The following is a 60,948-nucleotide window of genomic DNA, read 5'->3' on the forward strand; positions in this document are numbered from 1 at the left end:
GAGTGTAGAGTGCAGAGTGCAGAGAGCGGAGTGCAGAGAGCGGAGTGTAGAGTGCGGAGTGCAGAGAGCGGAGTGCAGAGTGCGGAGTGTAGAGTGCGGAGTGTAGAGTGCGGAGTGCAGAGAGCGGAGTGCAGAGAGCGGAGTGTAGAGTGCGGAGTGTAGAGTACGGAGTGCAGAGAGCGGAGTGTAGAGTGCGGAGTGCAGAGTGCGGAGTGCAGAGAGAGGAGTGTAGAGTGCGGAGTGTAGAGTGCGGAGTGTAGAGTGCGGAGTGCAGAGAGCGGAGTGTAGAGTGCGGAGTGCAGAGAGCGGAGTGCAGAGAGCGGAGTGTAGAGTGCGGAGTGTAGAGAGCGGAGTGCAGAGAGCGGAGTGCAGAGTGCGGAGTGCAGAGAGCGGAGTGTAGAGTGTGGAGTGTAGAGTGCGGAGTGTAGAGTGCGGAGTGCAGAGAGCGGAGTGCAGAGAGCGGAGTGTAGAGTGCGGAGTGCAGAGTGCGGAGTGCAGAGCGCACAGTGTAGAATGCGGAGTGCAGAGAGCGGAGTGTAGAGTGCGGAGTGTAGAGTGCAGTGCAGAGTGCAGAGAGCAGAGTGTAGAGTGCAGAGTGCACAGTGTAGAGTGTAGAGTGTGGAGTGCAGAGAGCAGAGTGTAGAGTGCAGAGTGCACAGTGTAGAGTGTGGAGTGCAGAGAGCAGAGTGTAGAGTGCAGAGCGCAGAGCGCAGAGCGCAAAGCGCACAGTGTAGAGCGCAGAGTGTAGAGTGCAGAGCGCAGAGCACACAGTGTAGAGTGCAGACTGCAGAGCTCAGAGTGCACAGTGTAGAGTGTGGAGTTCAGAGAGTGGAGTGTAGAGTACGGAGTGTAGAGTGCAGTGCGGAGTGTAGAGTGCAGAGCGCACAGTGTAGAGCGCACAGTGTAGAGCGCACAGTGTAGAGTGCAGAGTGTAAGAGTGAAGAGTGCAGAGTGCAAAGTGTAGAGTGCACAGTGCAGAGTGTAGAGTGCAGAGCGCAGAGCAGAGCGCACAGTGTAGAGTGCAGAGGGCAGAGTGCAGTGTAAGAGTGCACAGTACAGAGTGTAGAGTGCAGAGGGCAGAGTGCAGAGTGTAAGAGTGCACCGTGCAGAGGGCAGAGTGCAGAGTGTAAGAGTGCACAGTGCAGAGTATAGAGTGCAGAGAGCAGAGCAGAATGTAAATGTAGCGTGTACAGTGTATAGTCCAGAGTGTACAGTGTACTGAGTGTAGTGTAGCATGTACAGTGTACAGTGTAGAGTGTCATGTGTAGCGTGTAGAGTGTACAGTGTATAGTGTATAGAGAGTAGAGTGTAGCATGTACAGTGTAGAGTGTATGAGTTGCCTGCTGCTTTCAACCGAGGGCACAGCCCCACCCCAGTCTCCCACCTCGAGGCTCACTCTGAGCTGTCTCTGCCCTGGTGCGCTCCCCGACGCCCCTTTGCCTGAGCGCAGAGGTGTGGGGAGTGGAAGTGGCGGTGGGAACAGGTGGAGGCACCTGCGCCTCCTGTACTCCAGAAAGGCCGCCCTGGAGACCTTCTGGCCACTTCCCAGGATGAGCCCTCGGCAGCCCCCACAGCCTGCTGTTTCTCTGCTGGTTCTCCCCCTTCCCCACCTCCAAGTCCTGCTTCCTGGGATGATCATCACCCAATTAAACGACATCCCAGTCCTTGCACCAGGCTCTGCTTCAGGGGAACGCAAACCGAGACAGTGTTATTATATCCAATGTTGCCTTTTCCAAGGTAGCTGAAGTCATCATTATTTCCCTCACTCTTACCTGTGCCGGAGTAGGCTGCTGCCCTCTGAAGCTACAAGGCACCCTCCATGAAACGGCCCAGCTGTTCTTTGGGAGTTCGTGTCGGATTTTGCCGTTTTTCTATCACTTTCTTTGTTGTTAGCAAGTCTTCTGCCAGCAGGACGGCTACCTTCCTTCCAGTTGATGGCGTTTGTCTTCCATCTGCTACAGCCTGGAAATCTCGGTGCCAGACTTGACAGCCTGTGTCTATCATGAAGGTGAACAGATTCTGAAAGGAGGAATGTTCTTTGGAGCAAATACATGAGCTTTCATTTCAGGCTCTGGAAATTCATTTTGGCTGCTTCAAAGGCATATTTATTTCCCTGGTTTAGGGTGCTATTTTGGAAAGAGTAGGGGTAGGATAGTGAAATGTATTGAGTTCATTCTTATATTTTAATTTAGATGTGGGAGGTGCTAGTGGGTGAATGCAGTGGGTTTAATAATACCAGAAAAGCCCAAGGGCTGTGACTTCCCTTTTATTAGCATATGCCGATTTCCAACTTTTAGATGCAGTTTTTAAGACTCCCGGAGACTTCACAAGTGTGCCAGCTGCACAGATGTGAAAACAATATCACACACCAAAAAATGGCAGCTTACATATCTCAGAGCAAAAATAAAATCAGTCCAAGCATTGAATACAAATCCTCCCCCACTCAGTCCCCATGTCTCACCCAGATGTCCCCTCTCCTCTCTGGAGAAGTTATATGTCCCCTCCTGTGGGCAGGAGGAGGTACGTGTCCATTTCGTCTACGGGAGGACTCGGTGAGGTTACTTGTGTAGGAAGAACTCTGTTCTGGGGCTGCCTTTCCCCTGCCACTTCCTTGATCTCTGGGGCTCACGGACCGGCCTCTGGTGCCTGGCTGATGGGCACAGCTGGTGAAGACCACAGAGCAGCTGAGTGTGGGAGCAGGTGCAAGAGCAAACCCAGCAGGTGGGTTGACCGTAATGACAGGGTCAGTGACGCCGTCTCCCAGGTGTTTTCTGGCTGCTGATAACTGGGGTAGGTGAAAGAACACGGGAATTTGTTGTTGGAAAGGTTACACAGGAAGGAGGGAGAAAGGCTATGGCTGTGGGCACCTCCCCAGGACATGCAGTGAATGGGCGTTTCTTTCTTGGGTGGGCTCAGTGTGCCCAGTGGCTGTGGGCTCCCTGTTGGAGAGGAACTCGAAGTCCAGGTAAAGGGAGGTTTACAGGCTCTCCTCAACCTATGATGGGGTTCCGTCCTGAACAACTCATTGTTAGTCCAAAACGTAAGTCAAAAATGCATTTAATACACCAATAAATCTATCATAAAGTCTGAAAATTGTAAGTTGAACCCTCAAGCGGGTGACCGTCTGTATTTCACTGGAACTGTGGCAAGAAGACCCCAGAGACTGGCATTCTGGACATGGCTGCAGGTGAGAGGAGGGCTGCAGCCTGAGGGTCATGGTGGCATGAAAGGACCTGGGGATGTGAAATGCTGTCATTGAGGGCTGGAGCGCATACAGGAGGTTGATGAGGTGTGGCTGCAGGCTGAGTACTGTTGGCTGTGGAGAGGTGGGGGTTGAGAGCGTGGTCACAGGGCTCAGTGGTTACAAGGACACTTGATGCTACTGAGGGTGGCAAAGCCTCAGCAGGGCTGGCTATAAGCAAAGCAGGGCCCTGCAGTCACTTTCAGCTGTTGCACGGAGTGGCAGTGAGATGATGACAACTTCACCTATGTGGGAATCCTCGGAGGCCACCTGAGAAAGAATCACATGGATAAGAACTTGGATGGGGATGCAGAAGGCCCTGGAAAAGCTTACCACCTCGGTGACTCTAGGGAGAGCCTCCAAAAAAGTCTGCAAAAGAAGAAAATTCATCTCCTTTAAAGAGGCGATGTAATTGACCTTTGCACTGAAGTATGTGAGTTTCCCAAATCCGTGATTGTCCGAGGAAGAACTGAAATCCAGGTATGAAAACTACTCAGCTTCTTGGTTGAGGGGTGTCTGGCAGAAGGTTGGAGCTGTTCCAACTGGGCCCTGCTCCGGGAAGAGCAGCCTTGCAGAACTGGCCTCAACATGGCCCAGCTCATGTGAACTGGGTTTCCCCTGAGTGCCATTGACTGGCCCAAAGAAGACATCAGAGGGAAGCTTCCCAGGGAGACTGCTTTCCAATGCATCATTTCCAATCCAAGGCACTTCTGGGAAAAAACTCCCATTGTCCTGAACACTCAGTTCATCCAGGTATGCTAGGTCGTCCAGAATCCTGAGGGGTGGGTCCAGTTCTGCTCTCTTTCTGCCAAGTACACCAGGATCAGCCAGCACCCTTGGGAAAGAAATGTCAGTATTTGTAGTAAGTAGAAAATTTCTTCTTCAAAGTTTCCTAAGTGTTAGAAATAATAGTTTGCCTTAAAGACTTTCTTCAAAGCCTGCTTGCTTTTTGCTAATAACTCTTTGTTAAGCCCTATCCTATGTAGCTGTTAAACACGCTTATAGGCACGTAGTACATTCTGTGTCCTTGTACTTTAAACAAGATGTCTGTGCTGGACGTGCTCACAGGCCTGTCCCAGCTCGCAGTCTATGCCTCTTCCTTATTTGGACTTCCTTTTTGTTCTCCATTGCTTTTACCTGTTTAGAAACGTTTTAAGTTATTTGCCAATCAGGTTTCAGTTAAATTGTGAGGGTCTGGCGCCGACCAACGGAGATCAGACACAGCAGTAAGGACAACGCCAAATGCATAAAGGATAAATATGTCTGCTTTTCCTTCGTTTGTTGTACTCTCATGACAAGACAGCTGGCAAAGGTGCCCTTCCCACGGGAAGTAAAAATTGCCTTGCTAAGAAATCCTTTGTCTCAGTGCTGATTTCTCTTTGCACTGAGCGTGTTTCCAAAAGTATTGCTTAGGAAGTTTCCCCAACTCTCAAAGTTATCAAGCAGTCTCTTCTTTTGATTCGCCTGTCATTCTAAAGACTGGATTTTCATTTCTGCAGGAGGAAAGGTGGTGTGTGAGCACTTTGGTGGCCCGTCTCATAAAGTGAGATCTCCAGAGACCCCTGAGCACATCAGGCCTTCCAGATTAGTGGTACATCTGCTTCAGAGGGCTCAGGCACTTTTCCAGTCTTGCAGGAGTATTAACGCTCCCCATCCAATAACAGGAATGTCCATCACCAGCAAATATCTCTCTGAAGGCTGACTCCATAGTCTCTGGAATTTCCATGACAGCAACATGGTGAAGAAGGCTGTTGCTGAAATAATCCATTCGACAGGATTGAAATCAAAGGACATGAGCAGGCCAGGCACAGAGTTCTATGAAAAATATCAAAAGATCCCTGGATTCAGTGACGGATGAAAACCACCAGGAAAAAGGTCTCCCAGCTATGATGGGACTCAGCCCTGGAGCCCCAGCCCTGCAAAAAGGTATCTCCTTCAAGATGACCCGCAATCCCTGCTTCTATGGCACAGAGATTGTGGAAGAAGACTCTGCCTTGTGTGAGAAACTACTTTTGAGAAGTCACTCCTGGCGATGTTCAGACCAGGGACGGGAGGACTCCCTGAGGAGGATGAAGACTGCTTCCTTTTCTGAAGGGCTGTTTGGGGACAGGGGTGTCCACTTGCCCAGGGCCAGTGGGAATGTTCCAGGGAAGCTGCCCAGGGAAGTTTGGGCTGCAGAGAGAGGGAATGAGTTCACCATCACTGGGAATAGCCAGTGGGCAAGGAGATTACAGAGAAGGTTCTTGAGGAGCCAGGCTAGACAGCTGCCATCTGCACTGAGTGGTGGCCAAGGGGTTCTGCTGCCCACAGAGGACTGAGAGTTTGGGCTCTGGCCGCTCCCCACCCTGGGAAGGTGCCCACCATCCTCCAGGCCAAGTGAAGGGGTGGATGCCTGCCGGAGAGGCAGCACACCTCAGAAGGCTGAGCGGGAGGTGGGCATCCACATGTCCAGCAAGGCTTTCAGGCCCTGGTTACCCAGTGAAGACTCTGAGGCCTGATGAGAGGCACAGATCAAAAGTGAGGCAGAGCAGATGCCACAAATCATCTCCTAACTGTGATGGCCAGTTTTAGCTGTCAACCAGAGTGAGCCACAGGGTCCCCTGATGGCATACTGTTCCCAGGTGTGTCTCTGAGGGCGTTTCTTGATGACACTTGCATTTGGAATGGTGGACTCAACACAGCAGACCCCTCCCCAGTGAGGGCGGGCACCATCCAATCCATTGAGAGCCTGCGTGGACAAAAAGGCAGAAAAAGGAGGAAGTCCCCTGCATCTTCTTGCCTTACTGCTGGAGCAGAGACTTCTCCTCTCATCTCCTGCCTTTGCACTGGGATTTACATAATCAGTTCCCCTGGTTCTCAGGCCTTGGGACTTGGACTGAGTTACATCAGCAGCTTCCCTGGGTCTCCAGTTTGCAGGACCTGAGAACTCTCAGCCTCTGCAATTGCATGAGCCAATTCCCATCTATCTATCTATCTATCTATCTACCTACCTACCTACCTACCTACCTATCTACCTATCATCTCTTGTTGGTTCTTTTTCTTTGGAGAACAGACTAATACACTAATCTGTCTTTTCCCTCCAAGTGCAATTCCCTTTACAAAGCGTCTCTGCTAAACTGAAGTGAGAGGATCTCTCACACTACGGTGAGAAGTGGGCCTCTGACCCATAGCCTCCACCCAGGAAGAAACCGGGGCCGGGAAACACACCAGGCCGCCCTTAAGGAAGACAATGTGGTTTTGCTCCTTCTGTTACTGTCTGGATTGTTTTTGTTTTTGTTTTTTGTTTTGGGGTTTTGTTTGTTTGTTTGTTTGTTTGTTTGTTTGTTTTTGAGACGGAGTCTCCTTCTTTCGCCCAGGCTGGAGTGCAGTGTCACAATCGCGGCTCACTGCAGCCTCCCCTCCCGGGTTCAAGTGATTCTCCTGCCACAGCCGCCTGAGTAGCTGGGATTACAGGCGGGTGCCACCTTGCCTGGCTAATTTTTATATTTTTAGTAGAGATAGGGTTTCACCATGTTAGTCAGGCTGGTCTCGAATTCCTGACCTCATGATCTGCCTGCCTCGGCCTCCCAAAGTGCTGGAATTACAGGCGTGAGCCGCCGCGACCCGCCTGCTCCTTCAGTTACTCTCAGCACCGAATCCCACCCCCACAGACCTAATGATTTCCTGGCAAATCGTTTGAAACACCTGCTTTAATCTGCTGAAGTCAAACTTCACGGATAATATCATCAAACCTCTCAGAGAATTTAAAAATAAAACGTTCTATCTGTCATATAAATTAGAAGTAAAAGGTAACTTATAATAAAAGAATTCATCTCCATGTGGAATGTCTAGCCAAGACCTCACTAACCGACTGGAAGTCACTTTCACCACTTACAATGAGTGAAGGATGAATGTTTGCCCCTGTTTGACATCCTGAAATCAAGGCTAAGCATCGCCAAGGGGAAAAGACTCCCAAAGTGCTGAACAACTCTTGATAAACTCCCAAAGAAAACAAAACACAGTCTTCCCAGGGTGCCGGTTGCCAGTGCGGTCCTGAACCGTGCGTCCACGTGGCTGCAGATCGCAGCAGGAGGCCCGCCGCCGAGATCCTTGCGGAGGCGTCTGGAGGTCGCAGGGAACACTTGGAAGTCGTGGAGGGCGCGGAACGAGTCACTGTGCAGGACCACGGTCGCGGGAAGACAATCTGGGGCGCCCCAACGCTTCGCAGCCCCATCGGGTGGCTGGGGGACTCGGACTCCGCCCCGTCGCTCGTCGGCGCGTGCGCGCCGAACGGACCCGGCGCTTTCACAGGCGTACAAGACACCGAAGCCGCGGCGGCTCTGCACACACGCACGCCGGCAAGTATCCCCCAGGTCACCGAGTCAGTATGCCCGTGTCCCTTTTGGGGAACCCGGTTCTGACTTCCCCGGAATAAAGGGCGGCGCGCGCGCGCGCGCGGACGGAGCTGGGCAAACCCCTCGCCTGGCAAGTCGGCCCGGGGCGCGTTTTCCGTGCGGCCACAAGAGGGCGCTCCGAGACCAGGCTGGGGACACCTGCGGGCGCCGACTTCGCATGCTTGCAGATGCGCGCGTGTTGGAAGCAGGCTGGGAGTGCCAGAAAGCATTCATGTTCGGACTTGCACGGTGCTGGACTGTCTGATCTTTGACGGCACCGTCCAGTTCTCAAATATCCACTGTCAGTACTGAACGATTGTGTCAATCGCATTTCCAATCCTCCCAGACAATACAATGTTGACATATAAACAGCAGTGTTAACGTTCTTCCGGAAACTGATCAACGGGAACGGGTAAAACAATTGGCCAGTACTTGCCCACCCCATCCTCACCCACACCCACAGTTCTCTCTAGAATAATACTAACAAAAATAACAATGCAAGATAACGATTTTGGAGAACGTACCATGTGTCGTTGTTTTGAGTACTTTATACGGATGCTCTAGTTTTAGCTTCACCAGTAACAAACTCTATGAGGTGGGTACCGTGTGATAAACAGTATGGTGAGGACGCTGAGCCACAGAGAGCTTAGTAACTTGCCCAGCGTTGCATGGCTGGCAAGTAGCAGAACATAGAGAAGGTACAGCATTCAAAGCTTCCAGGAAGGAAGCCCCTCCTGCTGGAAGGAGCTTAACCATCCTTTACTGTAAGAAAGCAAGGCAGAGTGCACCCCTTCAAAAATGCTGCTGTTTCTTCAAAACTGCAAGATTCATGAGAGCACTAATGCTGATAATATTAAAAACATCGACAAGAAAGAAAAAATTATGAATTTTTTCTTTTTAGAGACGGAGTCTTGCACTGTCTCCCAGGCTAGAGTGCAACGGCACAATCTTGGCTCACTGCAACCTCCACCTCCCCGGTTCAAGCGATTCTCCTGCCTTACCCTCCTGAGTAGCTGGAATCACAGGCACACGCCACCATACCCGGCTAATTTTTTGTATTTTTAGTTGAGACAGGCTTTCACTATATTGGCCAGATTGGTCTCTAACTCCTGACCTCGTGATCTGCCTGCCTCAGTCTCCCAAAGTGCTGGGATTACAGGTGTGAGCCACCTCACCGGGTCACGAAATATTTTTATACATGATGTTTGTCGCTTGTTTCATTCATGAAATCATCCAGAGCAGACACCAGGTGGGTCTGAGGAGGCTAGCATTGCCCACTGCAGATTACACTGTGCGACCTAGCCCCGGACGGCGCCTGAGACAAAATCCCGCCCAAAATACTCAACCCTGCCATGCGCTGGAATCGCTGGGGGAGTTTTGAACAAGATGATATCTGGGTCACCCCAGTGTTAGGGAGGCAGGAGCCTAGAAGAGACAGAGTAAGATAATGTTAAAATCAGCTCCACCTTAAAACTAGCGGAGCACATTCCTTGCCAATATCCCACGGTCCTACGATGTTCTCAGCTAAGGAAGCAGCTCAGTATTGGCCTGCAAGGAAAACTTCTGCCGCCGCAAAAGCCCAGGTGTCCCAGGACCCATGAGGACTAACTCTGACCTTTCATCTTGCCCAGATTCCTACCTAAGGGGTTGAGAGAGTCATGCCCTACAAACCATACATTCTCTTTGGATGGGTTTTATCTGACCTATATATCATGGGTTGAGAGAGTCATGCCCTACAAACCATAAATTCTCTTTGGATGGGTTTTATCGTGACTTGTTTTTTAGTCTGATGCTGGCATAACATTAAGAGACAGGGAAAAACTATTTAACCCCAAATTATATTTCGTTGCCATGCCTGTTGTGAGGAAAACCCACATCCTATCGAGGGTCTCCTCACCCCTTTGTTTTCCTTCCTTTCTTTCCAGATCCAGGAGATAATCAAATAAGAGCCGGGCACCCTTTTAGGTCTGATAAGAAACATTTTACAAGCTGCTCTCTCTCTCTCTCTGAAGTCTGCTATGTGAGAGCTTCCTCTGCACAGTAAAACCTGGTCTCCACAATCCTTTATCTTAACCCGAACATTCCTTTTCCTTGATCCCAGGTCTTCAGACAAACTCAACCAATTGTCAACTGGAAAATGTTTAAATTTACCTATAGCCTGGAAGTCCCCCTTTGAATGGTCCCACCTTTCTGAACCAAGCCAATGTATTTCTCAAATGTATTTGATTGATGCCTCGCGGCTCCCTAAATAAAACCAAGCTGCATCCCGGCCACCTTGGGCACATGTTCTCAGGACCTCCTGAGGGCTGGGTCACCGGCCGTGGTCACTCATATGTGGCTCAGAATAAATCTCTTCAAATATTTTACAGAGTTTGATTCTTTTTGTCGACACCCATAGCCATATATGCTTTCAGGAAAATTATTGTTATGTTTGATGTACTTACATACTAAATGAACGGCAAGGATACTTTTCTTTATTTATTTTTTTTGAGGCAGAGTCTCACTCTGTCACCCAGGCAATGGTGTGATCTTGGCTCACGGCAACCTCCGCCTCCCAGGTTCAAGGGATTCTCCTGCCTCAGCCTCCCAAGTAGCTGGGATTACAGGCACATGCCACCACGTCCAGCTAATTTTTTTGTATTTTTTTATTAGAGATGGGGTTTTGCTGTGTTAGCCAGGATGGTTTCGATCTCCTGACCTCGTGATCCACCCGCCTCGGCCTTGCAAGGGGTAGTTTTCTTTTTTTCTTTTTTCTCAGTTTCATAGGATTCCAGGAATAGTTTTCTTTAACCAACAAAATAATGAATTTTGTCAAGCTGTCAGCCCATCCACATGTAGTCACAACTGAGTTTTAGACTTTCATAGAGAAGGCCCCTATATAAGAAAAGCTAAAAACAAAGATGGTGCATTCCTCCACTTGCCTTGTGAGGATGCCCTGCCCTTTAAGGGAGTAGCTTTCAATAAAATATCTCTTCTCACTGCACTCAGCGACCGACCTTGAATTCCTTCCTGCGTGAAATCCAAGAACCCTCTTTCGGGGGCTGGATCAAGACTGTTTCTGATCACACCACCACCACCTGCTAATTGAATCAGAATCTCAAAAAATGGGTCCCAGGCACCAGCGTTTTTGTAACGGTTTTGAAAACCCTCCCCAGGTGACTGAAAGGTTCAACCAACGTTGAGAGCCAACCTCCCTGCTATATAGAGGAGGAAACCGAGGCTCAGAAAGGAGCTGTAATTTACCAAAGGCTGAAGAATGCCAAGAAAACAGGTGGGGGGGCAGCACATGTGGATTTCCAATTCGGAACCCATGGGAAACTTTCCTGCGGGGCCAGACGAGACACATCAGCAGGAGACAGGGCATGAGGCACCTGGGAAGCAGGCCACACTGCCCGCTGCCCCTTCACCGGCCTCGCCGCAGCCTGTGCTGGCTGTTGGCCATGCTCTTTCCCCAACACCATTTGGCACATAGGTTATGATGTCGTAATTTAATGCAGTGTTATGTTTTGAGGGAGAAATTTAATTGAGAGAAATGTCTGCTTGATTATCTTACCCCTTTATCGCTGCCAGGGGACAGAATGTGTCTGTGGCTCGTGGCCAGGCATTCAGGCGATGGGGATTTCCGAGGCTCCTGCTATGTGCTAAGATGTGGGTCACTTTCCCAGAAAAGGTTGTCACATCCAGGTGGAAGCCAGCAGCCCAAGGCCAAGATCCCCAGCCTTGGAAGGGTCCAGGCAAAGTTATTCTTAGGCCAAATGAATTTGGGAGTCTGTTGCTTTGGTGAATGTGCTGATCCACCTTCCATCACCTTAGAATGTCCTTGATTTGGGCCAGGCGCAGTGGCTAACACCTGTAATCCCAGCACTTTGGGAGGCTAAGGCAGGTGGATCACGAGGTCAAGAGATCGAGACCATCCTGGTCAACTTGGTGAAACCCCGTCTCTACTAAAAATACAAAAACTTAGCTGGGCATGGTGGCGCGTGCCTGTAATCCCAGCTACTCGGGAGGCTGAGGCAGGAGAATTGCCTGAACCCAGGAGGCGGAGGTTGCGGTGAGCCAAGATCGCGCCATTGCACTCCAGCCTGGGTAACAAGAGCGAAACTCCGTCTCAAAAAAAAAAAGAATGTTATTGATTTGAGCCTCAGGAAGCCTTTAAAAAAAAAAAAAAAAGTCCCACAAGCCAAGCTCAGTGGTGTATGCCTATAGTCCCAGCGACTCAGGAGGCTGGGGTGGGAGGATCACTAGAAGCCAGGAGTTCAAGGCCAGCCTGGCCGACATCATGAGACCCCTGTCTCTAAGAAATAAAGGCCAGGTGAGGGTGCCTCATGCCTGTAATCCCAACACTTTGGGAGGCCAAGGTGGGTGAATCACAAGGTCAGGAGTTCAAGACCAGCTGTCCAACATGATGAAACTATTCTTGTACTAAAACCACAAGAATTAGCCAGGTATGGTGGCAGGCGCCTGTAATCCCAGCTACTCAGGAGGCTGAGGCAGGAGAATCGCTTGAACCTGGGAGCTGGAGGTTGCAGTGAGCCGAGATTGTACCATTGCACTCCAGCCTGGGCAACAGAGCAAGACTTTGTCTCGAAAAGAAAGAAAGAAAGAAAATGCCCCATGGGAAATGAGGAAGACAGTGTGCTTCCTAGTCTAATGCAGGCACGTCTCACCTTTCTTTCCCCAAACCTGCCCCTGCCCCTGCTTCCTGGCCTCACTGTCCCCCAGCCACCCAGAAGAAAAACCTGAGACTCAACCCAGGTGCCCCACCCCACATCTCCCAACCCCACCCCCTCAACTCCCACACCAAACCCTTCCTTAGGCCTGCCAGCTCGCTCTGAGGGGGCTGTGCCAGGGGCACCTGGAGGTTCCCCGATGCCCACACTTGGCAAAATCCCTTTGTCATTTTTGCAGGCTTGTTGGTGTAGAACAATATCTATGGCATTTTCACTTGCATTTCTGTAATTCACACTTAGGTCTTTCAGTTCCTCTGCATATGTCTGTGCTGTTGCGTTGCTGAAGCTTTTTCATTCTCTTTCCTTGGCATCCCTTGCCCTCCAGGCTATCATCTCAAACCAGGCCACAGCCCTCACTGTTCCCTGCCTTGCTCTCCCAGGATTTCACTGGGCCAGCCGCCTGAAGCACAGGCGAGAGCGTGTCCCTCCTCTGCCCCTCCTTCAATAATGGCCTAGGGCCTCCTTCATAAGCATGCACATTCCACAGTCTGCCCAGGGCTCTGCAGAATCAGCTCCACCTGGGCTTCCAGCCTGACCTCTTCCTCCTCATACCCGCTCCACAGCCCTGACCCCTCCTCCTTGCTTGGCCCATCCCTTAGCTCAGGCTTTTCTTGCTCTACAAGTTCCCTTCTCTACCTGGAGCCTGCCTTAAGGCCCAAGATCCAATGTAGCCTTTCACACAGCAGGTGCATTCCGCAGCTTCGCCCCCTCTCAACTCCCCAGCACTGGCCTGCCCTGACCTCTTTCTGCCTTGTGTTTTCATCCCATGTGGCCGATCTCTCCCAGAGGCCAGGAACTCCTGGGAGCCTACTGTACATCCGGTTCCCCTCTCCCGCCCTGCCCAATCCTTTCTTCCAGGCCAGCCCACAATACAGCTGGAACCCAGGTAGAGGGCTATGCAGTGGGTCAGCCTGGGATATAGAGCATCTGGGAACAGGAGGGGAGAAGTGGCTAAAGGGAGGCAGAGGCTGAAAGCCTGAGCGTTGGCAGACTCCTCGGCCCTGAGGACTGATGGGGAGGAACGAGTAGAGAAGACGCCCAGCTCCTGGGCTGGTCAATGCGGGGGTGGGGGAGTTGGGAACAGAACCTGGTTAGATTTGTCTGTGGCCAACAGGAGAACTCGGGTCTCTGAGCAGGGGCTATCAGCCTGGGGCTGAAAAGAGCTGAGTCTAAGAGGAGAGCTGGGCTCATTGTGGTAGAAGAGGCATCCACACAGGGGCGCATGCCACGCTGCCCAGGACGTGGGAGGACAACGAACCCTGAGATGAAGCTGTAGGAGGCAGCCCAGGAGGGTTGCAGAGGTGGCCGAGCTGGGTAAGAGGGCAGTGTCTTCAAAACCAAGCAAGAGCACGGGCGCAGTGGCTCACGCCTATAATTCCAGCCCTTTGGGAGGCCAAAGCGGGTGAATCACCTGAGGTCAGGAGTTAGAGACCAGCCTGGCCAACAAGGTGAAACCCTGTCTCTACTAAAAACATAAAAATTAGCCTGGCGTGGTGGCATGTGCCTGTTATCTCAGCTACTTGGGAGGCTGAGGCAGGAGAACTGTTTGAGCCTGGGAGGCTGAGCTTGCAGTGAGCTGAGATCACGCCATTGCACTCCAGCCTGAGCGACAAGAGCGAAACACCACCTAAAAAAAAAACAAAACCAAGGGAAAACGACTGCAGTGAGTGAGCAGCTTGTACTCAGATGCTGCGAGCATGAGGCTGCCGCCCGGCCCAGCTGCTGCCACTACACCTCAAACCTTCACTTTAGGAGCAGCCAGCGTGTGCAGTGAGCAGACAAAGCCATCTCCCCTCTGGCGGCTCTGTCACGAAGCCCAGCGTCTGGGGTTTCCCTTCCCGAGGCTTCGTTTCATCTCAGTTTCTCCTGAGCGAAGCGTGGAGGTGGGTGCTGAGCACAGGGTCTCCACACACCCGCACAGCCCTGCGCCTATGCTTTCGGGTCACCTCTGCTTCTACCTTTTCTTCTCTATACCAGTTTACAACGCAATTCCAGGGAGATAAAGTGAAACAGACGCTGGGCAGTGAAAGGCAGTGACCCCCACTTCGCATCACTGGGATGCAGTGAACGGGCCTCAGGGTGTAGACCAGAGCGGATGGGTGTTAAATAATGGGGAAGCGTCAGGGCTGAGCATATTTTATTCTCCAGTCTGTGGTGCAGCTTTCCAGGGTGCTTTAAAGATGAAGATGGGCTTGTTAGCCTCACACTCTGGGCAAAGCCATGCAGGAAGAGGAGGAGGAGGAGGAGACCGTGGCTAGTGGAGCAGACCAGACTCCACTCCCTCCCCTCAGGGATGTAACCCTGTGCCCTGCACTTGAGAAGCCAAGACTTCAGAGACTCTGCTACTCTCTGCCCCACCCGCCACCTGGTCAGGCCCCAGAGGCCACCTGCCCCAGCTCCTGTATGCCCTGCTCCTAGGGCCCCACTGCCCGAGCCTCAATAGACACCGTGACCCGCAGAGAGCCGCAGCTCGACCTCAGGTCCCACTCCCGACTAGCATTGTACGGCAGTCCTGGGGATCCCTGCTGAGGAGACAGCTGGACGTTCAGCCAGCGACACCAGGCCTGGTCACAGGCGAGCACCACGGTGCCCTCGGGGTTGCTGTAGGTGCACTGGCTGCGGGCTGCCCTTTCCTGCACAGCCAGGTCCCAGCTGCCCCCTGCCTTTCTGTCGTCCAGCCAGGTGACCTGGAAACCCAAGTGGTCTCGGGTGACAGGACACACCAGCTGCTCCTCGTTCAAGGCGGGCACCACCTGGCCTCTGAGGTAGGCAGGGCCGGCGCAGTAGGCCTGGATGTTCAGAAGCTGATCGGTAAACTGCTGCAGCCAGTTGAAGAGGTAGGCCAGGTGGCAGTCACACTGCCAGGGGTTGCCGTGCAGGGCCAGGTTGAACAGGTTGTAGTTGGCATCGAAGATGCCCTCCGGAAGCGTGCTCAGCTGATTCTTGGACAGGCTGAGCAGCTCCAGCTTGGACAGGTTCTGGAAGACGGCTGGGTGCAGGGCCGTCAGGTTGTTGCTGCCCAGGTAGAGCTTGACCAGCTCCTGAAGGTCCCTGAAGATGCCAGCTGGGAGGTGGGCAATGGCGTTGTGTGAGAGCACGAGGGAACTCAGGTTGGACAGGTGGGCAAAGGCACCCTCAGCGACAGTCTCCAGCTGGTTATGGGACAGAGACAGGCCGACCAGGCGAGGGGTGTGGGCGAAGAGGCCGGCAGGCAGGACTCGAAGCATGTTCCCCTGCAGGCTCAGAAAGGCCAGATTGCCCAGGGAAGAGAAGATAGGGAGTGGCAGGTGCGTGATGGTGTTATGCTGCAGCCACAGCTTCTCCAGGCGGAAGAGCTGAGAGAACACCTCTAGGGGCAGCTCTGAGATCTTGTTGCCGTCCAGGAAAAGCTCCTGCAGGCTGCCCAGTTTGCCAAACACGCCCTGGGGGAGGCCAGAGAGTGCGTTGTTGCTCAGCTTCAGGCTCTGCAGGCTGGTGAGTGGGTGGAACAGCTCCTCGGGGAGCTGGGCCAGGCGGTTCTGGGCCAGGTTGAGCGTCTTCAGATGGGTCAGAGGCTGGAAGAGCCTCCTGGGCAGCGCCTGGAGCCAGTTCCCCTGCAGGTGGAGGGACTCCAGGGCAAGCATGTGCTGGAAGAGACCCTCGGGCAGAGCCTCCAGCATGTTGAAGTTGAGGGTGAACTTGCGCAGCGAGGTCAGGTTGGAGAAGATGTTGGCGCTGAGGTTGGAGAAGCTGCTGCCTGTGATCTCCAGGTCCTCCAGCTTGGGCAGCCCCCCAAAGGCATCTGGCCAAAAGTGGCGGAGCTGAGTGTTGAGGAAGACCACCTTGGACAGGTTGGGGTTGCTTCCAAAGGCTCTGGTTTCCACCATGGTGAACAAGGTCTCCACAAACACGATGTCTGTGGCGTGTGGCGGGATGTCCAGTGGGATGGTGGCCAGGTCGTCTGAGCAGAACACCTCCTGGACGAAACAGTCACAACCCATGGGGCAGAGCTGGGCGGGCCTGGCCAGGAGCAGAAGGGAGGCCCAGTGCAGCCAGGCTCCTGGGAGCATCTTCTGGACTCAAGGAGGGAAAGAAAACACGAAGGAAAACTTTGTCATCACACAGCGCAGTGAGCAGAGCACTGGACAGCGAGCTCGAACATGTGGAGCAACCAAGACCCAGGGCTTTGGGGCTTTCTGTGTTCTTTCCAGATCGGGGACAGACGTGGAAAGGAGACAAAATGGCACAGAAGAGAGGTAGAAAAGGAGAGCGCAGGCACTGCGGAATTTTTAAAGATAATATACAGCATATGGACAGATTATTCCTGAGTTGGAAGTTCCTAAACCATAACTCTTCCTGAGTTTCCAAATGATGCGGAGATCCTGGCACCTGCACTTTCTACAGTTGGTGGAGGGGGAGTGCAGCCACCGGGATGAGGTGGGGTACCCAAAACTGCCGCTGAAATGTCCTCCTCCTGGCCACTTTTGCCTACTCTTCCACAGGAGGGCTTAAGCAGCCTTCCAGCATCATGTGAACAGAAGGACTCCAGATGTGAGGATTCTACAGACCAGTAGATTTCTTTAAAACTAGGGAGGGGAGGGCCGGGCGCGGTGGTTCACGCCTGTAATCCCAGCACTTTGGGAGGCCGAGGCAGGTGGATCACCTGAGGTTGGGAGTTCAAGACCAGCCTGACCAACATGGTGAAACCCCATCTATACTAAAAATACAAAATGAGCGGGCGTGGTGGAGCATGCCTATAATCCCAGCTACTTGAAAGGCTGCGGCAGGTGAATCACGAGCCCAGGAGGTGGGGGTTGCGGTGAGCCAAGATCACGCCATTTCACTCCAGCCCAGGCAACAAGAGCGAAACTCCATTTCAAAAAAAAAAAAAAAAAACTAGGGAGGGAAAACAAGCTTTTAATTTGCTCAATATTAATCTTTTTAAAACTGCTAGCATCTACCCACAGGTCACAAATTGGCGATGCACCTTACAAATATGTTTTGTTTATTCCTCAGTGACCTTTTTCCTATAAGAATCAGTAGCCAACATGTAAAAACTGGAAAACATCACAGTAAAAGTCCTGGTTTCAGAATGATCTGGGGACAGTGGGCCCTCATTTCCACATGGCAAGACCAGCTGGGAATTTGTGGCCCCTGCCCTGTCAGAGCGCTCCAGGCTGCCACTGTTCCCACTCACAGCACTTATTCACACAGCTTGGAGTGGTCCTGATTCCATGAGTTCAAATCTTAGGTCCATCACTATCTAGCCATGTGACCTTGGGCTCGATACTTCATCCATTCGTGTTTGTCTCCTTATCTGTACAATGGGGATTATAATAGTCCCTACCTCGTGAGGGTAATTCTTAAGGATTAAGTGAGTATACACAGGTAACAGTTTTACATCAGGATCCGGCATAGAGTGAGAAATCAACCAACCACATTAACCACTGTTAAAGGTTGCAAGCCACCATCATTACAGAAACCGTTATTTCAACACCAAAAAAAAAAGTTAAAAACAAAATGCTCTTTAGATGGAATACACTTGAATTTACCAAAATTTTAAAAAGGAAGAAGCACTCTCACAACATAATCCTAATTTTTCTTAATTAACCTCTTTTCAGTAAAAGGTTTCCGTCGGATACCCGAAACGCGTTCCGCAGGTGCAGAATCTGGGTGCCCAGCACTCTTCGATGGCTGTCTCTCTGCTGCCCTCTGCTGATGCCTCGTCCACCTCGCAATTCAGCTTCTGGCTGAAGGTCTCCCATTAAACTCAGGGCTCAGGGAAGCCCCCTTTACTCTCCCACTCAGTCACTCAGTGACTCTCAGTCCTTCCGGGAATGTTCTGCCTCATCATTAGAGAAGGGACAACTTCTCCCTGAGAAAATGCAGAGCTCCCTTTCGGCTGCTCTGAGGCACGCATCGCTAAGTGAGCTAGGGGAGGTGTAATACCCCGGGCCTGGGATTACAATCTGACTCCTGCAATCAATCACCTCCTCCAGGAAAAGGAAAACATCCCTGCCACTTAGGACATGTGAGGGAAAGGAACACGCCTCAGGCAAATGTATCCTTAGACCCCAGCTACAGAGTTAGCATGAGTCTGGGAACAGAGAGAAAGCAGTGCACCTGGCTGAAAAGGCATGGGGGAGCGCTTGTTCCCCAACACATGCACAGCTGCCACCTGCACCTGGGTTGCCCCTGAGGCACCTACACAAAAGCCCGGGGGTCCTGAAAGAAGCCGCCCCGACCCTAGGAAGGAGGACCTGTCTTCACCTTCGCACTCAGCTTAGGCACCAGAATGATGGGTTCTCGTGGCAGTCTTTTCTGAGTACTCATCTCCCTGTGCCCGGAGCAGTGGTGACTTCCTGTGGGCTCAGGCAGGTTGTGTGGAATGGAGCTCTCCAAGGCTGGAAGAGCAGCTTGGGAGGCACAGCCGCCCCCGCTGGGATGGGCAAACCCAGGTGCCAAAGCTGCCTCGATTCCTCCTGAGAGTAAGAGGGGAGCAATTCTGTTTAATTTTATCATGTTTTTGAGACAGAGCTTCACTCTGTTACCCAGGAGGCTGGAGTGCAGTGGCAGGATCATAGCTCACTGCCGCCTCAGTCTCCTGGTCTCCTGGGTGTAGGTGATCTTCCTGCCTCAGCCTCCAGAATAGCTGGGACTATAGGCGTATACCCCCGTGCCCGGCAAACCCTTATTTTTAACATGCTACCATGTGATCATTGTGCAGTTCCCCCTTCCTTGCCAGCCCCTTTGATCATTGTTTCTCAAAGGTCATTTCCAGAAAGTACTCCCTGGGAATGATGGGCTGGACAACGCTGGGGGCGTGTGGGTCCCGAGACCATCTGGCCAGCCTCCCCACAGGGAGAGTGAGGCAGACCCAGGGTGCTGGCAGCAGGGCTTGGCTTGTGGAGCCCACATGTGGTTTTGTTCATCACTCCTGCCAGGAAAACGGGACCAAAGCCAGAGGTGCACCATGGAAAGCTCAAGTTGGGCAGTGTGTGTCTCTCTGCTGAGCAACCCCAGCTCTTCCTGGCTTCCCTTGGGCTGTGTCTCTAACTTTTAATCCATTGTCATTTGGAAAGAGTGTGCTTTATTTCTGACAAAGGAAGGAGCTCTGGAATTCAAGCCTTGAATCAAAACCATGGTGCTGGTGGCAGAGAAAGTCAAGTGTAGGCAAGTCAGCTAAGGCTCGGAGATGCAGGCAGAGGGAGAGACATCTCTCTGAAGTGGGGGTTTAACTGAGGAGTCAGTTCCCACCTGCCAGTTCCCAAAGCTCCCACACATATGTCTTCATCCTCAGGGCAAATCTCCAAGTGCCCAGGACAGGGAGACTGGGGCTCCCAGAGCTATAGTCTGGGCTGGCCCAAGGGCACACAAAACGAAGACCAGTCCTAACAGCACAGGCTCTGCAGGGTGCTTGCCCTGACACCACCAGGCTCTGTCCCAGGGCAGTGGAGTGGGTGGGGTGGGCAGGCCTGCTCCTTGTATCTGCAGGCACCAGGGAGAACACCGTCTACCTGAAGCTCCGCCCACTGTCTATTCACTTCTCTTCCCCCGCCCCCACTCTCCTGCACCATCAGTAGAGATCCCCCACACAGCTGCCCCTGGACACCCCACAGGCCTAAGGATGTGTATTCTGGGGCATGGTCAGCCTAGGGAAGATGGACCCCGGGAGGCAGCCCATGCAGGCTGAGGTCCTGGGTACCCAAAGCGTGGTTTCAAATGGGGGCGCAGCCTCCAGATGGGCATGTGCCCTTGGTACCCCTTGGGGTTGGTGTCATGGGGGGAGGAGGATGAGAACAGGGCTCTCTAAGGTTCAGGGAAAGACCCCTCTCACCTGGGTTACTGGGGTGGGGGGTGGGGAGGCAGGGATGGTTCTCACAGCGAAGGCACAGAATGCTGACAGTTTCCAGACGGTGCACTCCCAGCCCAAGCCCCATCCCCACCTCATTCTGGAGTGGCTACAAGTCAGACAGTCTGGGTTCATGTCCTAACCCCACTCCAGCTTAGTTCTGTGTCCTCAACTGCATCGCATAACCTCTCTGTGTTTCGCTTTCCTCCCCTTCAAAACAATGAGCACAGCACCACCCTCCTGGTGTGGGTGCTGTGAGGAGTGATGAGAAAATGCATGGAATGCTCCGACCTCGGGACCCGGCACACAGCACGTGACCTGCAACGCTAGTGACCCTGATGCTCCCAGTTCAACAAGGCCCCAGCTCTGTGCTGAAGCAGTCAGAGCTTCGCTAGGGAGAAACCCATGCAATCACCCAGCCACCCCACTGTGAGCCAACGAGAGGATCTCCACGGCACTCCTTCTGGCTCTTTTCCTCCAGCTAAGGGAAAGTGTCACTGTCTGGTCCTTGGTTTAGGGGAGCACAGATTCTCAGGGCTTTGGCCGGGAGGCTCTGGACTTGGGCTCCTTCCCCAGCCTGCCCTCAAGTAAGCAGGTCACTGGGGCCCCCTGGAGAAGGAAGGCTCCCCGCCCCCAGGGACTGTGGAGGCTGGCCCTGAGGACCACAGCGGGGCAGCAGCCAGAGGCTTTCTGCTCCTCATCTGGGAAGAAGACCAGCAAATGCCCACAAAAATGTTCCACGCTTTGGGCAAGCCAAGGAAGTCTGGCTTTTTAAATGGGTCTTTTTCGGGGTAAGGAGGGGTTGACTGGGTGCAAATGAACTCCTTCCTCTCCTCAATTGCTCTTGGGAGAGTACATTTCTGTGCATGCCTCAAGCCGGTCTGTCATGTACCACAGAGCTAAGCCTCACATCTTGCACAGGGTTCTGGGGCCAAAACTTGGCCCCAGACACCCAGGGCTACCTGAGCCTGGCTATGTGGAGGTCTGCCTCACCAACAGGGCTGGATTTGGCCAGTTGCACTCCAGCTCAGCTGGAAGCACAAAGAGGGGCTTCCAAGACCCGTCCAGAGTCCCTGGCTACCTCATCTGGTCCTCTAAGAAGACCTCCTGCTCCCCAGACCTGGTCCCCTCTCTTTTCAACCCAGCAAGGTAAGTCTAGTGGCTGAGGGGGGTTAGGCTTGCTTGGGCTGGGTGCCAGCCTCTGCTCCTGCCCTGGCCAGTCCACCCCATCCACTGCCCAGTTGTGTCCCAGGGAGTAAAGCCACCTCCCAGAGTCCCAGCCTCTGCATCTGTACACCATGATAACAATCATCATCATCATAGCTGAATTACAGCCTTATTAGGGCTAGTGTGGCTCCTAATGAGCTAACAGGCGTTGGGCCACAGCAGAAAAACAGAAACAACACAAATGCCCAGCATGAGGGATAGGCGACATGAATTATGCTATGCAGATATAATGGAAATCCTCTCGGCTGTCTTTCAAATTATATTAGAGGCCAGGTTCAGTGGCTCATGTCTGTAATCCCAGCGCTTTGGGAGGCGGAGGCAGGAGGATCGCTTGAGACCAGGAGTTTGAGATCAGCCTGGGCAACATGATAACATCTCATCTCTACAGAAAATTAAAATTAGCTGAGCATGGTGGTGCATGCTTGTAGTCTCGGCTACTCGAGAGGCTGAGGCAGGAGGATTGCTTGAGCCTGGGAGGTCGAGGCTGCAGTGAGCAGTGAGTGGCTGTGCTACCACACTCCAGCCTAGGTGACAGAGGGAGATCTTGTCTCAAAAATAAAAACAAAGATTTTAAACAAAAAAAAAACTTATTATAGATGTGTATTTATTGACAAGATGTTTGCAATATCTTTTTTCTTTTTTTTTTTTTGAGGCAGTCTCTCTCTATCACCCAGGCTGGAGTGCAGTGGCGTGACCTCGGCTCACTGCAACCTCCGCCTCCCAGGTTTAAGCAATTCTCTGCCTCAGCTTCCTGGGTAGTTGGGACTACAAGCATGTGCCACCATGCCCAACTAATTTTTGTATTTTAGTAGAGATGGGGTTTCACCATGTTGACCAGGCTGGTCCCGAACTCCTGACCTCAGGTGATCTGCCCACCTTGGCGTCCCAAAGTGCTAAAATTACAGGCATGAGCCTCCACAGCCTGCCTGTTTGCAGTATTTTAAATGAAATAGATGAAATCCCAGAATGCTACTTTTCCATTTTTAAGGTATATTTGTGCACAAAAATTGTAATAGAAGCTTATGCATAAAATATTTGCCATGGGGCTGGGTGTAGTGGCTCATGCCTGTAATCCCAGCACTGTGGGAGGTCGAGGCAGGCAGATCACCTGAGGTCAGGAGTTCAAAACCAGCCTGGCCAACATGGTGAAACCCCGTCTCTACCAAAAATACACATTAGCTGGGTGTGGTGGTGGGCACCTGTAATCCCAGATACTCAGGAGGCTGAGGTAGGAGAGTTGCTTGAACCCAGGAGGTGGAGGTTGCAGGGAGCCAAGGTCAGGCCACTGCACTCCAGACTGGGCAACAAAAATGAAACTCCATCTCAAAAAAAAAAAAAAAAAAAAAATATATATATATATATATTTGTGGTGGTTACCTCTGAAAAATCAAATTGTGGATTATTTTAATTTTTTCCTTCTGCTTAAAAATATATGTTCTAGGCCGGGCACGGTGGCTCACGCCTGTAATCCCAGTGCTTTGGGAGGCCAAAGTGGGCAGATCATGAGGTCAAGAGATCAAGACCATCCTAGCCAACATGGTGAAACCCCATCTCTATTAAAAATACAAAAATTAGCTGGGTGTGGTGGCGGGTGCCTGTAGTCCCAGCTAATCGGAAGGTTAGGGCAGGAGAATCGCTTGAACCTGGGAGGCGGAGGTTGTGTGCCATAGCTGACCCAGAGTTAGAACCTAAGCAATGCCATCTTAAACCCTGCACCCTGCAACCAAGAAAAACAGTTTTTCCAAAAATAAGTTGGAACTGCTGCCCTGTTTCCTTTGTGATAACTGCTGACATTGGCTTCTGTGAAAAAGGGCTAGCATGCTCTGCATAACGCTGATTGCAAAAAAAGAACCCCGTGCCCCACCAGGATGTGGGTTTTCTGCTTAAATCCCTTGCTCCCCCTGAGCTCGGGGCCACAGGTTGGAGAGACACTAGTGCTCCGTGGTCGCGGGCAATAAATGACCCTCTGAATTGGCTTACTTTTGTCTCAGTGGTGATTCTGTACTCGCTCAGTTACAACATTTGCGGTGAGCTGAGATTGTGCCACTGCACTCCAGCCTGGTGACAGAGAGCAAGACTCTCAAAAAAAAAAAAAAAGTATGTTCTACATTTTTAGGTAAGAAACATATCACTTTTGCTGTAAGGCTGAAACCTATTTTATTCTAAATATTGAGATAAACATGAAAAATGCAAAGCGCAGTTCCACACACATAGTAGGTGCTTATGTGACTCTTTCCTTCCAGGCAGTGATGTTGCAAAGGCCCAAGGGAGCTTGTCTGTCAGCTGTGTGAGTGTTCTGGAAGAGAAGGCAGCTGACAGGTTGCACTAAGAGGCGGTCATGAACTGGGCACTATGCCACTCTCCCGATTTATACCCACCCTCCCAGGCCAGCAAAAGTCACACCCCATGAAACCTTCCTTGACTATCTCTTTTTTTTTGCTTTTTCTTTTTGAGACAGTTTCCCTCTTGTCACCCAGGCTGGAGAGCAGTGGTGCAATCTCGGCTCACTGCAGCCTCCACCTCCCAGGCTCAGGTGATTCTCTTGCCTCAGCCTCCTGAGTAACTGGGATTACAGGTACTCGCCACCACAGCTGGCTAATTTTTGTATTTTTAGTAGACAGGGTTTCACTGTGTTGGCCAGGCTGGTCTCAAACTCCGGACCTCAGGTGATCTCCAAAGTGCTGGGATTACCAGCAGGAGCCACCACATCCAGCCCTTTCCTGGGTCCTCGGATCCCTCTTGTACTGTGTTGAATGCTTGGGCTCTTCCACTCTGTTTTCTAGTTGGGTGCACCCAACCCATCTGAGCCTGGGCTCTGTAGGTGGGTGTAGTTCAGGGTCATTTTGCAACCTTCAGAACTAGACTACAGGGTCTGGTTTTCAAAAAACTAGAAAACAGAGCCATCTCTGTGAGTGGCTCTGCACCCCGGCACCTGGCTCAGGGCTAGGCACTGAGAAGGCAGCCAGGCCCTGCATGGTGAATTGAAGGGAATGTGTTCCGGGCCTTCAGTGACTTTGCATCTCAGACCTCACTCTCATCCTGCTTAGTAGCAGCGGAAAGCACTTTCGCTCCGCCAGTGACACAAGCTGGGATCAGATTCAGAGGCATCACTTACTTACTAGCCATGAGGGCTTGGGCAAATCACTCCAACTCTCTAAGCCTCAGTTTTTCCTTCCTTAATTAACAGGTCTGCCCTTAGGGTTACCATTAGCACTCCATTGGATGATAAATATGCTAAATAAGGTAGTAAATATAAAACCCTGAACCCAGTGCCTGGCAAATACTGAACTTTCCCTAAAAGGCGGCTCCCTGCAGGTTTATGTGACCGTAAATTTGATCACATGAGCCAGCAGCTTCTGGGAAGGAAACGAGGAGCCACTCATCTTTGTGCCTGAGCTGGGTGCGGAGGTGTGCGCTTGTAATCCCAGCTACTCAGCAGGCTGAGTGGGAGGATCACTTGAAGCCGGGAGTTCAAGACCAACCTGAGCAACATAACAAGACCCCATCTCAAAAATACAACAATAATTATATTAATAAATAATTGATAATATTTAGTATTAACATAGTATTAATAGTTAATATGATTTACTATTAAGCCAAGATGACCCGTATAAACTAGGCAGCACCAGGCCGACCCAGACATCTGGTCGCCCTGCTTATCCTCTACTCACTACGAGCTCCCTGCAGGCAGAGACCCAGTGGTCTTCATCTCACAACCACCAGCCCCGCACCCCACCCCCTATCTTCCTCCTGCCTCTTCCCAGCGGAACCCTGGCCGAGAACCGTGGGGACTTCTCCTCCCAGGGCAGGGCCCCCCAGGAACTGCAGCCTGTCCGGAGCTGCGGAATGCTCTGAAACCGCGGAGATCGCAATTCGGCTCCCGCCCCCACGTCCCTGCAGATGCAGGAGCCCTTTAGAGACCCCAGGAGCCTACCGTGAGAGCTGAGCAGGTGGCGCCGGGCTGCCAGGTCTTCCTGCGGAGCAAAGGGGAGTCTGGTGTGGCCTGTGGTCAGCTCAATCCAGCCCCCCACGCTGATCAAAGTTCCAGGCAGTGGCTCCTCCCCTCACGTGGCCCGAACGTCCTGGGATGTCACTGGGGTCACAGGTCGGGAGAGAGGGCCTCGGCAAGGCCTCTGAAGATTGCAAAATGACCCTGAACTACACCCACCTACAGAGCCCAGGCGTGGCCAAAATCCCCCCCGAGGTTGCCCCTTCACACACACACCACACCCACACACACATGCACTCACCACACACACAGCATACACCCTCACTCACACATATACTTACCCACTCACACACACCACACCCACACACACATGCACTCACCACACACACAGCATACACCCTCACTCACACATATACATACCCACTCACACACACCACACCCACACACACATGCACTCACCACACACACAGCATACACCCTCACTCACACATATACATACCCACTCACACACACCACACCCACACACGCGCACTCACCACACACACAGCATACACCCTCACTCACACATATACATACCCACTCACACACACCACACCCACACACACATGCACTCACCACACATACAGCATACACCCTCACTCACACATATACATACCCACTCACACACACCACACACACACACACATGCACTCACCACACACACAGCATACACCCTCACTCACACATATACATACCCACTCACACACACCACACCCACACACACATGCACTCACCACACACACAGCATACACCCTCACTCACACATATACATACTCACACACACCACACCCACACACACATGCACTCACCACACATACAGCATACACCCTCACTCACACATATACATACCCACTCACACACACCACACCCACACACACATGCACTCACCACACACACAGCATACACCCTCACTCACACATATACATACCCACTCACACACACCACACCCACACACACATGCACTCACCACACACACAGCATACACCCTCACTCACACATATACATACCCACTCACACACACCACACCCACACACGCGCACTCACCACACACACAGCATACACTCTCCTTCAGGACTCCAAGGCTAGAAATTCCACAGTCTGCTGAGGTGCTGAGGACTGAGATGGGGTCCTCGCTCACACCCCCGCCCCGGGAGCGGAGGCAGAGGGACTGGGGGCCTGCCTTCAGCCTCGGGCCCCTGCTCGGCTCTCAGCGACAGGAGACATTCCAAGAGGGCTGCGATTTGTAGTTTTGTCTTTTTTGTTTGTTGAATGAATGAACTTTCTAAACCCTTTCTGAGTTAGAAGGGGAAAAGTTGGGAGATGAATTCGGGCTCAGGATGGAGAGGAGCGCCCACACACTCAGGGCTGCCCAAGGACAGAAGACGCTGCTTTGGGAGGGAGGGACTTTCCCTTCTCTGGAGGTGTGGAGCCAGGGCTGCAGGACACGTGAAGTGTGTGTGTGGTGCGTGCGGGTGTGGTGTGTGTGTGAGTGGGTGTACGGGTGTGTGTGTGGTGTGAGTGGGTATGTAAATGTGTGAGTGAGCGTGTATGCTGTGTGTGGTGAGTGCATGTGTGTGTGTGTGGTGTGTGTGAGTGGGTGTAGGTGTGTGTGGTGTATGTTGTGTGTGTGGTATGAGTGTGTGAGAGCATGTGTGGTGAGTGGGTGTGGTAAATGGGTGTGGATGTGTGGTGATGTGTGGGTGTGTGATTAGTATGCGTGTGTGTGTGGGTGTGATGCATGTGTGTGGGTGTGACAACTGTGGGGAGGGTGTGGTGAGTGTGTGTGGGGTGTGTATGTGTGGTGTAGAGGGGTTGTATATGTTACTGTGTGTGTTTGAATGTGTGTGTTTGGGTGTATGTGCGAGTCCGTGTGTGTATGTGTGGTGTGTGGTGAGTATGGATAGCTGTGCGGGGATGAGTGTGTTGGGGTGTGAGTGGCTGTGTGAGTGTGCAGTGAGTGTGTCAGGTGTGTGAACGAGTGTGGTGTGTGGTGAGTGGGTAAGTGAATGTGTCAGGGTGTGTGGGGGTGTGGTGAGTGGGTGTGAGTGTGCAGTGAGTGTGAGTGTGTGGGTCTGTGGTGAGAGTGTAGGAGGTGTATATTTAAAGGAGTGCAGGGTGAAGGGGTGACCCAGATTAGCAATCCAAGATCGTCTCAATGCCGAGTCTACTATTTAAAGTAGGCTGATGGCCTTTTCTCTCACGGCGTGGCATTAATTTTTATTGCATGCTTTTATGAATGCAAATTAATGTTTTATTTGCTTGTGAGTCAGTTGCATCAGCCAAATTGCAAAGGCCTGATAGAGTGTGGTAAGGAAGTGTGTTTCAGTGGCGCTATGCCGCAAATGCACTCTGGCAGAGGCGAGCAGAAGCCTCTTAGATGGAGAACGGTGGTGAACAAAGTGTGCCCAGCCCGAGGCTGGCAAGGGCAGGACAGTGGCTTGGAGAAGTGGCTTGTGTGAGGGCACTCACAAGCAGGTCCGGGAAGAGCCTGACGCTGCCCTGCACTTGCCAGGTTCTCGAGACGTCCACATTCACCTCCGTTTGCACATTGCTCAACATGGCCTGGTGAACAAGAGAAATTTGGCATTGGACAGATCTGAGTTTGAATTCTGACTCTTCAACTAGCTAGTCAGTCCTTAGATAAGTTAATCTCTACAAGTCTCTGCATTCTCACCTGGGGAATGGGTGTGGCAGAAGGTCTGGGGAGGTAGGAGAGAGAGAGAGACTTGTGTGCATGCCTGTGTGTGTGTGTGTGTGTGTGTGTGTGTGTGTGTGTGTGTTGCAAGACATCTGTGGAAGGGGACTTGCCTTAAAAATTCCAAAGATCAGCTGGGTGCGGTGACTCATACCTGTAATCCCAGCACTTTGGGAGGCTGAGACGGGCAGATCATGAGGTCAGGAGTTCGAGACCAGCCTGGCCAATATGGTGAAACCTTGTCTCTACTAAAAATACAAAAATTAGCCAGATGTGATGGCGCACACCTGTAGTCCCAGCTACCCAGGAGGCTGAGGCAGAAGAATCACTTGAACACAGGAGGTGGAGGTTGTAATGAGCCGAGATCGTACCACTGTGGTCCAGCCTGTGTGACAGAGCAAGACTCCATTAAAAAAAAAAAATTCCAAAGATCTTCTGAGAGAGAAGAGACAAAGATTCTAACTCCTTTCCCCGTTATCCAAAATTCCAGAAAGCTGTTTGAGTGTACTAAGGTTCAGTGTTTAGGGAAGGGCAACAAGGTCTGCCCCCCCATCAAAGGGGTCTAGCCCTGTAATATGGTGAACTTGACTGACCCCTGTCCAGCTTAATCTCCCGGGACAGGATTACACCTGGCAGAGGGGATCTAAAGTGCTAAAAGAGTCCAGGTAAATATGATTGGAAGCCCTTTTCCTGGGTATAATCGTGAGATAAAGAAATAGCAGATCATCCCTCTCTTAACTGCTGGACCTGCACCAGCAGCTGTGGCATCCCTGGGACCCAGAGACCTGGTTTCTGGGGACGCCTGGACACTTGGAGGGAGTCACCTTCATTGAGACAGTGTCTTCTGAGAGCCTGGGACTGCCTGAGCTGGTGTTAAATACTTATAGGAGTCCAGAAGTGTGCAAGATAGTCCTACCACCTGCCTGTGTGCACGTGTGTGTGTGTGTGCATACACACATGCGCTTCGAACAAATGCTGAGTGAATATCAGTGCCTTCCTGGTGGCATAAAAGAACCAGCCTGGGAGCCTGAAGGCCTGGGATGCTGGGCTAGTTGAGCCACTGGCTTACTGGGTGACTGCAGGAAATTCATTTCCTGTCTCCAGCTCGTTTTCCTCATCCACAATATGGGTTGAACTTAACCTTAAGGTCTGTTCCAGCTGCAGTGGTTTATAGATATTATTTGTTATTTCCTTTTTGGTCCTCATTCACTTTCTTTTCTTTTCTTTTCTTTTCTTTTCTTTTTTTTTTTTTTCGAGACAGAGCCTTGCTCTGTTGCTCTGTCGCCCTGTCACCCAAGTTGGAGGGCAGTGGCACAATCTCGGCTCACTGCAACCTCTGCCTCCTGGGTTCAAGTGATTCTCCTGCCTCGGCCTCCTGACTGGCTGAGATTACAGGCACATGCTAATTTTTTTATTTTTAGTAGACATGGGGTTTCACCATGTTGGCCAGGCTGGTCGTGAACTCCTGACCTCAGGTGATCCACCCACCTCGGTCTCCCAACGTGCTGGGATTACAGGCGTGAGCCACCTTGCCTAGCCTCCCACTCGCTTTCCAAAGTCCTGTTCTCAGCCCAGAATCTGCTTTCTGTACCTTGACAAGCAGGGCAAGAGCAGAATCCACAGGTGTGAGACCCCCTCACCAAGACATCCATAGAGAGCACACACGGCCTGCGTATACCATTTATTGTTGATTCTGTACACCAAATTATGAAAAGCAGCATCCAGCAGAAGACAGACCCCTAACCCTGCCCACCAGGGCTCACAATCTACAAAACCCTGAGGCTCTAGACATCTCTAAATGCATTGCCAAGCACTGGGGATGATTTGCATAATTCTCTAAGCAAGGCAGACACAATCTGCTTTTGAAGGCAGCGTGAAGGCAGTGAGTTGGTGAGAACGATCTCTCCTTAGAAGAAACCTCAGGCGGAAGAAGTTTTACCTGGAAGTGGCTTGCCAGCCTACCCTCTCTGAACCACAGCAATGGCTTCCTTCCCAAGGCCACCACTCCCTCCCCAGCAATCCAGATTCAGCTCTGACTGTAGCATCTGGGGGCTGAATCTTTGAGTGCTTTATAGCTAAAGGCTAGGATACATCTAACATCTGTCAACTAACTCTGGTTCCCGAATTATCTCTAGCTACCTGCTCTCTGTAAGCTTCCTGAGTATGGAAGTTCCTTCCCAACAGTGCTACATCAGCATCCGAAAGGTTGTGGAAAGGGTGTCGATGAAAAGTTCTAAGAACTCTTGGATCTCTACATTCTAAGGAGGAAGAACAATATACATACAGCCTAATTCCCATGAGAGGGACCAGCTATTCTATTCTTTAAGGGATGGATGAGTGTAATCTTTTCCTGCAGATACAAAGCTTTTGATCGAAATGGTACCAAGTGAGATTCCAATGACCAAGACGAAGGAGACCAACAGGGGAGTGGCTTCCATTTGCTTTGGTTTAATGGTGAAAGCTCAAGACAAGCCATGAGTTCTTATACAAAGTTTGAAGAGATAAATAAAACTCCCAGCATATGGAATACCATGCAGAAGAACGAGTGGCTCTGTACCCCACCACCCGCGGGTAGAGCTGGCACTCATGCCACGGCACAGGGGTGCCGTGAGGGTCAGAGGAGAATCCACATCCAGTGCTTTGAGGAGTATCTGCGCACAGTGAGCACTTTTTAAAAATAGTGGTTCTAACTGGCTTTTTTCCCACACTGACTCATGGCTCCCACTCCAGATGGGCGTGAGACTGTCAAGGAGGGGAAGAGTGCACTCTGTTCCCTACTCCAGCTTTTTGGGGGATCAGCTGAGAATTGAGCAAATGCATCATCCTGTTGGAAAAGAGACTCCACCCAGCTTTTCTAGGAGCTCCCCAGGCAGACAACATGGTGCGGAGAGGTTGAAGGGCCCGCAGAGGAAAAGGAGGCCCGATGGCTCTATCCAGCCACCCTAATGGGAGAAAGGAAGAGGCAAGAGGTTCACAATAAAGGGGCCCCCAGCCCTCACCTAGGGTGCTCCTGGGTGGCGTCATCTGAGGTCAGCAGCCCTCAGGTCAGCCTCTGGGCTGGAGAGGAAGATACTCCAATGTCATGGCTACTGACAGGAATACCCAGGGGTTCTGGGCTAAGATTGGCAGGGCCCACAGGTAAGGAGCCTCCCCAACTCTCTCCAGCCCTGGCCCACTTGTGCCTATGCACAAAGGCAGCTGGAGCCCATTCACAGGAGCACCCAGCAGGTCTGGAGACAAGGAACATGGGAAAACCCATGCTTCCTGTCGAGGGGAACAGGCCAAGCTGCCCCTGTCAGCCCCAGGCCCACGTAGGCCACCATCAGCAAGTGATGCTCACGCGCCAGGCCCTGGACTCACTTCCTGTTGGCCCTGGCAACCCTTGGTGCAGGTCCTCCAGGTGCTACCCATAGTTGGGAAATGCCTTGGAGACCCAGATTTGCCTTGGGGAGATGATATCTCTTGACTCTAACAGGCTGATCTCTCCTAGATTCCCTGGGGCAGGGAGTGAAAGGTACAGAGTGCACTAGTGTTTGCAAACGTCCCTGTGGACACTTTCTGTGCAGGAACTGGAAGGGAAACCCGGACAGCACTGTGCTGCTGTGACCCTGGGGGATGTCACAGGTGTCTTGTGGAGCAGGGGAACTAATAAGAACCGATCAGGATTGGTGGTGGATTTCCAAATCCCGGCAGAGTCAGCGGAAGTTCTTTCCTGGGCAGACCTGGAGACCCTAAAGTCTCCATTTCACCATTTTTACTTCTAAACTGGTGGGTCAGCTGTCCAGAGAAAGACACACGTTGATGTGAGCACAACTTCTTGAGTGGCACGTGAATATGTGTGTAGCGGGAAGATGGGAGAAGGCAGGCATTCGTGTGGCTGTGACTCGATGAGAATAACCCTGGAGCAAACAACTCAGCTCCTAACAGATCACATGCAGGAGGAGCTCCAGGGAGCCCTGAGACCCAGTGTGACCTGTTGGTGTACCCCGGTGTTGCCTGCTGTGAGATTCTGAAGTTTAGCTGCTAGCTGACTGTGATGTTGATGAATTATTTTACCACATTAGAAAGATGCTGGGTTCCATTACACTTGGTTTTCAATTAAAGGATCTCATCTCTGAGCTATTTCACTTCCCCTAAGTGAAGAATGAAAATTAAAAACAGATACAGGCATAACATGCCCATAAAAGGCTCCAGGCGGAGGGGCCTCCAATGAGCTGCATGCAGACAGCTTGCTGGCAGAGAAGGGGGCGTGGCTGCACAGGACTCTGCTGTCAGGATGCTTTTGACCTGGCCAGCCAGGGTGCTGCGGTCTCAGGATCTCCAGATTTAATAAAATCTCAGATTCAGGCCCGAGTCTCTCATCCTGTCCACACCCACATATTCCCTTCCACCCCTGGGCACTGGGCTTTTATGCAGGCTGGCTGTAGGAGGGGGCATCCTGGCTCATGGGAAGCAGGTCCTAGGTTAGTCCATCTCCAGAAGCCCCCATCTCCTCTGGGAAAAGCCCGGGATGGGGGATATTTGTGGTGCTCTGTGTCTTGGTCTGGATGCTGATTACACAGGTGTGTTCAGTTTGTGACAGTTCACCAAGCCGCACACGATCATGTTCCCACTTTTCTGTACATATACTTCAATTACAAATGTAAAAAAGAAAACTCCAGGGGTGAACACCAGAACCCCCAGGCACCAGATTTCTTTCTCTAATCAGTACCAATAAGCTGATTTTAATGTTTTTAGAAGTCCGAAATCCAACATGATTTTATTCCTTAAAGGGCTAAACTTTTCAAAGCAAAGTTTGTAGTTCGGAAAGATCCTTCTCTAAAAGACTGAAGTTGCTGTGCTGGGGTCTTTCCTCCTTTTCCACATAAAAATCACAGGAGAGATGCTGATGACAGCCCTGTCTCCAGGAACTGAGTGGCATGACTCTCCTCTCTTCCAGAGCGTCCTCAAAGCCAGGCTGCTTGGCGGCTCTTAAGAAACCAGTTAAGTGGTTTGGAGTCTTCTTTGAGGAGAGAACTCACCCTGCCTTCAGGAGCAGAAAATCAAGCGGATAAATTTTATTTGAGGGGCGTGCTGGGTCAAGCCATAGCACAAACAAGAGGAAGAAAAGAAGGGAAATCAACTCACATAATACTTAGAGGAGAGGGGCTATTTTGGCGGAGAACTATTCCCACGAAGTGAGCAGGCTGTGGACTGAGTCTACAGAAGCCAGGAAGGGGCCTGGGCACAGGGAAGGTGGTTCTTGGAGGACAGGTGGGGAGGATTTGGAGGAGGAGTCCTCTTGAAGGAAGCCAAGGGGTGTGAATCAGAAATCCCCAGGGCTTTGGCCATGGCCCGTTGGATATTCCTGATTGTAGGAGGGTCCGGCACGACATGATTCTCTACGGGAGAATCAGGAAGAGGTAGGCACACCTTTCTCTAGGGTCAGAAAGAGTAATCACGGGAAAGCTCCATAGACCCAGCAGCGGAGGCAGAAAGATGAAATTCCCAGGTCCTCCAGTTCCATCATTCCCAGCCCTGCTCCAGCCTGCCTCTTTAACACTCATTGGGTGCCTTCATCTGCATCAGGACCGCTTGGCTTCTCTTCTTGCAGCAGCAGCAGCCGATGCAGGCAGCCAGGGAGCAGGCCAGGGCGACAATGCCAATGACAATAGCGGCAATGGCCAGCCCGCTCTGGGCCTGGGTCATGCCCCAAACGCTGCGGTCATCAGTGGCCTGAATGGTAGTCAGATCAGTGTAGTCTTCTACAGAGCTGGTTAACTCAGTGGCAGAAGAGATGGATGTGGTGTCAGGGTAACTGGATGTGTCTGGGTACCATGGCGTTTCTGGGTAACTAGGCACCTCGGGGACATGGACACTGGGAATAGCAACATTGACATTGATGATAATGAGGGATTGGCCTCGGACATTGGCTGGACTGAAACACACAGGTAGAGTGTCCGTCCCTAACCTAGGCTGGTTGAGCAGGAGCCAGTTGCGGAGTGGAAGGATGTCTGAGTCACACCTCCAGGGATTGTCGTACAGCCGCAGCTCACACAGTTTCCCCAAGTGATCGAAGATGCCGAGGGGCAAGTTCTCCAGCTCGTTGTTCTGCAGCTGGATGGTCATGAGGCCATTGACGTTGGCGAAGATATTCCCTGGGAGCTGTCTCAGGCGGTTGTTCTGCAGGGAGATGTTCTGCAGGTTGGCCAACATGCGGAAGACATTCCCGTCCAGGTCCTGCAGCGCGTTGGTGTGGAGGGACAGCTCTCGAAGCTCCGTGAGCCCATTGAAGGCACCCGGGGAGATGAAACTGATCTGGTTGCGGCTAAGGATCAGGACCTGCAACTGGTGGAGGTTGCTGAAGACATTGTCAGGTAGAGAAGTGATGTGGTTATCATAGAGCCAAAGCTCCCGCAGGTTGGGCATGGGCCCGAAGATCCCCGGAGAGAGCTCCTTCAGGGAATTGCCAAAGAGAGTAAGGCGGTTGAGCTGGGGCAGCTGCATGAAGATGCTCGGCGGCAGCTGGGAGATGTGGTTGTTGGACAGATAGAGCCTCTGGAGGTTGTGGTTGTTGTGGAAGAGACCAGGAGAGAGCAGCCCAATCTGGTTCTGCTGCAGAGCCAGCTCCTGGAGGTTGACAAGCCCGTCGAAAGTGCCCATGGGGATATCCGTGAGCCTGTTCTCATAGAGCCGGAGGACCTCCAGGTTGCCCAGGTGCTGGAAGACCCGGGGTGAGATGTGGGTGAGGCTATTCTTGCCCAGATTGAGCTTCGTGAGTCCCACCAGTGGGTCGAAGACTCCGTCGGGGATGTATTCCAGGTGGTTGCCATGCAGCTGCAGCTCCTTGAGGTTGCTGCACTGGGAGAAATGTGCTGGCTGGATCTGCACCAGCTGGTTACTGGACAGAAGCAGTGACTCAAGGCTGTCCAGGCCCTGGAAGAGACCGATGGGCAGAACCCTAAGCTTGTTGTTGGCGAGGCTGAGATAGCGCAGGGAGCCCAGGTTTCGGAAGGCACTGGGCATGATGCGTGACAGCTCATTCTTCTCAATCCTCAGAGCAATGAGGGCTGAGATGTTGAGGAACGGGGACTCATTGAGTTCGGTGATGTGCGTATTGAGAATCTGCAGGCTCATGGCATTCCAGGGCAGAGGGGTGGGCACAGCTACAATGCGTGCCCCAGTGCACTCCACCTGGGAGGCTCTAGAGCAGGTACACTCACTAGGGCAGCCATAGTAGGCCAGCCCTATACCCCAGGCATGGCAGCCCACCAGCAAAAGGAGATAATGCTTCAGTGACATGGCCTCTGCAAAGGGAGAGAGCACACGTTAGTCAGGGTCCCCTAGCTGACACTGGCAAGTTTTAAGCCAACATCAACTTGCAGTGCCAACACTGGCTTGGCTTTGAATCTCATCATCACATGCTGAACTCATGCTCCCTGTGCTCTGGCCAGCAAGCCTCTGTGCCCTAGCCCCTGCCTTTCTACTTCCATGCCTTTGCTCAGGCAATTCTCCCTACCTGGAATGCTCCTTGTCCTTATACAATTTTTTCCCATGCTTCCAAGTCCAGCTCCAGTGCAGTTACCTTTGGGACACTTCCCAGATTTCATGAGTTAGGATCAGTTACCCTTCCATGAAGTGGTCTTCCCAGTCTCCATCATTGGACATGCCATGGTGGTCTTGTATGGCATTCAGTGTGTCCCTGTCTGTCTCCTTCCCCAGCCAATAAGCTTTCCAAAGACAGGGAGTTCATCTTTCAACCATACAGATTCCTTAGGGCAGGAACTGTATCTTATCCATCTCTGTATCCCTCATATCATCTGAATGTGCTGGTACTGAGTATCAGCTTGGCCAAGAGACCCCCACCTAGGCAGCTTTGAAGGTAATGTAGAGTGGGTCTATCCAGGGGGCCAACAGCCTTCCGAGCTGAGAGCCTCAGGGGCTGATAGCATTCCAGGCTGAAGGCCCCCCGGCAGATTCTAATCCACGTAGTTATCCTCTCTGCACAGGTGATTATTATTAACTAACAGGTGTTCTGTACTTTCCCATAACTAAAAAAATATACCAAGTAGGCAGCTGTTACCTGCTCACCACTGATTACAGAAAAACTAAAAGGTATTCTCCATGAGGGAGCCCTAGATGCAGGATAAACTTAATATTTCTCAACATGCTAGTTAAACACAGCCTTGTCAGGAGAAACACGGAGATAATGAGAACAAATAAATAGGGCTGAACCTGGGGGAAGATGATGAGGCCACAAACATGGTGGCCTGCTGGGAGGCGCAGTAGCAGTGGCAGAGTTAGGACCACAGAGTTAGGATGTGCCCAAAAGACGAAACATGGCAGTGGAAGCAGCTCTTCCTCGTCCTCTCCTGGTCCTGCCCAGCCCATCACCACCAACCATCACTTAGCCCTTTGTTAACCCTTTCACGTGTGCTTCCTCTAGGTTTTATTCAAACCACCCTTCCAGTAAGAGGAAGTGACATGTCTCCACCATGTCCTGCCTTGCTGGGAGAGGCTGCTATGGCTTAGCCAATGCTTGGAGCCAGCCTTGTGGGTATAAGTCCTGGTTTCCACAAGAAACATTGGGTGAATCCTTCAGTGAGTTGCAGAAAACCAATGAGATGTACTTTGAGCTAAAATGTGGTAGGTCAGGCGTGGTGATGAGCTGGCAATGGGGCCAGATGCAGGGAAATGTCGGTGTTTGAAATTACTGATGACAATGACATATATAAATGTGTGTGTGTGTGTGTGTGTGTGTGTGTGTGTGTAATGTAGAGATATGGGACATAGGTGCTGGTCTCTATATGAATATTTAAGGACCACTGACAGTTTCACCTTGAATGAAGTTTGAAGCCTCCAAGCTTCAGCTCCCTCGTCTGTGAAGAGGGGATGGTGACTCCCGCCCTGCTCTTGGGCTGTTGTGAGGAGTGAATGACTGGGGAAGGGATGCAAGGCCATCCCCAGCAGTGCTGTGCAAACACGGGCCATTGTTCCATGCTTATCCACAGCATGGACCCTACAGACTCCTGAAGTCAGGGGGGCCTCAAAATGCTTCTTGTCTTGGCATTGTTAGTCACAGGACTGAAGATTTCTGTGTATACGTGAGAGTAGCTCCAACTTCCACCAAAGGTTCAAAGGGCTCTGAACACCTGGAAAATTCAGCCATCACTGCTGGCCACGCATTCCCATCACTTTGTGGGGATGCAAGAAGCAAGGAAAGGCTTCCGAGCATAAAGCCCAGGTCTCCAGACCCCTAGGGAGGTACTTCGAGTGTTAATGCTGTGTCACCCTTTCGATGAGCAAAAATCCTGAGTCAGAGGAAGGAATTTCAAATGATGGCATAGAAGGCATCAACGGCTGGGCAAAGAGGGTATTTCTCTGGTCTCTCTTTGTGGCCCTGAACTCATGGGGTCCAGAGCCAGACCCACATCTCAGAATAACCCAGGCTTCCCACTTTGGCCTCAGCCCCACATACCCCTTCCCTGCACCCCAACAAGCTTACTCTGAGATAAAAACCCAAGCCCTTTCCCCAACCACACAGACCATGATGTTTCACTTGTTCACAGCCCGTGCAAGCCCCGACTTGTTATACTTTGCATTAAGAACTTGACTAAGTATATAGAACAATAAAAAACAGAAAGGAAAAAGAATACATGGGCCAGAGGCATCTAGATGCAAAGGAATGGGGCCAGATTATGCTAGGGACACATCTAAAAAAAATTAACTTATAGAGAAATGTCAGGTCCAGAACCTGAAAACAGAAAGTGAGCTGCTTAAACAGACTGCACAGAAAAAGGGGCTCAATATTCACCCTAGGAGAAGACTTAGGGCTTTTCACTAACGATGACAAAGAAAGAAAGCTGCCCACAAAAGCTGGTGTGGTCTGAGACTGAATTAATAGCAGTATCACATGTGGAAAAAAGGAGGTGATGGTCTCATCCTACACTTTCCTGACGTGGCCACACTTGCAGTGCTGGGCTCAGTTCCACTCTGACTTCAAGAAGGCTAATGACAAACTGGCCTCCTGAGGAGTTTTAGAGGATGGCGAGGGAGTCTAGGAAGCAGAACATCTGAGCAACCATGGAAGAAACTGTGCCAGCATCCTAAGACATGGTGAGAACAAAATTAAATTAAAATTATGGAGCTGTAGATGAATAAATAACCAGATGAAGAGATGCTGTGAAGAGTCTGCGATCACCTTCCTAGCATCTCTGAATGGCTGTTGTGGCATGCAGAAAGCAGCCTAGCTCAGTGTGGCTCCAGAGGTCAGACGAGTGCAGAAGTTACAGAGTGGCGGATTTCAGTTCATCACCGGAGACAGCCCATCCAGAGTCAAAATGGGCAAACTCACAGAGGGAGTAAGCTCCCTGTCACTGGAAGCAATCAAGCAGAGTCTAAAGCAACCACTTGGTAAGCAAGCTCTAGAGAAGATTCCTGCACCTGGGAGGGTATTGGACTGGAAGACAACTGGTATACTGTCCATTCCTAAGATCTTAGGATTCTAAGGCTGAGTTCCAAGGCGTGAATACACCCTCTGTTCACCAAGGCAACAGTGCCTGTGCTCTTAGGGGTCTGTGTGGACAGGTGTGGGTATTTGCCCGTCTCTTTGGTGTAAGGGTATGTGAGATATTTACTGCCTGGGCTGACATACAAAAGGTGGAGCTTGAAATTGCTCCCGGAGACAAGCTAGCTGGCGCTCATATTTAATGTACGCTCACACACCCAGCGTGCTTCAAAATGATGTCACAGCCCAAGTGTCAGAGACTAAATTAAGTACCCGTCATCTTGCCAGCCAGGGCAATCTTGAGTTTCCCCATCTATAACTGACAGTGTAGAATGAGGCACCCTCTACTCATCTTTATGTGGCTTTCTCTGAGTCTGGGCTCCCCAGCTGGGGAGGGACATCAAGCCAGCCCAGGGAAAGGTGCCTCTTGGCCTGGGAGGAGTGCAGAGATCATTCCCTGTGGGAACGGGGCCACCCCTGTCTAAAATGGATCACACTCAGCACAACAAATATTGCAAGAGTTTGCAGATTTTCCTCTTGATGATCCTCACATCTGGTTGGGCGTGGTGGTTCACACCTGTAATCCCAGCACTTTGGGAGTCTGAGGCAGGTGGATCATAAGGTCAGGAGTTCAAGACCATCCTGGCCAACATGGTGAAACCCTGTCTCTACTAAAAATACAAACAAATTAGCCAGGTGTAGTGGCACATGCCTGTAGTCCCAGCTACTCGGGAAGCTGAAGCGGTAGAATTGCTTAAACCCAAGAGGCAGAGATTGCAGTGAGCCAAGACCATGTCATTCCACTCCAGCCTAGGCAACAGAGTGGGACTCCATCTCAAAAAAAAAAAAGGCCGGGCGTGGTGGCTCATACCTGTAATCCCAGCCCTTTGGGAGGTCGAGGCAGGCGGATCATGAGGTCAAGAGACCAAGACCATCCTGGCCAACACAGTGAAACCCTGTCTCTACTAAAAAATGCAAAAAAATTAGCTGGGTGTGGTGGCATGCTCCTGTAATCCCAGCTACTTGGGAAGATGAGGCAGGAGAATCACTAGAACCTGAGAGGTGGAGATTGCAAAGAGCTGAGATCTCGCCACTTCACTGCAGCCTGGGGACAGAGTGAGATTCCGTCTCAAAAAAAAAAAAAAACAAACAACTCTCACATCTGCAAAGCTGACCCCAGCACCACATACTGTAGTTTCCTGTTTTCCAGCACTCTTGACTGCTGTGGCTGGCATCCACTGCTCCACAGGACCTCCAAAGAGCCCACCGCAAAACCAGCTGCAAAGTCCTCAGGGGAGAGAGGGGCCGCAGAACCAGGGCTGACAGCTGGGCCCGTGGATTTTCAGCACGTGACGCTGGCTCTCGAAGTGGCCACAGCCTCTAGAAGCCCAGCACATGGAAGCCTGATGGCCCACGCTACCTGGTGCCGCTTGGCAGCTGTGACGGGTGGCAGTTAAAGGGCCACAAAACTGCCCTAATTATAACTTCTCCCAGGCAGCCGAGAGCGTCCTCAATCACTTCAGTGACTCAGTCCAGCCCCTGTCCAGCTCCTGGGAAGTGGGGATCGCCTGGCGTCATCACTGGCCCATGAAGTTGGCAAGCAGAGCAGACAATCCGAAGGACAGCCTGACAGCTCACCTGGGCTCCGACGCAGTCCCTCCCTGTAAGCCGAAGCTCACCAGCCAGGGCGCTCCAGCTTCGGGCCTCAGCAGAAGCACCATGACTCACGACCAAACGCATAATTAGCCTCGAAACCCTGGGCTTTGTTGGTTGGTGAGTTGGGACGTTGTTGGTTTAATACCATCGTTCACATTCCCTGAACACGAGATTCCCCGAAAGGAAACTCCTTTTTTTGAGATGGAGTCTCACTCTGTTGCCCAGGCTGGAGTGCAATGGCGCAATCTTGGTTCACTGCAACCTCTGCCTCCCAGACTCAAGCTATTCTCCTGCCTCAGCCTCCTAAGTAGCTGGAATTACAGGCACACACCACCGCACCCAGCTGATTTTTGTATTTTTAGTAAAGACTATGTTGCCTAGGCTGGTCTTGAACTCCTTACCTCAAGTCATCCACCCACCTCGGCCTCCCAAAGTGCTGGAATTACAGGCGTAAGCCACCGCGCCCAGCTGACTCCTTATTTTAATGCCACAGAGCAAAACTTTTGGACAGATCCTGGAAGACCAAATCAATGTTCTATTCTGGTTAACTCTAAGTTGAAGTGTGAGCTTAAGTACATTCTCCAGTCCTCAAGTTCCCCTTCATTAAAGACTTCCAAGGGCCCTGGGAGCTCTGCTACCTTCTGATGTGAGGCAGGAAGGAAATTTGGCCTGAAGCCCCTCATTCTCCTTATCTTCTCTTCCCCGGTGTATGTGCCAGTTCTCCAGCAGGGGCGCCCAGCCTGGCTCCGGCTTCATGCGGAGGCCTGAGGAACTCATGCCCATCTTTTCAGGCCCACCTGCCTCCAAGTTTCCCAGCCAGGGCAATCCCACTTGATAGTCAGCACATCCACACAATAGCCACTCCATGGAACCCAGGGGCTGGGAGGGGCCTCTGGGAGCCTCTGGTCCTTCCCCCTCCCAATGTACCTGGGGAAACTGAGACCCAGAGAGGGACTGTCTCTCCCTGGCCTCTGCCATCTCCCCACAGAGCGCTGCCCAGTCATGGCCTTGAATGCAGAGAAATGTCACCCAACCAGCCTGAGGGCTTCCAAAGAAGATGCCAGGCTGGGAGCTACCAGGGGCTGTCCCCACTACCCACACCCGGTGCTGTCCTCAAGCATGCGCTCACTGGGGCTCAGGCCAGTGGGTCTGCCAGAGAGGCTTGGCCTGAAGCTCAGGCCTCGGTGCCTCCAGACCTCCCCATCTCACCAAACATCCCCTCTCCTGGAGCAGCACATAAAATCGCCTAGCTTGTTTAATAGAACTGATCTCATAGCGTTGCTGCTGTGAGGATTACATGAGTTAATGCATGGGAAACACTTAGGTGAGTTCTTGGCACAAAGTGAGGACCCAATAAATGTTAGTGACGATTGTTATTTTTGTTGTTGGGTAAAAGATCTCTGGAGACTCCACCCACAGAGATCCTGATCCCTAGATCCCGCTGGGGCCCAGGATTCTGCATGTTTTACAAACTTCCCAAGTGACTCCAATGCAGGAGTCCACAGAACGTGCTCAGAGACACCACGTGAATCCACAGAACACGCTCAGAGACACCACGTGAGTCCACAGAACACGCTCAGAGACACCACGTGAGTCCACAGAACACGCTCAGAGACACCATGTGAGTCCACAGAACACACTCAGAGACACCACGTGAATCCACAGAACACAGTCAGAGATACCACGTGAGGTCTAGACCAGCTGAGAACCCAGGCTTGGACTGACCGCTGAGAATAAGAGAACCCCAAAGGGGGCAGGTCACAGGTCCTGCCACAGGCCTGGCCCCATCTCTTTATCAGTATTTCTCTCAGTGGCCACTTCTGCATCCCCATCAGGAACTGTGGTTTGTGCTGACTTGAACCCGGCAATAGAAGCTGCTTCCAGAAACGGAACTTATAGCCTGGAGCATCAGAGGTGCCAGGGCTTTCTGAGAGCATCTAGTCAAACATCTGCTCATTTCGTAATTGGGAAAGCTGAGGGGTCCCCAGGGAGGAGGGAAGTTGCCCAAGGTCACACAGTCCATTGGAAACTCCTGATACCTGATCACGGCCCCTAACCACGGAGCTTGGTGAACCCCTGAACCTCATCACCAGGATTCGGGACCTTGCCAACCACATGCCTGGCAAGGCCTGGGATTGGGGAGGAGGTGGCTTTGCACCCTCCAGCTTAAATCAGCTGAGGCTCACACAATTCACCTTCCCCTTGCACAACATGATTCACCAAGGACAAGTGCTTCTCCCAACTACCAGGCTGCTGAGTTCAAGGCTTTCTTCTTTAAGGCTGCTATGATACAGGTGTTGGTTCAATTTCACCCAAGTCTCCTGGAGGACTGTAGGGAAGGGACAGAGGGTTCACCAGAAGGGGTTGACCCCTGTAATCTCAGCAACAAGCTGGAGATGGAATCAGGGCTGGAGAAGGATTTGTGTGGAAGGGTGTGTGGATTTGAAATTGGCACAGCTGCACCTTTACATGCGTCTCTGCTCAAATGTAGAGACAGGACCTGCGGCCAAGGTCATAGGCCCCTGATTTGGGAATACTCTATCCCAAACAGAAAGCATCCTTGAACTCCAAGACAAGACTGGCCACACCCTCATCCTCCATCTTGATCAAGTGGTGACCCCCATTTCTCATGGCCCATCTCTCATGGCCCTTCAAAGCCAAAATGTAGTTCCTTGTCTTAAAAAAAGAAAATCAGTTAAAAAGCACAATTCCTTTCCAGCCCTTCTGTTGAGGAGCCTCCCAGGTTTGACTTCCTGCAGAGGCCAGAGCAGGGCTGTCCTTAGCCTGGCAAGGGTAGCAGGAGAAACTGACAAACCGCCCAGCAGAACAGGGAGAACTGCCCCAAACGGGCTTTGATGAGTGCAGCCACAGTCTACAAACAGCCCTTTTCTCAGGCTGGCACGTGGGGGCCCAAAGTAGACAGAAATGGATCAGCCCCCAGTCAAAGCATCTGGAAGCAGTTTCTCATTTCTGAGTCCCAGTGCCAAGAGAGGCCGTGAAATCTGAAGCGGCAGTGACTGTTTCGTGGTCAGGATTTAGGGCAGCAAATTGCCATGTGTGATCACAGTCTGCTTACTGGCAGGGCTGAGTCGGGACAGCTTCTCTACCATCTCTTCTCATTTCTCCATAGCTGATCCACTTCCAGTCTTGCCTCGCCACCCCCTCCATTTACCGAGCAAGCCAAGGTAGCGTTCCCGAGCCCTGGGAAGAACCTTCCATGCCCTGACTTTCTGCAGAATCTATCCAGAACTTGCCCCTGGTCCCAACCCCCCTCACAAGCCTGCCTCATCACTGCTGACCCCGCCCAGCTGACTCAAGACCACAGGCAAATTGGCCTGTCTGGCCCTGAATTTACCCCAGATGTTCAATCTATGCAGAATGAAGGAAGTGCCAGCAGTTAGACAACTTCTAAATTAAGGAGCCAGTGGTAACAACGCATCTGAGAGCTGCCCGAGATAAAGTGATGTATCCCAGATAACCCCAGAGGAGAGGCTGGCGCATGGCAGACAGGCACTCGGCACCTGTGGCGGCAGCACACGTGTCGTCCCAGAAAGAGTGCAGCTGCACCGAGGTGACGCATTGGACCCTGGAGGTGGAATGGCCCTTGCACTTTGGCAGGGGTGGGAGACGCCAGAAAGTTCTGGTGTCCCACAGTTGGTTTCTTGGCCCCAGGTCCTGCCTCTACCTTTGAACGGAGACACAAGTCAAGGCACGGCCATCACAATTTCAAATCCACACACCCCTCATCACAAATCCGTCTCCAGCCCTGACTCCCTGCTCAAAGCTTCCAGGCTCCATGGAGGCCCACACTTCCAGTGGGAGAGAAGTGAAACTCCAGCATAGTGTCCCTTAAGCCACCTGGTTAGGGCATGAACAATGCTAAGCCTACGTCTGAATTCCACGTTGGAACTGCAACCAGGGACCAGCACATCTGCTTGCAGCGAAGATAGCTCTCTTGCCTGGGCAACCTCCATGAAGGAAGGTCTTGGACAGACCCAAATGCAGGGCAGACCACTGGTGGCCACCATGGTCAGTGCTAGGAAAGATAGCACAGGCTCAAATAATCTGAAAAAAGAAAAGTTCTTCCCCCAGTGGGTCTAGATTCCAGGAAGGTGAATCCAGGGACAAGAGGGGTAACAACAGAGTTTACTTTCAGCCCATCATGCTGGTCTCAGCCATCTCAGCAGCCCAGGTTGATATCACGAGGTGGTAAGGGCAAGGGCCATAAGAGGCTGTTGAGGCATCAGCAGAGGGGCTGGTGGTCCTGGTGTCCAGGCAGGGAGGGAGACCGGCTTGCACCCCTCCAGCGCAGGCTTCTCCTAGCCCTGTCCCGAGAGCATCCCAGGCACACATCAGCCCTGTTTTTCTGGGGTCTCCCAAGGGAGCAGTTTCAGCAGATATGGGAGGGGGATGGCTGGGGCCCTCTAAGCAGGGAGGAGGGAGTGGGGTGGCTCACCTACTTACCAGCAGCTCGGCACCCGCTGGGGACAAGAGGGAGCCTGAGAGGAGGAGGAGGGAGGGCTCAAGGCTGCAGCATGAGTGTGGCTCGCCTGGGCTGTCCCAGTATTTAAACTATCCCAGGCATGAGTCACTGCAAAAGGCAGTGTCAGCCCTGTGAGGGGGGCCTGTGGGCCACAGTGCAGCATCTGGATGTCCCAGGCTGGCATTACGGACACACACAGCTGGCATCCCTAAGTGTACGGGTTTGCTTCAGCCATGTTTAAAAACTCAGGACGCCTTTTCCCCTTTCCTTCTTTCCCCTGGTGTTTCTTTTGGATCCCTTCACTGCATCGGCCACTGTGAGAGGGGAGTTTATAAGGACCCCACGACCCCTCCCTAAGTTACTGTGGACCCCTGCTGCCCAAGGAGACAAGGACCCCCGAGACGGGGTGGGGACAGGACTCGGGGCACTTCTTTGCTCCTGAAAGTATTGGCAAGTGCTTCTCCCTGTGGCTCTAGAAAACTCATTCATTCTTCTCTTTCTTTTTCATTTTAAAGTTTTTATTTGGCAACGGCTTTAAATGTACAGACAATTAACGTGATTCACCTGTTGTAACATTGTGGAAGAAGCATATATTTTAGATTCTAAGGAAAAATATAATTACGACTACCGTGTCACCCCTAAAAACAGAGTTTCCGATTTCCTTGTGACACTGGGATCTATGCCATTACTGGTGCTCTGAGAGATGCAGTTACACATGTCTGTGGCCTGGGGATGGGCAGTTGAGGGGCATATTTGGGCATGAGGAGCTTCCCTATGCCCCTCACCTCTGCATTCTAGCCCACACCCTGCAGCCCTGCCTGCCCCCTTCCCCAGGGGTGACGAAAGTGTTTCTATTTGTGATGTTCCCAAAAGGGCCTGGGGAAAGGATACAGGAGTCGTAGTTAGAGGGGTGGGGAGACTTCCAAACCCTGGCTTCTCCTCTGAGATGGAGCCTCAACAAGGCCTTAGCTGCCACAGGCTGAAGCCATTCTGCCCTTCCCTGGCTCGGTTTACCCTCTCAGCCAAGTGGGGAGAGTGATATTTACACACAGTGCCTCATGGAGTGCCAAGAGGCTTAATTAATATTTGCGCTGTGCTTTGAGAGCTTCTATGAAAGGATGATATAAAAGTGCACAGTGTTATTACTGAAATAGTTGCTTGGGTGGCTTGCCATGGTCAAGGCCCGCAGCCTGAATCATGCCACATTATTCCTCACCGTGGCACCGTGATTCAGAGCCAGAAACAAAAAGTGTCTTGTCCATCAGATAACAGGAGCCCAGGAGGGGCAGGCACTGTTTGGAGTGGCCCCACACAGCTCCCAGCCCCATCCTGTCACCCATCAGCCTTGCTCCCACGTGGAATTTTTGGAACCCAAAGATCATGAGGTCAGGAGATTGAGACCATCCTGGCTAATATGGTGAAACCCTGTCTCTATTAAATATACAAAAAATTATCTGGGCATGGTGGCACATGCCTTTAGTCCTAGCTAATTGGAAGACTGAGGCAGGAGAATTGCTTGAACTCAGAATCTTTGACACCAAAGATTCCACATGGAGAACACCTTCCCTCTTACTGCCCTCGTCCCCCGATGTCCCCAAATCAGGGTCTTTATCTTTCTTGCCATAGAACCTGCAAGAATGAAACTATCCCCTTTACTTCTTCCATCCTCCCTAATCCTGGCACCCAGCCGCTCTGTGTCAGGAAGTGTGCTGGGAGTGCTGGACAGCACAGGGGTGAATCGGCTGCATTTAAAGATGGATATTTGTGAAGCACCTGCTGTGAACCAGAGAACCCTTGGGTACCTCACTGCAGCTCTCCATCATTTCACCTCCGCCAGCTTTCTCCACCTCACCACGTGACATTGGGAGGCAGATAATTCTTCATTGCGGGAGTGGTTCTGTGCAGATTTGAAGACATTTGGAGGCAGATAATTCTTCGTTGCAAGAGCAGTTCTGTGCACTGCAGTAGGCACAATGGCATACCTGGCCTCTGCCCTCTAGATGCCAGTAGCGTCCCCCGATCCAAAAGTTACAAACAAAATGTCTCTAGACACTGCCAAATGTCCCCAGGAAAGGAGAGTTTACACACACACACACACACACACACACACACACTCATGGTTAAGAACTACTGATCTGCCAAATAGTCCTATGAGGGCAGTAATTACCCCCCTTTCATAGACAGGAAACGTGAGGCTCAGGCCAGTTAACTAATTTCCCCACAGCCATAGGCTAAGTGACAGAGCCAGAGTCTAAAGCCCAGTGCATGGGCTCCACGCTAACTGCACACCATTGGATCCTGTGCTCAGGCACACAACTACCATGGACTGAAGTTTAGACTGGCGCAGAGCGGGGTTAGGGAGAGGATGGGAGGAGTGAGGTCACTGACAGACCCTTCCTCAGGGCAAGCTTGAGAATGTGGGAGCATTTCAAGGGATGGGGCTGGGGTGTCATGCAGCAGGTGGCCTTAAAAGATGAGCAGGCTCGGTCGGGCGCGGTGGCTCAAGCCCATAATCCCAGCACTTTGGGAGGACGAGGCAGGCAATCATGAGGTCAAGAGATCAAGACCATCCTGGCTGACAAGGTGAAACCCATCTCTACTAAAAATACAAAAAATTAACCAAGCATGGTGGCGCACACCTATAGTCCCAGCTACTTGGGAGGCTGAGGTGGGAGAATCACTTTAACCTGGGAGGTAGAGGTTACAGTGAGCAAAGATTGTGCCACTGCACTCCAGCCTGGGAGACAAATAACACTCTGTCTCAAAAAAAAAAAAAAGAAAGAAAGAAAAGAAAAGAAAAAGAGATGAGCAGACTCTGGAAGGTGAGGAGAGGGATAAAAGAAAATCATCCCATTAGAGAGAGCAGGAGAGAGAATGTGGGCCTCACTGAGGACCGTGATGCTCCCTGAAGAGTGAGGTCCTCTGTAGGCAGTAAGGAGCCCCCAGAAGTGTTGGAGGAGGGAGGGCCCATGCTGTAGGAAACGTGCTCTGGCGGGGTGTCCAGGTTTCACAGAGGATTCTGTCTGCCCTCATGACAGCACGTGGGTTTCCACACAGTAACCAGGGCATGCAGGAAGGACCAGTTCCCCAGGCTGGGGGTGCCACAGAGGTCTGGCTGTAGGACTCTGGGCTTCCGCACAGTGAGACCCTCTCTTCCCCAGAGAAGCATGCCTTCTCCTACAGAGGAAGCAAGGCAGCACCGCTCAGCCCCCAGAACAGCTGCTGCAGTCCACTAATGAGGGACGAGACACCTATCATTAGTGAAAGTAAAAGCCTGATTTACTACCCGCAGGCCCTGTAACCCCAGGGCTCACTTTCCAGCCCCCCGGGAGAACCAGAAGAGCCAGGGTTGCCCCAGGGCTTCAGGGAACTCTGCTGTCTACCGCCCACGAAGGTGTCTATTCTAGTTAACAAGCACAGAATCCGTCACTGGAGGCCGTGGGACCCAGCCTCCCTTCGGTGGGGGAAACCCCTCGGCAGCACCCTGGCGTTTGATCCCTGCTCAGTTCACATCAGGGATGGGGATGTTGTGACCACACCATTATACCCCTGGTAGAGTGGCAGAATAAAAAAGATGGAGAGGCCGGGTGCAGTGGCTCATGCCTGTAATCCCAGAACTTTGAGAGGCCGAGGCGGGTGGCTCACAAGGTCAGGAGATTGAGACCATTCTGGCTAGCACAGTGAAACTCTGTCTTTACTAAAAATACAAAAAAATTAGAGGGGCCTGGTGGTGGGCTCCTGTAGTCCCAGCTACTTGGGAGGCTGAGGCAGAAGAATTGCATGAACTTGGGAGATGGAGGTTGCAGTGAGACGAGATCGAGCCACTGCACCCCAGAGTGGGCAACAGAGTGAGCCTCTATCTCAAAAAAAAAAAAAAGATAGAGAATGCCTAGGGTGGGTAAGGATGACGGTGGTCTCACGCTCTGTTGTTGGGAATATAAACTGGTAGAGCAATAGCTATCGGAATTCAAAAAGCTAGGCATGGTGGCTCACACCTGTCATCCCACTGACTGGGGAGGCTAGGCGGGAGGATCCCTTGAGGCCAGGAGTTTGAGATCAGCCTGGACAACATAGTAAGACCTCATCTCTACAAAAAAAAAAAAAAAGAAGAAAGAAAGAAAGAAACTCAAAACGTATAAACCCCCACATACACAGACACGATGGCCATACATTCAAGCATGCTCCCAGCAGCATGGATGGTAACAGCAGATCAATTGCGAACAACTCAGATGTCTGCAAGACAGTGACTGTGCAGACCATGAAAATCCATTCCAAACAGCCAGTTTTGAAAGATGAGACAGATAGGTCTTTTTGGTTTTGGTTTTTTGGTTTTTTTTTTTGAGACAGAGTCTTGCTCTGCCACCAGGCTAAAGTGCGGTGGCATGATCTTGGCTCACTGCAATCTCCACCTCCCAGGTTCAAGACTTTTTCCTGCCTCAGCCTCCAGAGTAGTTGGGTTTACAGGTGCACACCACCACACCCCGCTAATTTTTGTATTTTTAGTAGAGACAGGGTTTCACCATGTTGGCCAGAATGGTCTTGATCTCCTGACCTTGTGATCTGCTTGCCTCAGCCTCCCAAAGTGCTGGGATTACAGGAGTGGGCCACCATGCCCCGCTTGAGAAAGATACATCTTTATTTGCAGAAGAAAAATGTATCTAATGTATTGAGCAAAAAAAGCAAGCCGCAGATTAATATAAATAATACAATTGCACTTACCGGTTTAAGAAAAAAAAGACATAAATGTATAACTCCTCGGTTATACCTCAACATGTGGGAAAGAGTTAAGAAAACGATCTATTTGTCAGTCGTGATCACACAAAAAGCCAGAAGATGGCACGAAACATCAATTTTCCCACTGAATGGCCCTCAGTGTTCACAGAGTTGGCCTCGGATGGGCATCCAGGGCTCTGGTCTCCGCCTGGTTCCCTCCCACCTCTGCTGTCTGGCCGGGTGCCCTTCCATCTGCTCTGCCCTCATGGCAGAAAAGGTCCCAAAGGGCAGCCAGTGGTCCCCAGCTCATTCTCAGGGTCCTGGCTGTTCTCTGAAGGAGGAATTTTAGGCTGGTCCTCAGAGCAGCACATCTCAAAGACAAACAGGCATCCCTTTTCTCACACGACAGCCTCTCATCACAGGACTGTGATGGAGCTTTCGGCCACCTCAATCTCTGCGGATGGATTCAATTCCATAGAAAACGTTCCGTAATACAGCTTGAGAGGAGCAAGAAAGAACAATGCAGGTCAGAGAAATTTCACCCAGCTATATGGTGTGTGTGTGTGTGTCCATGTGTGTTTGCATCACACATATATACACACACACAGGTGTCTTTGTCTGTATCTATATATAAATGCATAGTGAAAGATCTAGAAGGACACATACAAAATTGCCACAGCAGCAGGGGCAGGGAGCAGTGATAAATAAGGGATTTTATAACTATGTGTTGCTTTATGTTTCATTTAAACAAACATGCATTCCTGAATTACATCCAGTAAGTAATTAGAACAACTATTTTGAAATATAAAAATAAGGTTCTTTTTTTCAATTATTTTTATTTATTTATTTTAAGACAGAGTCTCACTCTGTCACCCAGGCTGGAAGCGCAGTGGCCCGATCTCAGCTCACTGCAGCCTCCACCTCCCAGGCTCAAGCGATTTTTCTGCATCATCCTGGTAGCTGGGATTACAGGTGCACACCACCACGCCCGGCTGATATTTTTGTATTTTTAGTAGAGATGGGGTTTTACCATGTCACCCAAGCTGGTCTTGATAAGGTTCTATTTTTTACATCTTTTTCTTAAACTGAAACCTGCCCCCCTGGGCTCTCCTCAACCTTTTGAGCCCCACAGTGCCCGCCCTTGCCCGAGGGAGGCTCACCCATTCCAAAGCCTTCTCCTCTCCTGCACCCTTAGAACTGCCCCTCACAGGCCTTTCTCACAACCATCCTGATGGGTCACTCAATGACTGAGCATCCTGTAAGTGGCAGGCCCTGAGCCAGGTAGGACTTAAACACATGAACCGCCAGGTTCCAGCATAAGGCCCATGTGGGATTGGTGCTGTCATTCAATGAGCAAGTGTATAATGATATGTATCCACCGGAGTACGTGCACCACACACAATTTTTTTTAATGGTAGAGAATGCAACATGTCTATAGACTGGTATGTCTAATGGAGTTAATGTCTAGTAGAGAAGGAGGGAAAGAGAAGAGAGGAGGAGAGGACAGGAGGGGAGGGGAGGGAAGGGTGCTATTTCCTTCTGGAAACAGGCCCCTAATGCCTGCCTAGCGCTCAGCAGAACAAACGGGCTTCCTGTCACAGAAGGAGCTCAGGTTCTCTGATGGTTTCCAAATCTCAGCCTGGCCTGGCCCTGACCTGCCATTTCCAGCCTCCTTGTCCCCATGTGTGAACTCAGGTAACGAACTGCCCCCTACTTGACTGATGAAAGGGTTAGCAGGAGAATCGTGTGTGAAGTACCCAGCTCAGGGCTTGATCACAGCAGCTACTCTGCAAGTGGGAATGCCCCTCCCATTCCCATCTTTCCCTGTTTACAGGGTTGTTGCTGCTTTGTAAGCAGGAAAAAGGCAGTCTTTGAGGAAATGACTTATTCCTACTTATCCCAAAGGGGTAAAAGTTGGTCTCTATAAAGTACTACACACCATCCTCATAGAGGAAGAATGAAGCCAGAAACACGAAAAATATATAGAATAATAATAATGGGACAAACAAGCAAACAGTCACCTTCTTAAAATCCCCAGTGACAACTCCCAGACTCATGTCCTGCCATACCCGGTAATTAGTGGTGTTTCTCCAAAGGCAAGTTTCGTAAGATTGCCCTTGGTCCCCGGCATCCGTTCCTCATGACAATGATGTGTTTAGTCACGAGTGTCCCAAGGAGGCTTTTGGTCACAGTGTTGAGCCTGGGAGCAGCGGGTGGGGGACAGAGGATTTCACATCTGAGAAAGCAACCCTCTGACCATCAACACCATTTAAAAATGGGCCAAGGATCTGAACAGACATTTCTCCAGAGAAGACATGCAAATGGCCAGCAAGCACACTCAAAGCTGCTGAACATCACAGTCATTTGGGTTGCTATCCAAAAAACAGACAATAGTATGTGTTGACAAGGATGTGGAGCACCGGAACCCTTGTGCGCTGTGGGCAGGAATGTAAAATGGTACCGCCGCTGTGGAAAAACAGTGTGACAGTTCCTTGAAAAATTAAATATGCGTGGCCAAACGCGGTGGCTCCTGTCTGTAATCCCAGCACTTTGGGAGGCCGAGGCAGGCAGATCACAAGGTCAGGAGTTCAAGACCATCCTGGCCAACATGGTGAAACCCCGTCCCTACTAAAAATGAAAAACTTAGCTGGGCGTGGTGGCAGACACCCATCGTCCCAGCTATTCGGGAGGCTGAAGCAGGAGAATCGCTTGAACTCGGGAAGCGGAGGTTGCAGTGAGCCAAGATCTCACCACTGCACTACAGCCTGGGTGACAGAGTGAGACCCTGTCTCAAAAATAAATAAAAATAAAAAGGAAGGAAAGTCTTCCTTAGACACTGTGCTAAGCGAAATAAGAGAGCCACAAAGAGACAAACACTTTTATGATTCCTTTTATAAGAAGTACACAAAATGTGAGGCAGAAAGTACAATGGTGGTGTCCAGGAGCAGGAACAGGAGTGGGGGATGGGGGAAAGTTAATGAGGGACAGAGTTTCTGTTTGGAGAGATAAAAAAGTTTTGAAGACGGATGGTGATGGTTGCACAAAAATAGGATGTACTAATTCCACAGAACTGTGCACTTAACAAGGTTAAAATTGTAAATTTGATGTGTATTTTACCGCAATAAAAATTTGAAAAAACAGATATATTTTATGTTATGTATATTTTACTACACGCACACACACACATCAAGCATCAGATGAAATTATGCTGGAGAAAATTGAAGACCACCATTTTGCTAGTGTAAGTTTCTGTGACATTAAAAATTAGTCATTTCTGAAAACATTATATATATTTTAAAAGACTACAGAAACCCAATCTAAGCAAGCTGGTCCCAGTTCCATATGGACAGGAACAGGTCATAAAGCTCACCTCGCTGCTCTGGGGTGAACTCGCCCCCCACCCCGCAGGCATGTGCTGACATGACGGGAATATGAGCCAGCTTTCCTTCCTTCCTTCCTTCCTCTATAATTTTGTCTTTTTTTCAAATTTTTTTGTAGCTGATGAGTTTTATAATGGAAAAAACATTCCTTGGATTCTCTCTTAGTTTAATTTTTCTGAGATGGAGTTTCACTCTTGTTGCCCAGGCTGGAGTGCAGTTGTGCGATCTCAGTTCACTGCGACCTCCACCTCCTGGGTTCAAGCAATTCTCCTGCCTCAGCCTCCTGAATAGCTGGAACTACAGGCACTCACCACCACGCCTGGCTCCTTTTTGTATTTTAAGTAGAGATGGGGTTTTACCATGTTGGCCAGGCTGGTCTCAAACTTCTGACCTCAAGTGAACCACCCGCCTCAGCCTCTCAAAGTGCTGGGATTGCAAGTGTAAGTCACCGTGCCCAGCTGAATTCTATTTTAACGACCTCGTGCTTCGTGCCAACCTCTGTAGTGTCTCTCGAGAGAAGCCTCCACTGCCTGGAATTAGCCTGCTAGCGATATGCTCTTTTCCAGGTCAGCCATGCTGGTGGGATCTCAGGGAGGGGCTAGACGCGGCACACTCTAGATGAGCAAAGTCTCAGCAGATCTTGGTGGCCACTGGCTGGACTCTAGGTGGGCACCACACAAAGTCTGCAGAGACAACAGGAACCAGCTTCAGCCTTCTCCCCAATAGCCCAGTCATGGGGTACTGACACACTATGGGCATAAAGCACCCCAAAGTAAAACCCGTCCTCAAAAAAGTAAACAGAGTTAAGGAATGTATCTCAAAGCGCCAGAGGAGGGAAAGATTTGCCCCCCAGGATTGATTAAGGAGAGGTGCAGGGGGTAGGTGCAGAGCTTTGGAGGGTGAATGGGATTCTGAAGGGTCCAAAGGGGTGGGTGGACTATCCAGCTGCAGAGCAGGGCTGAGCAAAGGCCTGGAGGCAGGAAGGGAGGCTATGGTGGGAGACAGCTTTCACAGAGAGCTGGAACACCAGGCCCTCGCATGCTGGGTGAGCCATATGGACTTCTTTCTACGGACTGACTGGGAATCAGCAAGGGGGGTGAGCATGGGGGTTTCTATCATTTTATCAAGAGACCAGGGCCTGGTACTGTGACTCACACCTGTAATCCCAGCATTTTGGGAGGCCAAAGCGGGTGGATCACCTGAGGTCAGAAGTTTAAGACCAGCCTGGCCAACATGGTGAAATCCCGTCTCTACTAAAAATACAAAAATTAGCTGGGCGTGGTGGCACACCCGTAGTCCCAGCTATTCAGGAGGCTGAGGCAGGAGAATTGCTTGAGTCTGGGAGTTGGAGGTTGCAGTAAGCCGAGATCACACCACTGCACTCTAACCTGGGCAACAGAGCAAAACCTCGTCTCAAAAACAAACAAAAAAAGAGGCGAGCCTGTTGAGAGCAAATTCTGTCATGTGCGAGAAATCATATTGTTTGCTGAGAGCAGCGGCAAAGAAAACCTAGTCGGCCTCCAAAGCGGAAAACTTTATAAAACAGTAACCAATATGAATACGTCTCACACCAGATGAATTCGTTCTTTGAACACAAGATATGTGACTCTTCCCTTTGTTCCCTTGTAAAGAGCGCTTTCTAGTTTGCCTTTGACCTATAGTAAACATACACTAGCTGCCTGGTTAGTTTACCTTTAACCAATGAAAGAACACAGAGCATCTGCCTGTCAAACTTGTCACTGGAAAGTAAAGAATAAATACGTAGGTCAGAGTCTGCTCTGGGCTCTCAGCTGGAAATCCGGTGAGACCCCTGCGGCTCCACTCTGAACCTACCTTTTGCTTTCTATGTCTGTGTCTGTTTCTTAATTCCTTCAGCACTTCCTGGGTTGGGGTCTCCATGGCTGAGCTGGGCTCGGCACGAGCCCACCTGGCCCCACAGACCTGAGATGCTGTGTTTTCAATGTCCTGCGTAACTGAAGTTTACACAGAAACACAGGGGCACCTGGGCTCAATCCAACCTCAAGGGCAGCCTGAGCCCAACCCGTAAGCTTGCCACATGTCTTTCCAAGGTTGTTTTTCAAAGAACTCTCTCATCCCTCCCTTTCAGGGAGGTCCAGAGAGTTTGAAAGCAGACAATTAATAGGTGGGGGTGGCAGGGGGAGAGGGCTGGGTGCAGGGAGCAGAAGGAAAAAAGTTCTCTTTGGCCTAAAGCAATTTATTCAAGTCACATTTAATTGTACATTTTAATACGAGACTTCCAAATTTTATGCTACAATAAAGCAGAGTAGGCTTTGAAATGATAAAACTAACAAGCTCATAGTCCTCATGGCTGGAGCAGCTGCCAGCGCGTCACCACATGTAATTAAAGGTCCGGTGCTGTAAAAACAGTGTGTCTTCCTTGATTATTACATGAAGGAACAGCTCTGTTTTGAATGCCCTGCATGACTGAAGGTTACACAGAAACACAAGGGCATGTGGGCTCAATCCAGGGAGCCCCATTCCTCTGCCTCACTGAGAAACTTGCCTTCCTCATCACCTCCCCTGTCCCAAATTCCTCTTAGTGAGCAATCCAAGAATGAATAGAAAAGCTGGGTGCAGTGACTCACGCCTGTAATACCAGCACTTTGGGAGGCCGAGATGGGTGGATCACCTGAGGTCGGGAGTTCGAAACCAGCCTGACCAACAGGGAGAAACCCCATCTCTACTAAAAATACAAAATGAGCTAGGCATGGTGGTGCATGCCTGTAATCCTAGCTACTCGGGAGGCTGAGGCAGGAGAATCACTTGAATCCGGGAGGCGGAGGTTGCTGTGAGCCAAGATCATGCCATTGCACTCCAGCCTGGGAAACAGAAGTGAAACTCTGCCTCAAAAAAAAAAAAAAGTGCCATTAGCCAGACGAACAGATTCAAGAAAGACATGGAAGGCTAGAAACCCAGAACACAGAGCTTAGCAAGTCACTTCTGCCTTTGGGTATCAGGTTCTATCCATACAATGAGGACGGCACATGAGATAATCACTTATGACAGCCTATCCATCTATGAAAAAATGTGTATCTTTTTACCCCATTTCATCTGGCAAAGAAGGACAAGAAGGAAGGAGAGAAGGAGGAAAGAAGAAGGAAGGAGAGAAAAGAGGAAGTGAGGGGACAGCCAGGCAACACTTGTTCTCAGTTTACTTTCGCATCCTCCCTAATTTCAGACCCTCTTGCTGCATGCACTGCCCACTGCACTCACATCAATATAGTATTGCTGTGCCCAGCTCAGACAGCCGTTCAATTAATCCTCCTGCCTAGCTGGGACTACAGGTGTATGCCAACACGCCTGGCTAATTTTTGTATTTTTAGTAGAGATGGGGTTTCACCATGTTGGCCAGGCTGCTCTCAAACTCCTGACCTCAGGTTCCATTGTCAGAGCCATCTCCTGAGTCCTTGGAATGACAGAGCTTATTCCCCCCAGCACGAGCCATTTCCTTCCTGGGAAATTGAGGGCAATGACAAGCTTGCTTCTCACAGCAGAGGACTCTAAAGATGGGAGCATTGTGATCGTGCTTCTTACAACTGAGCAGGTAGAATGAACAAGTGGCTCCAAGTGTGGTTGCAGACCCGGATGACAGGTCATGAGGAGATGCAAGTTGCTGTCCGGACTGATGTGACCGATCCCCCAGCTCACCCTGCTATGACCCCTCTCCCCCATCTCATCCCTCCTCGGAGGCCTTTCATCATATGTAGAATGGAGCTGTGGTCCTCAGGACTGGTAGCTGTCTGAATGAGCTTCCTGGTCCTGTCAGAGTACAGTGGATCCACCCCATCCACTCATTCATCTATTTGTGAATTTATTCTTACCCCTCCCGGCTACAGAAAGGATTTGAGGAAATTAACAAAACATAACAAGATAACATAAATTAAAATTAGGAAGTGGCCAGGCGCAGTGGCTCACACCTGTAATCCCAGCACTTTGGGGGGCCGAGACGGGTAGATCACTTGAGGTCAGGAGTTTGAGACGAGCCTGACCAACATGGTAAAACCCCATTTCTACTAAAAATACAAAAATTAGCTGGGTGTGGTGGTGGGCGCCTGTAGTCCTAGCTACTCGAGCGGCTGAGGCAGGAGAATCACTTGAACCTGGAAAGTGGAAGATGCAGTGAGCTGAGATTGGGCCACTGCACTCCAGACTGGGCAATAGATAGATAAAACAGATAGATAAATAAATAAAAGTAGGCAGCGAAGAAGGCAGAAAGACAAAAGTGAGAGAATATAAGGGATCCAGGAAAGAGGCTAAAAGTGAACGGCTCAAAATTCACTTTGTGACCCTGCAGCCAGCAGCACACATGATTTATGCACTTGTCTCTATGGACGCTAGGCAAGAAAACTTCCACTCATTTTTTTAAAGGAATCGACGCGGCCGGCATGCGGTTTTGCCCGACTCTTCTCCCTGCCTGGAATGCAGAGGTGGGAGGTGCAGCCGGCCATAGGGACAAATGCCACAGGCCACGGATGGGAGACACTGCCCTAGAGCCGCTGCACCACCCTGGACGGTCTGCCTCTGCACTCGGGGCGGGCGCATGAGCACAGCCAGCCGACTTGGCGAGACCAGCAACTGCAGAGAGTCTGTTCCTCACAGCCCATCACGATTCTGATGCAGAAGGCAACTGAAGCGGAGGCTTGCGGGAAACTGATCAGGAGAGCAGAGATTGAGAAGGAGGGCGGGGCCGAGGCTTTGGGGCTCTCAGCGTTTAATGGCTGGGAAAAGAGGTTGAGCTTGTAGGAGAAACTGAGGTGAGACAGCCAGAGAGAGGGATGGGGAGGGGACCTCACCAAAGTGGGTCACACCTTATCCAGCAGGCAATGGGGAAAAGGAGATACCAATTATTTACATGGCCAGATGCAGGGATGAGGGGCTGAAGAGGGGTGGGGGCAACCCTGGGACCGAGCCAGATGAGCATTTCTTCCCAGGGTCCTTGCACAGTGGACACTTTGTCCCTTGGTCCAAACGTCCCTGGCAACAGACATCCTAACAACTAAGCCGTGAGTGCCACGAGGTTGTTTGATCAACCACGTGACCCCAGCCAGCCTCTCCCACGTCCTGCTTGGCCATCAGGAGGAGTGGATGAACTGTGTGTCTCTTTCCAGGATCTCTCCCTGAATAGTATTCGTCTCACCTGAGCTTTTTTTTCCTTTTTTCTTTCAGACGGAGTCTCACTCGGTCGCCCAGGCTGGAGTGCTGTGGCGCGAACTCCACTCACTGCAATCTCCATCGCTAGGGTTCAAACAATTCTCCTGCCTCAGCCTCCCGAGTAGCTGGGATTACAGGCATCCACCACCATGCCTGGCTAATTTTTGTATTTTTAGTAGAGACAGGGTTTCGCCATCTTGGTCAGGCTGGTCTCAATCTCCTGACCTCAGGTGATCCACCCACCTTGGCCTCCCAAAGTGCTGGTATTACAGGCGTGAGCCACCGTGCCCGGCCTTCCACCTGCATTTCCAGCTCCTTTCTCTCCCCACCCATTTATCTTCCATTCCTCTCATGATTCTGTCTGCTTTTCTTCATCTCATCATCCAAACCCTCCCAAAATAATGCTTAACTCTCAGGGAGCTCCCATGAGGCTCAAAGGACTAGAAGCCCTTTAAAGTTGGGATGGTCTATGACACGAACAGGAATGTCCTCCTGGCACTTGATCTCCCTGAGCAGCAGGACCTGGGTTGGGCAGCTAATCCAGGAGAAGCGGTGAGCAGTGTGGGGAGGGGTGAATAGCTCTAGGCCAGAAGGCAGGGGACGAGCTCATGTGGCAGCTATGCCAGTCATAACCTCATGTGTCACCACCCATCGTGGACCTCAGTGTTCTCATCTGTCAAGTGAAATAACAATACCTACCTCCCACAGGGGTCGGAAGGGTTAAGAAAACTGACTTCATGAGGCCAGGTATGTATTAGATGTTTAGGTTCATGACCGGGTGTGGTGGCTCACATCTGTAATCCCAGCACATTGGGAGGCCAAAGTGGGAGGATCTCTTGAGCCCAGGAGTTTGAGGCCAGACTGAGCTACATGGGGAGACCCCATCTCTACAAAAAAATAAAAAATTAGCCAGGTGTAGTGGTACACGCCTGTATTCCTAGCTACTCAGGAGGCTGAGGTGGGAGGCATGCTTGAGCCCAGGAAGTTGAGGCTGTAATGAAATGTGATCACACCACTGCATTCCAGCCTGGATGATAGAGCCTTGTCTCAAAAAACAAAAACTGGTAGATGTGGTGACTCATGCCTGTAATCCCAGCACTTTGAGAGGCCGAGGCAGGCAGATCACTTCAGGTTAGAAGTTCGAGACCAGCCTGGCCAACGCAGTGAAACTCCATCTCTACTAAAAATACAAAAATCAGCCAGGCATGGTGGCACACACCTGTAAGCCTAGCTACTCAGGAGGCTGAGGCAGGAGAATCGCTTGAACCCAGGAGGTGAAGTTTATAATAAGCCACGATCACACCACTGCATTCCAGCCTGGGCAACAGAGTGAGACCCTGTCTCAAAAAATACAAAATAAATATAATAAAAAATAAAGTTTCATTGAGTGTGGCAGCAGCTGAAACACAGACCCTCCCCTGACCCCCAAAGATTGGACTTGGAAATATCTGTGCTGGGATACTAAAAGCCAGGGAGCACCCGGAGCACTGACAGAGAGGCAGAAGGCGGGCAGACGTCACAGGGCAGAGGCTGTTCAAACTTTTAAAAATAGACTCTTATTCTTGTCTTATGGATGCAGTTTCTTTTGTTTTGTTTTGTTTTTTGTTTTTTTAAGAATACTAGAGTTTGAGATTTTTGAGTTTTCCAAGTTCCCCTTTGCTTTCTCAACTCTATCTTTTTTCTCTGGGATTTCATTTTGCCGCTATGGTTTGCTTGGTTCTCTTAAACCTTTGGTTGCTGCTTGATCTTTTTTAAGCAAGGCAATAAAAGTAACTGACTTTGGGATCTTTGTGCATAGAGCAAGGGTTATCAACTCTATTTTAGGGTATGAGGAGCAAGCTGAGTGTTACACTGGGAACCTCTATGGGCCAGAATGTGTCACGGGGCAGAAGCTGTTCATTGTTTTCTTCCCCTAGGCCTCTCAACCTCTAGTATTCTGGACCCAGCCACTGAACTTAAAAATTAATATTTGTCTGTTTATGATGTTGATGGAATCAACCTGTAACATTCCAGGTGTCTAATAAGGGTGTGCACAGCTACTGGGCAATGAGTCCTGGCATCTCCCTGCCTTTGGCACACCCTGTAGTAGTAGTGATTTTTTTAAAAGCTGGGAAGCCCAGATTGACTTCTCCCAAAACAGACTCGCTCACTTCCAATGTCACCAAAGATTCAGAGCCCAACTTTTGCGATGGTCTCAGAAAGTGAAGTTAATTACAACATGCAGCGGGGGAGAGGGAGGAGACAAAGTGATGAGGAACCCAGGACAAGGGGACCTAACTCTGCCCAGGAGAAGTCAAGGAAACTTCTAGAGCTGGAAACTCGGAGAACAGAATTGTTGGACTTTCAGTTAATCAAGCAAACTGATGGAACCCAGTTAGCTCTTCTCCCTCCAAAGACCTCACATCGATTGTAGTAAAAGAAATTGAAATGGTATCAGCCCAAAATGTCATAGGGAATGGGAGAGGATCAGCAATGGACTGGAGATTTCAGCAAGGTTACGGAACAGAGCAGTTAAGGAGTGGTAGATGAGGAAGAGAAAGCCATAGCCAGTGTGAGCAGAGAGATTCCGTGTTTTAACAGAACCCCAGAGAGGCGTGAAGATTGATTAGACTGGGTATGATGCAAAGGTGTGATCTGTAGGAATAAAAGCCAGGGAGTTATTTGAAAGCTGTTATAGTATAAGGAACAGTTGCTCCCACCCTTAGGAAAACAAACACACAAAAAGTTGTTTAAAGAAATTGCAAGATCCTAGATAAATAACCCTCCACAAACATTCTGGCTCGTAGAGGTTCCCAGTGTAACACTCAGCTTGCTCCTCATACCCTAAAATAGAGTTGATAACCCCTGCTGGTATGTACAAAGATCCCAAGTCAGTTACTTTTATTGCCTTACTTTAAAAATAACCAACAACCAAAGGTTTAAGAGAACCAAGCAAGCAAGCAAACAATAGCAGCAAAATGAAATCCCAGAGAA

At 50.9% G+C, this 60,948-nt stretch overlaps 3 protein-coding genes across 6 annotated transcripts; all 3 read right to left on the reverse strand.

Annotated features, from left to right (window-relative positions):
- Positions 1-2,250: 2,250 nt before the first annotated feature.
- Positions 2,251-8,392, reverse strand: LOC128929707 (uncharacterized). Its single transcript, XM_054245495.2, has 2 exons — positions 7,116-8,392; positions 2,251-5,969 (listed from the first exon to the last, which is right to left on the reverse strand). Exons 1-2 carry the CDS (start codon positions 7,842-7,844, stop codon positions 5,790-5,792), a joined length of 909 nt encoding a protein of 302 aa, XP_054101470.2. The 5' UTR covers positions 7,845-8,392; the 3' UTR covers positions 2,251-5,789.
- A 6,072-nt stretch (positions 8,393-14,464) lies between these two features.
- Positions 14,465-25,423, reverse strand: CPN2 (carboxypeptidase N subunit 2). Of its 4 annotated transcripts, XM_035274898.3 has the most exons (3): positions 25,337-25,423; positions 18,594-18,805; positions 14,465-16,393 (listed from the first exon to the last, which is right to left on the reverse strand). In XM_035274898.3, the coding sequence occupies exons 2-3, from the start codon at positions 18,654-18,656 to the stop codon at positions 14,759-14,761; spliced, it is 1,698 nt and encodes a 565-aa protein (XP_035130789.3). In that variant the 5' UTR covers positions 18,657-18,805; positions 25,337-25,423; the 3' UTR covers positions 14,465-14,758. The 4 variants fall into 4 exon arrangements, with proteins under 4 accessions (XP_035130789.3, XP_035130792.3, XP_078206652.1 ...); XM_035274901.3 differs by lacking the exon at positions 18,594-18,805; XM_078350526.1 differs by lacking the exon at positions 18,594-18,805 and having other exon boundaries at positions 14,465-16,396.
- A 4,334-nt stretch (positions 25,424-29,757) lies between these two features.
- LRRC15 (leucine rich repeat containing 15) lies at positions 29,758-44,770 on the reverse strand. Its single transcript, XM_017964792.4, has 2 exons — positions 44,692-44,770; positions 29,758-35,371 (listed from the first exon to the last, which is right to left on the reverse strand). Exon 2 carries the CDS (start codon positions 35,364-35,366, stop codon positions 33,621-33,623), a length of 1,746 nt encoding a protein of 581 aa, XP_017820281.1. The 5' UTR covers positions 35,367-35,371; positions 44,692-44,770; the 3' UTR covers positions 29,758-33,620.
- Positions 44,771-60,948: the final 16,178 nt, after the last annotated feature.

This window comes from Callithrix jacchus, chromosome 15 (assembly GCF_049354715.1).
Source record: "Callithrix jacchus isolate 240 chromosome 15, calJac240_pri, whole genome shotgun sequence".
NCBI lineage: Eukaryota > Metazoa > Chordata > Mammalia > Primates > Cebidae > Callithrix > Callithrix jacchus.

Excerpts from the sequence above, each read along its gene's own strand:
- LOC128929707 (XM_054245495.2), bottom strand. The coding sequence starts at position 7,844 with ATGCTTTCTGGCACTCCCAGCCTGCTTCCAACACGCGCGCATCTGCAA. Across the intron at positions 5,970-7,115 it reads ACATTCATCCTTCACTCATT|GCTCTCAATGGATTGGATGG; the intron begins GTAAGTGGTGAA and ends TTGTCCACGCAG.
- CPN2 (XM_035274898.3), bottom strand. The coding sequence starts at position 18,656 with ATGAGTACTCAGAAAAGACTGCCACGAGAACCCATCATTCTGGTGCCT. Across the intron at positions 16,394-18,593 it reads TGCCTAAGCTGAGTGCGAAG|ATGCTCCCAGGAGCCTGGCT; the intron begins GTGAAGACAGGT and ends TGAGTCCAGAAG.
- LRRC15 (XM_017964792.4), bottom strand. The coding sequence starts at position 35,366 with ATGTCACTGAAGCATTATCTCCTTTTGCTGGTGGGCTGCCATGCCTGG.